General features: G+C 40.0%; 2 protein-coding genes across 2 annotated transcripts; both read left to right on the top strand.

Annotated features, from left to right (window-relative positions):
• Positions 1 to 14383: 14383 nt before the first annotated feature.
• tfpia (tissue factor pathway inhibitor a) lies at positions 14384 to 29990 on the top strand (the record flags this gene model as incomplete). The annotated part of the gene is made up of 6 exons (XM_061054666.1): positions 14384 to 14639; positions 24518 to 24694; positions 25558 to 25629; positions 26458 to 26517; positions 28681 to 28869; positions 29083 to 29990. Coding segments are annotated over 6 exons (819 nt in total), but the record flags the coding sequence as incomplete, so codon positions are not given.
• Positions 29991 to 31015: 1025 nt separating this feature from the next.
• calcrla (calcitonin receptor-like a) lies at positions 31016 to 65644 on the top strand. The gene is made up of 13 exons (XM_061053852.1): positions 31016 to 31232; positions 51903 to 52011; positions 52478 to 52631; positions 52754 to 52864; positions 53707 to 53819; positions 54603 to 54694; positions 54783 to 54909; positions 55187 to 55340; positions 55864 to 55924; positions 57111 to 57177; positions 57756 to 57974; positions 58639 to 58680; positions 60186 to 65644. The coding sequence occupies exons 2-13, from the start codon at positions 51937 to 51939 to the stop codon at positions 60405 to 60407; spliced, it is 1437 nt and encodes a 478-aa protein (XP_060909835.1). The 5' UTR covers positions 31016 to 31232; positions 51903 to 51936; the 3' UTR covers positions 60408 to 65644.
• The last annotated feature ends 6445 nt before the right edge of the window (positions 65645 to 72089 follow it).

Raw genomic sequence — 72089 nt, 5'->3', positions numbered from 1 at the left:
ATGTTGCTTCATTATTCCAGCAGCACAAACAGACCAAAGTGTTGAGCACAGATGTCCCTGCATGCACAGTGTGTTGTATCTTAATGGACAGTGTTTGGACATGGGAGTCTGCAGCTAAGGAAACATTGTTCGTGTGTTTACAGGAAACTGTAATCTCTCTGTGACGCCACATAATTGGATAAATATTTCACATTTTGTACAGAGTTGAATGACACGGCAAGGACACTAATTAGGGATACGGTCTTGTGTTATACTTTCCTTAGTAACTGAGAAAAGATACTGATGTCTTTTCTGAGCCTGGGAAATTCAACCGTCCGCCTGCAGATGGATAAGGCTATGTTAGTTTTTCCTGTTTGAGTCGCACTTGTGATAATTGTAAGGTTTATTTAAGGAGGAGAATTCAGGAAGTGATGTTTCGTACAGGATACTGAACTTGTTGAAGATAACTGTGAGTCACTTGGAAATGAGTGATGTTTATATGCTTAAAATAAAAGTAGAAATAAAGGTTTCTTTGCTCATTGTTATCATTTTATATGTATATTTAAGCTTAGGAAAAAAAAACAAAATGAAGGATTGCTGATGAAATTGAGCGGAATAATTCTTGATTTCATCCAGCAGAAATCACCTACCTCCCGTCAGAAGAGGGTGTGCAGACTAATTGTAAGCTTTGCACTCAACCGTGGCAGCTACTGTCAGCGTAGTGAACAAAAGGTTTAGGGAAGAAAAGAAAGAGGTGAACTAAGTCTGAACTTGTTGAAGGCGCGCTCAAAGAAAGTGTGATGAAAGAGTGATCATTTTGTCTTAAGCTGCGTGCCAGTTCAGAAGAGGTGGGAGTGGATGGCTTCTTGTTTTTAACAGCTTGCTGTTGATTGACCTTGACGTTGGGATTCCTGCAATTCTGTGCTCCAGAATGAGTTGATTTGCTTAAAGTGACGCATAAAGGCCTCGGGCTGGCGTATGAAACCCAACACGTTGAGGTTGATTTAACATAATGTGTAACTGAATGAGACAACTTCTATACGGGATGCAGATGCTTTGATAATTGATTTTTATCATTTTTTGTTTACTTTCAGCCCTATGATTTATGAGTTGTTTCAGGTTCAATGCAAGTCACAAAAAAGACAAATTGCACCACTCATTTCCTGTGCACAATCTTTAAATACACAAAATACACTTTACCATGTTTTTCTAACGCTAGTATGTGTCCCTAATCTGTCTACAAACCACCCAACTATGAGAAAAGTCCACCCTCTCCATCTTTTGACTGCTCCACTTTTCAGAAAATGTGCTCAAGATGCTAGACATGAATAAAGCACAGGCCTACCTGCCTACCTAATCTGAGCACCTAGCTGAAAGCTATGTAAGTACAGTTTACAAAGTTGCCACTACATGTGGTCAACGTGTGTTGCGGCAGACAGCATATGAAATACCAGCCATGTCTTGTTAACAACCAGTACAACCAGCTGTAAGCTAGCTTGAAACGGACATCAACGACCATTTTTGTGAGAATGCATCTTGGTGTTTTTTTACTCTCCATTAGTCTGACCCAACTTTGAACTTATATGAACTTTACTGTTTTCCTTTCGCCTTCATCTCAGTTTCGAAGCAGATTGATACGTTTCTCGCGGCTCTGCAAACTTTATACTTTTGTTGAAACATTTTTCATCTCGCACTCACGCATCTCCCCGTCAATTTGCGGCACCTCTGGCAAATTGTCATCCTCCCACTGAAGTTTCTTGTACATCTTGTACTGTCAGAACACATGGTAAGTACTTTTTTTTTTTTAATCTGTAATCATAATTTTCCCCTCAGGTGTGATCCAAGCAGCAGCAGACGCAGGGTTAATCCCTCTCATGAAAGCCCACTTTCAAGCTCAACATTCACTCTTAAGAAAGCTCACCGATTGCCAGTGAAAGAAAGACACACTTTTTTTTCATTTATATTGTTTGAAAGATAGCCTGCATTGCAGAAAAGGACCGCTGTATTGATCTGCTCATCTAATCAAGAGTGCATCTGTAGTACAATCGGCAGAGGATGACATTTGCACAGCCGGGAAATGAGCCACTTGCTCTTGCATTCTCTCTGTATCTCATTGATTCAGCAGTGTAATCACATCCACAGCACGGGGGAGGAGGATAAGACACTAACATCCATGTCTGCAGCCTGTAGAGTCCTTGAGGGTCCATTCAATGCTTGACAATTGATGGCTTTATTGTATGCAAGGTATTGATGATGTCTTTCGAAGAATAGCTTGGCCTCTCAGGCTGCACAGAATAGCAAATTGCCACCCTGCACTGTGCAATACAACATGTAACTTTGTCCACATGGTAAAAGCATCTTAGAGGTATTTCAAAAGCCAGTGGCATGGTCTCATCTTGTGGGAATTATTGACTTGCAAAAGTGTAGTCTTTGGCGTATTTTCTGAAAGCAAATAATGACTACTCGGGGCAAACAGAGTTCTCTGGAAACACTGCTCACACTCATCACAGTGGTGTGATAGTGTAGATAGTGAGAGCGCCTTCATCAAATTCAAGATGTTGCAATATGTGATAACCCAATATCCAAGCATTGCAGTCCATATTGCAAAGGCTGCAAAATATATGCTTTGAAATTCCTGTTTCAATGAATCTTGATGAAAAACTTAAACCTCGGGGTAGAAAAGATCTGCGGATGTGTCTCACTGGGAGCATAATAGCCTTTATGTCACACCTCTCTTTGTGTTGCTGTCCCACAATCTTATTAAGTCAACAATCACTGTATGTATTTTGTGTTGTTTGCCTGCATTTCAAGTACTGCTTATAAGTTTGTTTTGGCTCCAGGGAAAATGAGACGGCAAGCATTTGTTTTGGGATTATATCTTCAGTTTTTCTTTTTTTTTTACCCTGAACAGCCCTTTGAAACTGACTTCTTTCCAGTGTTTGTGCAGTATTAATAATGTATGCAAAAGTTAGTTCAAACCAAGCCATCTGATTGGACAAAAGGCAATCCCTCCTCCTTATCCAGGAGTTCTGACTACTGTTAATTGACATTTACTGTTGAAAGAGTTTTTTTTATTTATTAATTGATTTCATACCTCAGAATCACATAAGACAATTCTTTTCTTTTAACATACAAGTAAAGGTTCATACTACACTCATACTGCTCTGTGGTCTTGCTTTAATATCACACAAGAGGGAGGGATGTTGTACTGAATATCAGCACTTCTGGGACTCGGCATGCAGCTTCAATAAGACAGAATCACAGCAGGGCTGATATTCAGAACAACATCACTCCCTCTCGTGTGATATTTTTTCTGATTAACATCTAAAGGCTAGAGGATAAGTTGGGGCTGCTTGATTTAGCATTTATTTTCAAATCATGATATTTTGATTGATATTGGGATCATGATCAATAAACACAAATACTCAATGGTTTCACAACACCTGGAAAAGGTGTTGTGAAACCATCAAAATAGAGAAGTGAAAATTTAAATATATACCAATTTTAATATATAATACTACAGAACTGAATACACACATATTTACTGTGTTTGTGAGGTAGTGGTGATGTTCTCTTGTGGTCAAAATGTAACAACAAACTTGTGTTTTGAATGAGTGGACTTAATTGAGATTGTTCAGTGTGTGGATATTTGTGTCTTTAAGGCTCGTATACTAATTTATAGTGTTGGATTTTTTTTTTACAATATATATTTAACTTTTGGAGTAACATGAGGTCAATAGTCCAATTATTGTCATAATTAGAATGATAGAGAATACTTTTACATTTCAGAGTACAAAGGTAGCAACTTCCTTTAAATAAATTTGTGACAGGTTTTTGTAACAACTGAAAGTGATTTAGTTGCCACATAGAAAACTAATTTGCTTAGTTTGCATACACGTCTTGACAAATGTGCTTTCACCTCTGCATCTGATCCCTGATCTCTTAGGGAGATACAGAGGGCATGGTCGTTCTGGTATCGCTCCTGATGACACAGTGGTACATGGAGGTGAGCCGCCTGCAATGCTTTAAGGTTAACTGGAGATCAGAAAGGGGCATTTCCTTGACATCCCTTCATTGAAAGATTTAAATTCCGCAATTAAAATTTACAAGGAGTTTTATGTGACTCAAGTCTTACAGTTTGAAGGATTTGGGACATTTGCTAGGTGAGCAGGGCTAAGAAACCTGAACAGAAGCCAGTAGCCTAACCCCCCTGTATATGGAGAAATATCCCAAATGATCAAGAAGCAGATATTACTGAAAGGCTTCACAGACCCTGTAAGAAAACCAGAGTACAATATTTTAGAAACTGTCAAAGATTTTACTGCCTGAAGTGTTGAAAGTATAGTTCTTAAAAAGTCAGTCAGCTTGGCTGGCCAGGGACTGAATCCCATTGAGGCTTTTCTTTCGACTGTTTCATCTATTCCTCATCACTCTCGTTTGTGCAGTTTAAAATAGTTCTTTGTTTTGTGGGACCAGGATTTGGTTAAGATATTCTGCTGGCCTACATTTCTAAATGTGACACTAATTATATTAATGACTGAATTGTAAAGCTGCTTTAAAAAGACACTACTGTGCTGACAGAACACATTTCTTGATTTGAATCTTGAGGTTTTAAAAGACGTTCCTGCTTCATTGCTTCAACTTACAAACAAGCAGCTGCTCACAAATTGTTACTTTCCTGTAGTGTGCAGGAATTGAAATAATGTAGTTAGATTGTATGCAACATTGGAATTTCTTAATTAAAATCACAGTTGTTCAGAGCCCTTGTTGCACTTCAGGCAGCTGCTGAAATATTAATTTAATCACATTGCAATATACTTGCACTCTTTGTATTCAAAGCCTTTTTTTCCACCCTTGAACATTTTCTATTAGTGGTTTGAACACCTCTGCTCTTGTGAATCATTGCACTGTTATTGCATGTGACGTGATGAATAATTCACTGAGTGTTTTGTAATTGGGATCTTCCCAAATTGGCAGATGGTGCCTTGGTACTTTCTCCCCCTTCAGGCTTGTGCAACTTATGGCAAACTTATGCCCACATCATTGCTTGCCATATGCTCCTTCTGGGCTGACAAATCGCCATCTTTCGGCCAATCATAGGGCTTAAACATTTCGCTACTACAGATGCATGCTTGATTTCTTGTGAAGGCATGGCTGGTTTTTAGGATACGTGTCGCCAACCTGCAGCTTAGCCAGTCTGATACACTGCCATTAACGTGCGGCCTGGAAACGAGTTTCGTCTAATCGATTGTCTGAGAAGCAGTCGAGACAAACTTTAATTGGCACTGAGTAGGATTGTTCGGTTCACCAGCTCCCGGACTTTGCAAATGTCAGAGCCGGATTTGGCAGAATCGCTGAAGCGAGAGGGATTGCAGGTTCCCACTGTTGTTTTGTTATCCAGACCGGATGGGAAACAGGTAGGGGCTCAACTTAGATATTGCCAGGAAAAGATAATGCCATCATAAGGGGAGAGTGTGGAGATTTCCTTCACTGAGCAGAAATAAAGTCAGTTGATGAAAGCAGCTACTCAAGTTTGCAGCCGCTGGGAAGGCGAGTCGAAGCCATGAAAAGGCAGACTGAAAGTTAGATTTATTTTTGTTCAAACATCCAGAGCCGCCTGTTTGAAGGACCAAAATGAGAAGAGCTTCAGCGGTATGTGTTGGAAAGAGAAAGTTGAGACAAATGTTTAATCAATTTTAGCAAGGACAAATAGGTCTACAAAAGCTATCGAGTTGTGGAGCCACAATTAACTCGCTCATTGCATCGCTCCACCTCACCACCTGCCATACCAACATGCAGGATCTGATTAAAAATGCATTGGTCTCACAAGCCTTTTATATAATTAAGAAGGTTTCTCTGCAGTGCTACAAAACAACAACAGAAACACAGTCAGTAATGGCTTGAGTTAAGACCTGAAAGCTAATTTTATGGAACAAGCTGGTTATCATTCATGGAACTGTATAAGTGCTAAGTTTTTCCCATTTTGCTGGCTCCAGCAGCAATCAAACCATTGGTCATGGCATAGTTTGTTTCAGGATTTATGTACTGAGCTATACAGCACCAGGCTTAGATTTTTCCCAAACTCAAATACATCCACTAACCACCCCAGTCTTCAGGGTAACCCCCAGTCTGTTTCCGGACACTATGAGCTCCCATTGCTCTTATTGTGAAGTGGCAACAGATTTCTCCCGCCGGCACAGTTGCTCAGTGTTTCAGGGGGATTTCTTTGATCTGTTGGAGAAAGTGCTTTGGCAAGTGCTTGAAGCCCACTTTGATCTGCCATCTTCCAGCGCTATAGGAAGTGCTGTCCTTGTTTGCAATAATTCTACAGGAATGAGGTCTATCCCTTTAACTCGCCTTAATGAGCTGCATTTAAGGGTGTACTGGACAACTGCTGTTATTGAGTCTTTGTAGTCTCGGTATGACACCCTGTATTCAGGGTCATCCTTGTTAAACTGATCCTCATGTTTGTCTCTCTCGCATAAAGAGACCAAACGTCCCAAGTCTAAAAAATGTGTGTGAATGTAGAGGGACTCAGGTTTCTTTTCAAAAGGCTCTGAGAGGGTTCTTACTCACTTACTCCCTAATGCTGCTTCGTTAAGTACCCTGCAATGAGAATGCTGCATTTATTGTATCCATGGTGTGGGAAAAGGTGCTCTGAGGGAGGTTAAGCACTCACTTAAATGTCCTGCACTGAGTCCATGAGCACATAGATGGGCACATTTCCAACAGATGCAGTTTTCATGTTTATGCCCACAGTAGGTTATTAATAAAAGTACTTGCTGCCAACTTTGCCCTAATGGATCTGATGGTCTTGTATAAATGGTGGGCTCAGATGAATGGGTGGTGAGTCCCTATGTTGAGGTATCAGAATAAGATGATGTCATTGTCCAACAAAAACCTTGGCTAAACCCAATGATGCAGTATTCTCCTGCCATTAAAATGGCACAGTATTGGGCTAGTCCTCAAAGCAGTTCAATTCTGCTTGTTTAGCATGTTGCTCATTTTCCTTTGATAAATATTAAGGATGCAGGATTAGTCGACTAAACGATAAAAACATGTCACCCTTCCTAGTCACCTGCAGAATTATTAGCAGGTTAAGCAGATTGTGAATAATTGTGTAGGCCTGAAATGCCAGTAAATCTTGTGTGTAAACTGTAACAGCCTCCTGCAACTAACCGGGGCCGTAGACTTGATTGATGGTCCCAGATGTAAACCAGCACAGTGGCTGGATGGTATCTGAAGGGTGCAGATGGGTCAGGTTAAACTGGCATATAAACACTCACATGCTCACGCTCTGAACCCGCTCGGTTTAAAGAGATAACACAGCTTATCATGACAATGACTACCCGTGATATATGTTGTTTTCTCACTATAGTGAACTAGTCTGAATTTAAATTGCTGTTTAATCGACCGTGACATTAGTGGTGTGGCACATCCCTAATGAATATTAGTGTATCTTCTGATGTTTAGTTAAGTAGACAGAAGGCTTTTGTTTCACCCATCTCCTGAGATCATTTTACTTATGTTCTTTTGATGCCAAAGTATGACATGCTCCCCGCCTCCTCTTTCCTCACCTGGTTCACCACAGGAAGATCCTACTCTCTACTCCAGCCCTGCATGGCTAAAAACATCTGAGACCGAGACCAAGCTCTCCCTCATGAGAACTCTCTCTGATGCTTAGTCTCTGCTACGCACACAAAAGAAAACACATTTTTTAACACATTGTTGTTGTTGGGTTTTTTTAAGATAGTTTTTTGTCTCTCCGTCAGATAGAGAGGATGGGGGATAGAGTCGGAAATTGGTAAGACAGAGAGTGGGGAATGACACAGGGAAAATAAGCAACAATTCAGATTCAAACCCAGGCAGCCTTCAGACTTCAGCCTCTGTACATGGGGTGTGCAGTAAAGTGAATGTGAGAAATCAAGTGGTGGTCATTCTTGCCGTGGTTCATTTTTTCCAGTCACATACTGTACTTGCTCTCCTGACCACTCTCAATCATTTCTGGAGCAGAGGAAAGATTTGACAGACTTCCCGAGTGGGCCTGCCAACCTCTAACATGACATACAGTGACACAGTATTGGGACTCTTGACAGGTGACTGTGTCCACTAAATATCTGAAGTAATAAGGTTGGGACACTATCCAGTTTTACAGATACTTTAGTTTTTCCTTCACTGGACCTTCACTTTTTGTAAAGACTTGTAGAAACAGTCACACATTACTGCACAAACAGATGGAAACTAGTGAGCATGGCAACATTAAGGCTATAAATAACTTTTATTCCAGCTCTATTTTAAAGGAAGGTCACTCAATAACACAGGATTTTTTTGTACTTTCTTAATTAAACATTTTGTACAGAGAAATATCTAGTCCTTGAATTCAATAAAAGCCTTGTCTTTTCAACTCGACCATGAATAAAGAAAGAGAAAAGAGAAATGGTGTGTTTCATTTAGGGCTCTTTCTGTGTTCTACAGAACAGACCGTAACCCTTTTGAGTCCTTCATACAAATACATTTAATAAAGCAGCAGATTCAAAGAGAGAAATAAAAAAACCCACACTCAAACACTCAAATTCATATAATAAGGGTGGCCTCGTGTTCAGCTGTTAAACTTGGGACAGGCTGTGACTCACCCTCAGCCCTTGGTCCGCTCAGGGCTCGTCTCTGATAAACACGCACAGCGTTTCTTACATTTCAGGACTATCTACTCTGACATGGACGATGCACTCTCGGGCACACGCGAACTGTCCTTAACAAGTTTTGCAACCCAGCTTACTTTTATTTGGTGTAGTTTGTACTCATTGTTTCATAAACCATTTAGTGAAGTGATTGAAGAAATTCCAGTAGCGGTGACTAACCTAACTATTAATATATAACTAAGGGATACTCCTTTATCTAGGAGTTGTTCAATTTCAGTGTATTGGCAAATTGGAACACCACTTCTGGATTAATCAAGCAAAAACAACTTCCATGTTTTTATTGTCACACTTCTTGACATGTCAATGATGTCATTGATTTGGGATTTTTGAATAATGATGTTTAAAATGTTGGTGATGTTAAAATTAAATGAAATTGAAATTTAAGAGCTTAACTTGTCCTCCTGCGTGATAATTCCCATCGCTTTTGGGAAAGTTAACAATGTGCAGTTTCTGTGCGCCTGTGTAGCTCTTTCTAGTACCATCTGTGGAGTTTGCAGTCCTGCTAGCTACTCGAAAGAGTACCACCGTTTTCTTCAAACACATGTTTATGACCTAATGAGGTAGAAAATATTTTCCAAAGTGGCACCCCCACATAGTCTGTGTCGCTATGTATCCAAGCAAGTTTTCTGCAGCCATGATGGCACTTGCAATACACAATGAATGTTGGAAAAGTTTCTATCTTGGCAGCACATCTCAGCTTTTTATACTTGTATATATGTCACACCAGTATTTAAGACGCAGCCAACTTAAAAATTAAAAGTGCATCTTACACCAGAGTTTACTTTTCATTTACTTTTTTTATACTTCTTCAACATCGTCAGCATTTTATTTTTGCTAACACGTGCACTTTTTTTCCATAGTGTTTTGTGCTCAGTTTTTCCCTTTCACTTACACTGCATGGGAGATGGTGAGAAGGACACCCTTAAAAAGCAAAAAAAGAATGTTCTCTTACGGAGTGTGAAGTCATAAAGTTCAGACTGCAGATGACAAGAGCACTTTGAGCTGTCAGACTCTATTCTTTTCCTCTGGTTCTGTCTGAATGTGTCTCACTTTCTCTGGCCGTTGTATCATGCTTATCTGTCAATCTGATAACAGTGTGCGCTCTTTGGTGTTTTGTTTTTCCCTGAGTCCTACATAATAGGTTTGTTTTTTTGTTCTCTGCTGATCCCTGGCTGCTGTACATTTATCTTTTTAATTCCCTTTCACTAAAATACCTAGAAATGGAGCTACAGGATTATCCTCTGGTGCAACAAACGTGCCAGGACTGGGCCTTGGTCTGACTCAACCTGCCCATCTCGGGAATTACAGAGAGGCTTGGCACGGTTCACATGTTGAGCAACTCAGATCTTTATCCAAATGTGTGAGTTTGTGTGCAAAACTTGGCACAGCCGAGCCCGTCAGCAATACTCTGATTTTAGGTGCGTCACATTTCCATTGGCAGGTAGCCTCCTGTTTCCCCATTCAGCAGAGCTCGTATTTTAAGGGAGCTGGCTGATTTGTTGGTCTGCTTCCAGGGCTTTTACTGATGCATTGTCTGAGTAGGAATATATTTATTTACCCTGCATTCACCAACATACAGGGGTACTGTTGTCGGGTCTGAAGATTTGGCTTGCTTTGACTCAGCATGGTGGTTTGGGTTCAGAGATATTGCAGAGGTCATGCATACCTCTATTTTATTTTTAACTTCAAAGAGTAATTTCTGGTTTGCAAACCTCATTATGCTCGACTCCCTCATGCCCTTTTCCTATTTGAACAAGCTGTGGTTCATGCAGAAGAACTTCACTGGGAATAAAGTGTTTTAGCTTAAACGTCTGTCCTTTCCTGGAGAAGAGAATGCATTATTAAAAGTGTACTTTAGCATTAAAAATGTGTGGGTGCAAGATTTCTTTGAGGGTGTACATGTTGGCATTGATTATTTCTACAAGGTCCATTTCTATGCTTTAATTTGGCTCCTTTATTGTCTGATTTTGTGTGTCTTTCAGACTGCCTCACAGTACAATGCCTTTGTGGGGATATTGGACACACAAGAGGTCGGTCTTAATAAAGACAAGCAGAAATCAATAGAGAGAACATTTTTTTCTTCTCTTTCCTAGGTTGGCCCAGCTATGGCTTATTAAACTGTATTATTGAGAAGATCCACATAAAAGAACTGAACAACATGTCTGTATGTTTTGTCCACAAGGATGATGGCTCTGTTTGTTGCCATGGTAGCTCCAGGCATCCATTAACAAAGAAAAGAGAGATCTCAACTTGTCAATATTACTCGCTGAACTTTGTTCAGTAAGCTTCACAAAAGGAGCTTGTGTGTTTGGAGGGTCGGGTACTAGTTGCAGACCCAGATTGACTGTGTCGCTGTGTAATATCTCCCCTGCTAGACAACCCAATCTCCTTCTGCTTATCAGACACGGCAGGAAGAACATAAATAAAAATACCGCAAGTCTCTGCAGGGACGACCTGCGGCCCTCACCTTAACTCCCACATGCAATAGCAAAAGCACAGATTGGCTGGAAGGAAGCAGATTGGGAGTATTTGATTGGTGTCCCCAATCCCTGAGTGTGGAGGAGGTTGAGGTAATGGAGAGCTGCTGCCCTTATTACCTCGCCTGGCACTGGGACTGTTAACTGACTGCTGTGCTGATAGAACAGTTCAGGGTGGTTCCCATCAGAACATGTGCTTTACTGAACTTTGAACCTTACTGGAAAGGGACAAGTCATTATTTGTTTTACATGATTTCCAATCACACCAGAAAAAAACAAATAGCATTAGATAATGATTAAACTGCCTCCAAGCAAATGATAAAAAACAACAAGCTATCAAAATAGTGTTTCCTAGTGCACAAAAGCTCATTAGGTATAATGAAAATTGGTAATTCAGAAGGTAATTCACACCGGTATATAAGAAGCTATCTGTTTTTGAAGGGCTAATAGAGGGTGGAAAAAGGTTTAAACTGTCCACAAAGTCCACAACGTACAGTTTCTGTGCATGTGTAGCTAGTTCAATTTGTTATCACCATGTGGAGTTTGTAATCGTGCTAACTACCCGTAAGAGAGTTAAGCGCTCAGTCTATAACGTTGCGGTACGGACCTACAACAAGACGCTAATTTGCTTAGAGTCGCGCTGCCCACCTCTGCTGGTCTTTAACTGAGATCTCTCTCTCCACCAGCTTTATTTGCAAAACACAATGAATGGGAGTCCGTTTTGTGTTGTGTCAGCTCAAGTAAAGGGAGTGATGGTGGCGGCTGAATTTGCAACTATGATGGCGCAGTCTCAGCGTTTTATACTGGTATAATGGTCACACCGGTATATATTGTAAGACGCAGCGCACATTTTGAAAAATGAATGAAAAATTGGGTTTTAAAAGTGCATCTTATACGCCGTATTTTATGGTAAGTCAGCACAAATGGAAGAGATTTTTCCATATATCATGTACCCATTAAAACTCATGTGGTTGACGGATTGATTGATGGACAACCGCTGCTTTTCATAGATTCATTAACATTGCTAAAAAAAAAAAAAAAAGACCAAAGTAACAGTCATCTCATCACATTGATAAGCCATCCCTTCTACACTCCTTTTATGTGCTTTTTCCCTACGTGCTGTGAAGTCAAAATCTTGAAACATTTGATGGCTGGAATGGAATTAAAACCGAGGGTATTAAATATTTACTAGTGCCATGCAGGAAGACATGTTTAAACACTGTCGCTCAGGTTCTGGCCATACGCAAATCCCGGTAGAGAGAGAGCCCCTCTCTTCTCAGTGGATTTTGAAGTAACTGCACTGCCACAGGCGGACACAACAGAGACCTGACCCTGACAGCAGGGATGGGGGCAGAGAAAGCCATTTCCCAGCAGCACACTGAGACAGTAATGTAACTGGCAACAGTAGCAAGAAGAACTCAAAGATTTTTTTTGTCACCTCTTTCCTGGATTTCACCAAGGCAGCTTTTGTGAATGATAATGACAGTGAAGAGTCTTTATGTGAAGCTGATGCTTTGTCCACGGTGGTATCTGTTCCTGACAATGGAAAAATGGTGGGACTACTGTCTTTGTCCTGCAGAAAAATAACTATACAACCGTGCATCAAACATAACTCCACTACAGGGCAAACTATTCAAAAAACTCTCTGATTGTCGAGACACAGTGTGCAGTATGAGCCGGCTCTCCCAGGATGTCAAATACAGATTGGTCAGTGGCCCAGCATGTCAAAATATGACTCTTGGTACCCCTCCAGGGTTAATTCTGAATCGTATATTAGCTTCTAGTTTTGATGTGTCATAAAAATATGGTGATGTAAGAGCACAGAAGTTCATATGAAGTTGAGGTCTTGGGTGGTGTGAGAGTCAAACACAGATTTTTATTCAGGATACTGGCATTTGATTTGATGTGAAACAATAGTTATCATTGACTTTTTAGAGAAGATGATGAAATTAAAGTTACAGGTGCTTAGTTATACCTGTAACCTTGTTAATTGCCTCATTTGTACCAGGCTGTAAACATGTTCATTTATGCAGTTTTAAGGGCTTTTTTTGAATAGGGTGTCTACTGTCTATGTCTCTAGTGGGGTGTGAATGTGACCCCAAGAGGACACTCGACGAACTGCAGGATTTTGACATTCTGCATTGGCTTCATTTTTCAACACCGGAGGTTCCCGCTTGTTTCTGGCCTATGTATGTGAAGTGTGCCTCACAAAGTATATAGAATAAAATAAATAAATCCAAGTGACTGCATAGTTTAATCAATAAATCAATCAATTTTTTCAACTCATAACAAGTGTTATCTCGAGACACTTTACGAAAAGCAGGTAAAATACCTTACTCTTTGTCTGTTAACATTACAAAAGAGCAGGTAAAAAGACCTTACTTATTGCTATATTACAAAGATCCGGCCTATCCATCATGAGCACTTTAGCAAAGCAGCAAAAGTTACAGTGGTAAGAAAAAACTGCCTTATTAAAAGGCAGAAATCTTCGGCCGGATCCCCGGCTCATGACGACACAGCCTAGTTTAAGTGGATGTATAAATATTTTTAAAAGCTAAACTTGACTACTGAGCCCTGCATGTGCCTTACTGATATTAGAGTTGTACTGAGACCGTGATATTTTGAAGCTTTGGGCCACAGACAGAGCTGCTCTATTTGAAGAGCTGGGAGTGAAAATGTGTTGACTTTATATTTCCTTATCTTGCTGAGGTTCAAACTATTGCTGTGTGCTGTGTGCTGCATCCTGCGAGTTTTCCCCTGCTTTCATTCGCTCTTCTCCTGCCAGCTGCCACCTACCTGCATCTGCTTTTGTGTACCGAGGGGATTTAGGAGCTCCCTGAAGGTTCCTTATGCTCGGTGCAAGAACAAAAACACACCTGTAGGCCTAAAACAGAATCGAGCTATTTTAGTTAAAAGTTATTTTATAAAAATGGGTAAAAAAAAAAGTTGAAAATCTTGACTTTCAAAATGTCATATTTGTAACTTAACATGTAAAGGTTCAGGCAGGTCACAGAGTTCCTCATACTTTGCAGCTAACAAATCCATCACAGTCTTCCTCTGCAGCGGAGTCACTCAAAACAGTGGGTTGTCAAACTTTTCACTAAAGTCTTATGGAAATGATACAGCCATGCAACTTTACCTTATCGCAAAGCCCTGGGTTAGAGTTTGATGCTGTGACCTAATTTCTCCCAATCACACACACACAAGCCAAAAAAATCCCTTTGAACAAATGCCAGAAAAAGCACGGCACTAAGACTTGTCTCTTTCTCTTCGACCTCCACAGATGGAGCACAATCCGCGCTCTTAATCTTCAACGAGCTGTGCGCCCAGAAGGACGAGCCGGGGCCCTGCAAGGCCATTAAGGAGCGATTCTTCTTCAATGTTGACGCAGGACTCTGTGAGCTGTTTGAATATGGAGGATGTGGGGGAAACGCCAACAATTTCGAGACCCTCGAGGCTTGTGAGGAGACGTGCGTCGTCTCAGGTGGGTGTCAATCTTTGGCCGACGCACACAAAGCGCACACGCTTGGAGAAGTTCCCCTTGACATCCCCACTTGAAGTTAACAGCAAAAGTGCACAAAGTCGTGACTTTTTCATGAAAAAAGCTCAAGACATAGATGTATTTTTTATCGCTTTACATTGTTATGTTGTTAGCAAATGATAAGTTTGGTTTTCAAGGACAGCTATTCCTCATTAGACTTTATTGCCACCTTGGGCATAAAATCCTATTACAAAGTCATTCTGTTGTTGTGCAGCTAAAATGGAACAATGCCAACACATTAATTCTCAACAGTTTTCCTGGAGGCATCTACTTAATGGAAAAATATGGCTCTTTTAAGGAGGGAGGCCACTATTGTATTATTTATCAGCTACATTTACTAAACTGATGATAAACTGAAGTTATGAAATTAGCTGATAATGATGAATAACAGAGTCTTCAAACAATTTGATTTCCCATTTCTCATGTCCCAGCCTAAGAATGGAATTTTAAATCATAAAACAAAGCTAACAAGATATTGTATAATGGGAAACTCAAAGTGAATCAAAACAACTCATAATAGATTTGGATTTGTGGAGCCCTGTGGACACCATCAGTGTTGTTGAAGCTCATTTGAATGATCTCTTTTGTCTTAGCTAAACGTCCCTCTGTGAGAAGTAGAATCAATGATGCCACCACTGGGGAAAGACGGTAGTTTGGCAAAATTAAGCTATTTTGTAAAAGTACTTCAATTATTGTCCTTCATTACCAAAAAAATGATCTACCCCACTGTTCATAGGAGAATGCAGGAAATGTAGGCTTGATTTTGTGCACTTTGTTCATTATTTAGGCTGGCTACACACTACACAATTTTCAAACCTCAACCAATTTTAAAAACATGGGAGACCCAACGACACAAGGACAATTTAAACCAATTTTTAACATAGCTGGAATAGTAAGTAACATCTAGATGGTGATTCTTCACAATCCGCTCGCTCTCATTGGCTATGGCAGGTATTCCGAGGCTACTTGATGAGGAGCAACGATCATAACTTGCTTCATAGGTTTATCTTTCTCCTTCCATGCAGATCAAAGCTGAATACCTCAGTTAAGTTCAAGCATGTCATGTGACAGCTGTAAACGTTTCTTTGCTGTTTTGTTGAGACTGATGTATAAAGTTTCAGCCAAAGAAAGCTAAATCCTAGACTACACCCCTCGTTAAAATGTGATGTTTTTAACAACACAAAAGCCCCCTGAACGTAACTGACAAGACAGAGCCCTGTTTGTCAGTATGATGTAAAGACAGACTTTAAAAGAAGACTTTGCAACATCTTCTGGGTATGTGACTCACTATGCAGCACTTCACTTTTGTTTTGCAGGATTTCAGTAACATATAATAGAAATGCTACTCCTTGAAAAACAATCAAAAAAGCAACAATTTGACCTTTTAGCGCCGGTACCATATCAGTATATCCTAAGTCAGAGGACTGACTCGACTGTCAGTTCAAAAGCACTTCAGGTGAGCCGAGAGGAGCAACAAGATGAATAAGGAAGAGAAAAAATAGACAACATGTCTACAGCAGGAAACCAAAGAATTGTAGGAAAAAAAACACCTTTCATATTGCGTAACAGCTGCACAGATGCTGTAATGGGATCTGTCACCCGGAGCAGGAAAACAATACATCTTTAATTCTCTGTGCAACATGAAATATGCCCTCACATATAGAACCATAACACATCGATCAATGTATCTAACATGGCGTGGTATTCTGTGCTGTGACTAAGTGCTTTCTCCCACTGGCAAAGAATAACCTTCACCTCTTCATTGCATGCCATGGGATACATTACGCAGTCAGACAAGAAGATCATAAATAAATTTGCATCCTGAAGGCACTGTCATATACAGTGGATGCATCCATTTTTTTAAGTCACTATTCTGTTTGCACACAAACAAATCTGCACTTCAAAGAGAAGAGGTGTTTCCAGCTCTCACCCATCCAAAGAGGACTTAAAGTGAATTTTAACAGTGTCACGTTTTAAAGATGCTCTGTTTGAAGTTTTTCTGTGTGGAAAATCGTACTCATATGTAAACTTGCTGCTTTTTAATTGCTTGTATCCATATGAATCACACTTCCATCCGTATATCTTTTTTTTTTGCAGCATGATGTGGTGACTGGCTTAATGGCTATGATAAGGAAAAACAAAAAAATCCCAACTCCATAGTTACCCCAAAACACAGCTGAGTGTGTTCAAATTGAAGGTAACTAAATTGAACATGCCATGTGGAGCTCTGGCCACTTTGAGAGCTATTGAACATTTTTTTAATGAGCCAGTGCCTTTTTGTTTTATGCTCACACTGTATGTGAACGTGCAGCTGCGTGCACATGGGCATGTGAGGAACACAATAAATCCTCCTTCCAGCTGCTGCTGATTTGATTCAACATAACAGTCTGTGGTAGTGTGTCTTGCAGGGAGGTGTTGAAATAAGCCGGCAAAGGGACGATATGAAAAAAATGTTGTTAAAAAATGATGTTTGCAATTTTTTAAGGGTACACACAGTGTCTTTTCCAGGAATCACTGAATATAACCTCATTGGACAATATTGTTCACAAAGCACAAAGAATTAAGGGCTTCGCACAGTTATAAAAAATCATACAGAATGTAGAAGGTAGGGACATCTGCCTCAAAGGAAAAAAACTTGGTTGTGTATAATGACCTTCTGGCTTGAAGTATGATTGATTTATTATATTTACTTCTTGCAAGACAAAGTGCCCAACCCTCATTGGGTTACAGGACACCAGAAATATAGTTTCAGTGGTCCAACTATTCAATTCAGAAATGTTTCCTCTTTGAAAGCACAACTCTTTTTTTTCATAATCATCCAACCTGAAGAAATCAACATTAACGTAAGACATCTTTCTAAAGAGTACATCCCTTATGTCATCATAGGTAGGACAGTTGAACAAGAAAATCAATCTTATTCTCAAATTCCCCTCACTCCCACATGAAACACACTCTGCCCTCCTCTGGAGCAGCATTAAACCTGCTGACCGCTAAACTAAAAGAAGTAATGGAACTTCTGGATTAATCACATTATGCACACTGGCACAACTTGTGACAGTGCCAATCATTTAAAAAAGGAATCAGCTATAAAATGGTATAAAATGGTATAAAATGGTTTTCTGATCATCCCATACACCTTAAAGTAACCCCTTTCATCAGAATGTAATGCATTTGCTCCAAAACATTTAGAAAGTCTAGAGGAGTTGTATAATTTAGTTATTTTATTCCATTCCTGCGTACAGGGAGCCCACAGAAAGTCAGCCAGTTCTGCCAGTGGAGTCTTGGGTGTGCATGCTCTAAATTGGGTCTGCAGGAAAGGGAGCTACATAATACACCCATGGGTGATAGAGAGTGAAACAAAGATATTTGGAGAAATATAATGTATAGATATTATAGATAAGCACAACACATGTTAACTTCTCTCTATCTTGCTATCTTAATATGTGCCTTAAATGGTGAACTGTATGAGTCAGTGTACTCACACTGAATAGAAAGTGAACCCGACTTTTTGAAGAAGGGTTTTTATTTAGCAGGTACAGACATTTCAAAATGTCACCACATTTCTAACTGACAGAGAGAACAGATCTTTTGCAGCAGGGCTGATTAAATCAGTGACATTTTAATTTTTAAAAACAGACAAAGAAAAATATCTGCTTGTTATTACACACCCTTATTTGATATATGCCACCAATCTTTAGTTGTATCCGTCCATTTTTTGTACACATGATGTCACGACCTCTGAAAACGTAACACCAATGTTCTTGTAAAGGTCACCAACCAATGTGAGAAAAAGGGATGTGTCAGGGATGCTTTCAATCTCTGAGACTGTAGACTGTAGACCAGTGAGTCATAACTTCTGTATCCCAAACTCCTTCTCTGATGTCCACTCTTACAGCTCGACCTGCAGAGCTCTGAGACAAACACGGTGCTCTGAAAAAGAAAGTTGGGGCAGAAGTGCAAACTTTTTGCTTCAACCAGCTCAGTTGGGAAATTTGCCGTTTTCCCTTCCAAAAAAAAGTTAATGTTTACTGAATTACTTTAAGGTTGTGTTGGAACAGAAAAAAATGTCTATTCCTGGCCATAATTATCAGCATTGCAGTGATTAACCCCATTAAGTGTATAATATGCAGCTTTCAGAGTAGATGCCAGCGTCCCACTTCAGCATCAGTCTCTCCGACCAAAACAAAACTTCTCTTTGGCTGTACCTCCAACAGTTGACTTTGTCAATAAAAAACCTCTCCTCTGAATCAGTAGTTAAGTAGTTTGGACATTCTGTAACAGATACTGTACACATTGGCTACCGACTTTGCTTCATGCAGTTACTTGCCAGCTGGCCAATTATTGTCAACAGGGCCAGAATCTGCCCATCTGGATGTTTAATCAATGCATCGGTGAATCCCTGCTTACAATATGGAATACAGCAGTGCTGCATTTTATGACAGTTTGAGCGTGAAGTCAGTGAAACATGGACACAGTGTGATTCAATCAGTGACCTTTCTAAAGACAAATGGAACATAATTCTATGATATTTCACAGTTGTGGTTTAGTCACATCCATGATAACGTATAAGAATGCATTCAATAAATATGCCCTCAACTTATCCTTTTGGAATAATGGAGAACATGCCAAAAAGAAAAATACAATCATAATTCTCAACCTTTAAATTGCTGTTTAGCGCCCACCAGAGGGAAGAGGGTACAATCTGGAAAAGGTAGCACAGTAATCTGAAATAAAATGGTCCTTTTTTTTATACCTGCTTGGGCTGAGATTACTTCTTGGGTCAGTTTCTTTCTAAGTTATGGATACCATCTGTCTCCATCCAGTGGCAACATCTATTTTTACGCCTGAGTTCTCTTATGTTGTTGAAATTTATATTCCATCTGGAGTAGGTTGTCTTTTTCTTCCACTGGAGGCCTGACCAAGTTGGTGTCAGTGCATTTGGAAAAAGAACAACCAAACTGAAAAACATGTTGACATATATTAAAGACAACTAGCCAGAAAAGAGTAGGACAAGATGGGGAATGGCTGATACAGAGTGTAGTCTAAACATTGGCTGTTTTCAAACGGTGCATCATCTTAAAAGCTCATCTCTCCCATCTGTTGCGGTATGACACTCACAAGGGCCAAACAACATAAAATAAGGGTTTTATCACACCCACAAAGAAGTTATCTGAGGACATCTTAAATGTTCACTTCTGTTTTGCTGAAATATTGACTTTCTCTCTGGAAAGCAGCCAAAGCTTTCTGGAACGATGCACTCTATGATTCTGGGGCTTGAAAAACAATTGACCGATATCTCTCCTTAAAGCACAGATCAGCTCTTCCACCTTCACAGCTTTGACGGAGAACTGTGTTCCTGAATTATTCATCATTGTATTGGTCTAGAGAGAGTGCTATGGACTAGCCTTTGACATGTGTTTGCCCAAACTTTTGAGTCAAAGTCACCCCTTTAAAGTGTATTCAGATGGTACCATGATAACGTTAAATTGTGGTCACCCTTCTGTGGATTGTGGTTACTCAAAGACTTAACAGATAAACCAAACAGAGCGTGTGAAGCAGGTGTGAAACCTCCTCATGCAACCCCATTAAGTCCCCAGATGTGTGCATTTAGACAGGTAGCAGCACTTCTGTAAACACAAGTCAGAGGTCCCATCACAATTCTTATTTAGCTTCTTACACTTTGGATTGATTTTGTCTTTTGTCATCTTGTAAGCCAGTAAATCAAGCTCTCTGGTCACATGTTTTAAAGAAGCCAGTGGATGAAAGTGACAGTTGAAAGCAATGATTGATCATTCAGGAGAACATGCTATTCACTGACTTGTCAAGAGTTAGTTGAGAAGATTTATACCACTCTGACATGGGTCCATTATACATACAACTAAAGCTAGCAGGTTAGCTTAGCTTAGTTCAAGGACTGGAAACTGTTTATCTCATTAATCTCAAGTATTTCCCAAAGGAGGAACTATTAATTTGGCATTGTTAATTTGTTGTTTAATTATGCTAGGGGGCCAGTTATGTAGAGGCTCTATATGTATAATTAATCATCAATATAGCAACAAAGACCTTTTTTCTTACATTTGGTTTTGAGCTATGGAAACTTGAGCATAGCTTCCAGTTTTTCCCAGTATATAAAGTATTGCAGTAAACAAAACCAATCCAAAAAAAAAAGCCTTTCTCCCAAAGACAACCGCAATAAGAGAGCCACCTGTAAAGAGTGTTGACAAGATGACTCTATTTTGGAATTTGTGTTGCATGCACCTCTTGCATGTCTGAGAAAAGATGGATGCCTTGGCGTTGTGCCTTGGCATCAGGTGCAGGTGCAGTAGAGAGGAAATGATGTGGGGTCGAGAGGGCATCATCAAAGTGTAAGTGATTTCTCCTGAGGCAATCTGAAAAACACTTTAGACAGCACCCAAAACAATCTTGTCAAATCTTTGACTGCATACTGCATAACCTTTAAATCCCGGAAACATGGTGGTGGTTTTTGATTGTTGTCAATCGTCGAGGCCCTAGTCAGAAAAGTCACAATTATTTAAGAACTCACAACTTCAACTGTGCCCAATCTAGAAAGTGGTAATGCAGCCAGATAAAGTTTTGTGTGTTAATATCAATTTCTGCTGCATTTAACAGCCTTAAAACATTGGGCAGAGAAAAGGTTTGCAGTGCTTTCCACTCGGTGAACACACATTTAAAAACCTCAGTCTCTGACAGCCAAAGACGGTCTGTTTAAACAAGCTAGCAGAGCTAAGCCCTCCCTTACACAATAAAGATGAGAAAATCAAGCATCTCTTAACTTAAAAATGACTGTGATTGCAAGGCATATTCTGTTTTCCCCTTCATGGCAACTCTCATTATGTGTTAGCATCAAGCTAACAAACTAAGATGTATGTCCTGGTCCATCTGGACTCCAATCTAGATCTGGAATAATGCACCAGCAGCCACTGAGTGAAAGCCATCTTGTAAGAAATGGCTTTAGTTCTGGGTATGACATGATTACGCTCACGTACTTCAAGGAGATGTGTGACACAATTTATGACTTTTTTTTTTCTTCAAAATATTCATTATTGTCTCCAGCTTAATGCCCCATTGGCAAGAAAGCTGTTAGCACACCTCACTATCAGACAGGTGTTTAAACTGAGGAACACAGCGCTGAATATCCCCTGGCAAGTGGTTTCTAAGACGATTGGGAACAGAACTGCTTGTCCCTGTTATGTTTTAAAGTGGCACACCTGCATTGGGTAATGACTGCATCATTTCTTTCTGAAGCTGTTGTTGTCATTTTGTTCTGAAAGTTCTGCAAGAGTTTCCAAAAATGCCTGCTTGAGGCCTTAACGGAGAAATGAACAACAATGTAAGTGCTTAAATTTCCAAAAGGTGGCTGACATTGTTTAGAAGTCTGATTTTTGTTGTGTTCCTTTTCAAGATTTCTTTGAGACTCAGACTCATAGCTGGTAATGCTTGGCCTTTGTGTGACCATGACAGATGTTCTGAGCTGTTTTCAGAATCCTTGAAGATTTCCTTTTTTCAATCATTCTCTGTCTGCAATGTGCTGTTGACCTTTGGGTAAGGGCCAGTGATTTCTTTTTCTTCCGGTGTTTTATGACTCAATCTGAATTTTGGATGTGGCAACAACAACAAAAATGTCTCTACTTTACCAGAAAAAAACTGAGATATTATGATAGACCGCCAGATTTGGGCACTTGCGACCCTTATACAGCACCTTACACTATTTCAATCACACAAAATAGCAAAGTCACTACCAGAACTAAATCTAGTGGGTAATGTAGTAATAACAATGTGAGGTTCAAAATGTTGTATTTTTAATCAAACTACATATTAGCAGAAAGAAAGCCTTACTGTTGTGTTTTTAAAATGTGAAAATGTCTGCGTTAACATGAAGAGAATGTGCAAACTTCAACTGTTACATATCACACTGTCCACATTGTAGGCATCGAAAGAATTTCATAACTGCTATCCTTTTTGATGAATAAATCATTTTCCATCTGTGTGGGGGACCATAGAAGCCATTACACTCTCTGTGGTTGGACGCACTCTGATGTTGTTGATCATGCAGTCACGGCCTGTCAGGTTGCACCTGTCTACTGAAAATGAAGTCTGTTCGAAACAGGGCCAGTCCACTGGAAGTGATGCATTTCACGCCGATGCTGTGATTGTGACAAGAGTCAAATCAAGCGGGAGCCTGTCACTAGCTTTATTTATTTGTCATTAGTTTTCATAATGGCTCATTCAAATAAACAGCAGGGTTCCTGACAACCCTCGACAACAACTCTGCTGTCTCTGCTGTCAAGTGTTTCAAAATAAAAAGGAAAACCCCTAAAACAATCTTTCCCCTTCCATTTTCATGCCAAAAATTTTGTATATATTTGAAGCTGCTGCTTACACAATGAGGTACACCTGGCCTCAGTGCTGAGATCAGGAGGAGAGAGGATTTTGGAGTTGGGACTTAGGCAGGGATTGTGTGTTGTGGTGTTTTGTTAAATTAGTTTGAGTTATATGGTTTAGTTGTTTGTCTGTAGGTGGATGTAGCCCCATAGGTCCGCCTTAGTGTAAATGGTAAATGGACTTGAGCTTGTACAGCACTTTCCTAGTCTTCTGACTACTCAAAGCAATTTTACACCGCAGGTCACATCTACACATTCACACACTGATGGCACAGGCTGCAGTGTAAAGTGACTCTAAGGACACATCCCTGACATACGACTGAACCGACTCTACCACTGAGCCACAGTTTTGATTGTGTTAAGGTGTTTGATGTGACGTATTGGTTCTTGTTAGCCCATTAGTGTCACCTTAGTGTAGAGCGTAACACATGTGAATACATAACACCTCTTTCTTATCAAACTATTTCCTCACACTTACCATCCCATTACCGTGCTTTACTGTAAAGTGCTGAAAATGTAAAATGTACTTTTACATTTTCCTTTCAAATGCATAGAGACTGGATTGCCTGATAATAACATTTACCTTCAAGGAAAGGCAGATAAGCTGCAGGAAAAGTGGCGCTATTACACAATGTTACAGTAATCATACATAATGTAAGATGCAGAATGTAGATGAGGACCAAACTCAGAGCCCTGATCCCAATACTGCAAGACCCGAGGGTTATAATGAATGCAACGACTGGAAAGAAGTGAAACAGGGGGGCTGAGGTAAGAGAAAGCAGAGAAAAGAAAGTAGAGAAGAAGAACATTTCAGAGGAGGGGATGTGTTTAACTGGGGACAAGTTAAGAGAATAAAGATGTTCTAGCTGGAAGTGTTGACTTTTTGCTCTGTCGAGGATCTAAAACCTGTCAGAAGCTGAAATGTCACAGTACTGCTGTGGACATGAGTGGGCTGGCTGTGACCAAGTGGCCAGACATTGTAATGTCATGGTCTGACCTGATACTGTTCAATGGAGAGTCGCTCCATATATTTTATTGATCGGAATAAAGAGTCAATCATGGCCAAACTGAAAACTTAGTCAGGGTGGTGAAAGTATATCATCCGTTTTTTTTCTTCTATTCGTTTTAATTTCACTTCCTACAGGAACGTCGATGTTAAGGTCACTGGTGCTTAAATTTAGAAAAGACAAAGACAAAAACTGAAAAGAATCATTAATCCAATACAAAGGGAACAAGAAAAGTGTATTATGTGGAATTTAGACCCCAGCTTCACTAGTCTGACTCTCATTCAGATTTTAAAAGAAGTAGATCTTTTTTTAGTAGCAGAAGTATTGAAGTCAAATTTAAGAAAAACATCTATTTTTAATTCAAGGCAGCTTATAGTCTTTCATACCATTGCTCTCCTTCTACCTTTCTTAGATTCCAAGAACCCGTGCCATCTGGCTGAAGCTCCTGGACCCTGCCGAGGCCTGGCCACACGTTACTTCTTCGACACAGCGAGTCAGCAGTGCAGGCAATTCTTTTACGGCGGCTGCTTCGGCAACGCAAACAACTTCAGGAGCATGGCGGATTGCCAGGCAAAGTGTCAGAACCCAGGTAAGCCAAGTACAGCTTTAGTTCTTTCACAGTGAAGACAGACACCTGGGCGGATCAGACTGCAGCTCTGTTAGTTAGTAAGGAAGCTGTGAATGTTGAAAAGGTGTCTTCATTTGGTGGACATTTTAATGCACATTTTTCAAAGAGCCAACTCACATTTGCACTTTAACACTAAAATCAGCAACACATGCCTGAACAAAGAACTTTGCCAGTTTTACCCAGTAATGTAGGTTTTTTAATTAGCCCAAACATAAGTAATTACTTTTCCTGCCTTTAACTCAAAGCAATATCCAAAGACTAATTTATATACCTCTGGGTTCGTGGACAGCCAATGTAAAGGTGATTACAGTTGCTGCACAACAAATGAAAACTCATTTCAGAGCGGGGACATGATCAAAATAGTTCCACCTCTAGAAAATTAACTTTCTGATGAATTTTTAGCTGACCATGAAATCACATCCCAGCATGCTTTAGCATTTAAATCGCTTTAAAGTGACCAAAGCATACCCAATTATGCCTGACTTAGGCACGACTTAGAAGCCATTCAGATATTGAAATTGTCAAAGAAAATAAGGCGGAGTCGCTCAGCTGTGAACAAGTCTGCCTGCGGTGCATTTTGAAGTGAAAATCAATTGGGAAAGCTTTGTGTGATTTCTCTTTTATGGATAACAACTTCAGATGGATGACTGTGTCTGCTTTCATTAGTGGGTAATAATTGTTTGCAGACCAACACCCTCTCTGGTCCGATACTAATGATATTAAAGCTAGTTTAATTATGATAGATCACTGGGATTTTAATGAGATCTGTTTCTAAATGTAGGTCGATCAATCTGTGAGTCCCTTTTTCTTCCTTTTCTTCATAGTTAATCCCACTAAGGCACCAGAAGTCCACACTGCTAGAAGAGCCTCGATGGTGCAGCCAACCATCGTAGCTGGTAAGACTGAATGCACACTACACTTTACCTTAATTATAATATATATCTATATACTGTAGAATCATGTGAATTATCACACATTACATCAACTACTTTCAAAAGTGTACATTTGTTTACTTGCTAAATAAGCAAACAACTACATAGTCATTTTTGCATTACTATGGGTCATTCTGGTTTGAATTTTGTCCTTTCAAACAGAATGTGAAACCTTTGTTTGAGGTTTTTCTGAATGGAGGATGACATGTTTATCCTCACTCTCATGTTTAAGTATGGCATCAATCTTCCTATCACCCTCATGGACTGGAATTTAAAAAGTGGATAGCCACTAGGCTTCAGTATTGGAGGTCAAAGCACAGGAGCCTTAGACCTGCATTGTTCCTTTTCAACCAGCAGGGGGAAACCATAATGGTTACGAACAGAAACTTTCCTGCTATACTTGCTTGGTGTATTGACTCTGTGAAAATGCTCCCAATGATTTTTTTTGTCTCAGTTGCGTGTTTTCAAGTCTTCAACACAGCACAATGATCAATATCAGATTTTGAGTCAAATATACAAAAATCAAGGTATGACTTTTTTGCATGTCTGTCCAGTATTTTCCCTCTCATCCAAATATGGTCATTCCAGCCCCAAAAAATAAAATAAATATTAAAATAAATATGGTGACAGCAAAGATGCCAAACTCAAGACCTCAAGCTGTTGTCACACTTGTGTTTATACAGTCTTTAATTTACTTTAATGTGGGAATCAGAGTAATTAAGCACATTTTTTTGTCAATTTTAACTGATTCTGAAAACTGCTGATCCCTTGCAATGTATTTTTTTTCCTCAGAGAAAATGACTGCAGGTGAACCTGAGATACAAAGGAATGAAACCAATCAAGAGCTAAAAGGTAAGGATACATGACTTTGTTTAGATGCAATCTCTGAACCCACTGGCTAAGCTCTGAAATAACAAATATCTCAGGGTTCAAGTGTGGCAACGGGATACTCAGGTAGTGGATTTAAGATGTTCAGAAAGAGCCCTCCACTTCTGTCTGTTACTCATTAACCTCAGACTGAATAACTTTTTAAGACCAGAGAATGGAGTTTTGGTTGAGAAAGGACATTAATAACCAGATTTTTTTTCTGCACCCATAAGCAGATGCCCGTTTATGAAAAGCTAATAAAACAACATGTTTATTGTCAGATGACAGCAGATGGGTTCCAGGATTGTATCATGGCAAGTGCATTCTGTCTCTTTTTTCATATTGACTGCTTTCCTGCATACAACCAAAGCCAGTTCAAAACTGAGGGGTCAATCCTACACTGATTTCAATCACAAGGCCTATTTTAGAGGTAGTGTGATTGCATACTCAGCCAGTGGAGACATGCAGTATGTGGGCAAGAGGAACCTAAAATGTACTGGTCAGTAATTCACTGGTGTTTTTTCTAACTGAATGACACAGAGGTATAGCCATCTTTGATCCTGTTGTCCTGATTCAATGATTTTGTAGTTCAGTAACCTTGTTCAGTGAAGAAAATTAATGTGTTTCTCTCAAGATGAAACAGAACATCCCTTTTTTTTTTGCCCCTATTAATAAATTGCAAACAAATAGGCAGAAAGCCAGAAGAAAAGCATGCAGTGTTTGTTCAGTGAAGAAAGAACAGAGCACCAGGCATGATTAAATCAATCATCCTGTCCTCAGAGGAACAACCAGACCAAGCTGGAGGCTGAATTATGCCTAAACTCTGAAGTAAGCAAATTGAGTTCAGTTACTGAAACAGTGTGAGTTGCCAATAACTTGAGCGTGATAAAACAAAAATAAAATGTCAAATGCAGTGATGCATTGAACAGTTCGGGAAATTGCTTCTGTTTTGTGAGACAAAGAGCAGGAACAGAGTGCCACAGTGTCGCCCTCCCACAGCCCATTCGTCACAAAGCCCCACTTAGTAGTTTTGGGTGTATTGGGAGCGATGGATCATATATCACATTAGTTCTGTTCCAAGGTTCCTTTGTGCAGCGGCAGGAGAGCAGAGGGAGAGCCTCAACTGCTTTCCTCAACTCATTCAAGAAGTTATCATTTTGAGAATTCAATTTCACTCTTGTCAAAAAATACAGAGAAGGAACGATTGCACTCGAGTTAGCATCAACAGTGCTGCCTCCGTATCGATCATTTTTTAAATTTCCCTGATAAGATCTTGAGAATGTGACAAAACAACCCACGGGAACAATGCTGGCACAGAAGTAATCCGCCTCAGTGTAAGAATAAATAATCCAGATCTAACATTAAACAGTTACCGAGGATGATATCTGGAAATGATTCACTGATAATAAATATCAGGTTGGATCTGTTTTTCCCTACTGACAATAAAAGGTGCAGTTTCAAAGTCACAGAATCGTGAAAAATTACCACAATAAAAATGTCATGGACATATACGTATGATGTCATTCTACTAAGTTTGTGTTGACATTTTAAAATCAAAGAGTGACATCTTGTGGCCAAAAATGGATAAACACCTATAATGTCACTGGGTGAAGTTTGTATTGACAACCCATTTGCTTTGTAGGCAGTAGGTAATACATACTTTGCATAATCGTGGTGGTGCAGAGAATGTGAGGAGGGCATGGGCCAAAATAGACAGAAGTAACCAATGGGTGACGTGAATGAGACTATGTTCATGTTTTAGACAGCTGACGATTTTTTTCACTGAATTTATAGAGATACACAAAATGCTTAAATTCTAATAAAAGCTTTTTGTTAGTTAATAAGTTAGGACCAGTAAGTTTGTAAATAAGTTAGTGGTTGAGTTAATTAGTAAGTTGGTTAATTAGTAAGTTGGTTGGTTGGTTGGCATAGTACAAGACCTTTTAAAGTCATAGTTTGTAATGATGGAAATCAAAGTCCTACAGTCTTCAGTACACTCATGATAGTTACAGTAACAAGCTTTCTTACACCACCACAGCTGAGTATCCAAACAATGGGACTTTATAATTGAAAGGGGGAATAATTAAAGACACACCGATGATAACAATGCAGTCAAACTTTGACCTCTAATCTCCCTGTGTTTTACAGACATGAGACCCACAGATCCATGCTCCCGGCCCGTAGAGAGCGGAAACTGTGAGGATGCGCAGAAGAGGTTTGCATACAGCCCACAGAGCAGGAGGTGCCACGTGTTTCGCTACAGCGGCTGCGGCGGAAACGAGAACAACTTCACAAGTCGGAAGGAATGCAGTATCAAGTGTGCTCGACGCAGAAAGGGTAAGAGTATCTCACAATGTCATATTTGAAATACACACTGTCAACAAATGTGCAATTCATTGCTTAGCTTCGCTAAACTGTACAGATAAAATGTTTGAAGATTTTGTCCACAGAAAAAGGCTAGGCATCATTTTCATTGTAGGTTTCTTTTGTAACTTTTGCTTTAACAGAAAGTCTTTGAAATCAACTTGTACCTTTTGATTTCTGTTGCAGCTCATGGGAAGAAGATGATCAGGATAAGGAAGAAAAACCTGGACATCATTCAACGCTCAGTCTGAACACGCTGCATTAGATCCTGCTCTGCTGTGGAGCCACCTTGTATTTATGTCCATACTTTATTTGTAGCTTCCCTAAAATCTGACGTTTGTCATGCTATTGTGGAAAAAAAAAGATGATTTGCTGTAAGGGTGAATTAGCGTTTCAGTGGCTGAATGAATATATCATTATCGGCAATGTGCCATGTATTAATTTCTCATTGACAACAAACAAAATTGTTAGGCTGATGTCTATAACCTCCATAATGATGCTTTTGTATAAACAATGTCTTTGTATGCTAACGTTTCAAGGCTATGATGTCATAATCAAACTTTTGTTGTTAAGTGAAAAACACCAAAATTGCAGCACCTTTTTCTCTAAAAATTAAATGAATGCTTCACCTTCATATTTGTTGTGTATATACAGTAACTGATGATTTTCTGGTATAGCTCCAATCTTATTAATCAATGTAAGCTGCAGCATTAGCAGATTGAACAGCTGGACAATCTCTCTCCCAATGAAACAGTATACAGAGTGTTTCACAGTAAACACATTCATCAGGGTGACCCCTGTCCTCACGACTATAAATCAATGTTTACAAGGCACTGACTACTTTATTTCTATCAGATTAAACATGAACACTCACTTCTTACTCTTTTTAATCCATTGTATGCAGCTCTATAAATCACTTTAGCAGTCCTGCTGGTGTTGTCGGTGTGGAGGAGGAACACAAGGGGGCAGTGTTGTGCCATGGAAAAGGTTGTGTGCTCTGCAAAGGATTTTGCTTTGAAGTATTTTCTGTTTTATAACCACGGCTGTGATGTATTAAACTGTAAGAGTTATATAATAAAGCTCAACAATCATAATCTCTAACTCCCATCGGTCTGATTTAACAGTTTTGCAAAGTAAGTAAAAAAAAAAGAAGTGAGAAAGTCTGAGCAAAGAAAAGATCTTTGTTCACACACAGAAATGTGATTACAAAGATCACCAAGTCTCCAAATTCAATTTATAGTGTACGTGTAGGGAACATAATGAATGAGAATAACTGTATAAGTCTTCAAACTGTAAACAATGGGGATTACGAGGTAAATAGTGTGAGAGGTAATGAATCTGGGGGATAGAGACTTTACTAGACAGAGGATGAACTCATGAAAAGATATGACAGACAGATAGATAGATAGAAAACTTTATTTTTTCACACACTTTTTCATTAAAACTTTTTTCCCAAGGGTTACTAATCACATGATTTTTAATGTATGGGGAAAATTTGGGGTTAAATGGGTGCCGGACATTATAGGCTCAGAAATTGCTGTGCCAGTGGTATTGTTATTGCTGCTTATGATGTGTTGGTTTAGAACGAGCAGACTCTATGTGCTGACTCTTGTATGTGGACGATGGGAGCCGGCTCCTGTTTGAGAGCCATTTCATTTGATTTCCCTCTTTGTTCAATCCACGGTAGAGTAAAGGGCTGATCTTTTCTCCACATCACTCGGCCCAAGGAACAGCCAGTGCTCGGTGGTAACAATAACAAAAACATTTTTTACCAAACATCATGTAGGCCTAACATTAAATGGTTTTATTCTGGGATATATACTGTGTACAGTAATACAATATAAATGTCAGTAAAATACTATCAGAGGTCAAAACGCCTCTAAAAGTTAGCTAATTTTAAGCCCAAATTATACCAAATAAAGATTCGTTTGGGAGTCGAAAGAGTTGTCTCGTTTTACTGAGCTGAGCCAAATGATCCGGGTCAATAAAAAGAGCCCTAATTCCCATCACTAATCTACACATTTACTGTAGGCTTCTTCCACTAAAGTTTCTGAGGGTGTGGGAGTTCATCGGCCACCTCTCCTGCAGACTGCAGTGTGTGTATGTGACCACAGCGCGTAGGTCCTCAGCTGGAGCTCGCGCTGTGATGTAACAGGAAGTAGTGGGTTGCCTTCCAACGTCAACCTGACAGCCGCTTCAGCTGCGCTCATTCAGCGCCGGAGACCCGCCGTGTTCGCTGCCCTGTGCCGAAGCCGAAGACTCAACACACTTTGGGGATTGCCTTGAGACTTTACTCCCGCTCAAAGCTCCGCGCTGCTGGTGGATTTTATTCTCTGGTAAGACCGAGTGAATGAATGTGTGCCAAAGCGCTGTGTTAGTTCGGTCCACTTTGAGCTCCAGCAGCGTCGACCAGAATTAACGCACTCAGTTGACAATGCATTTTGTCCATGATTGTATGTTTAACGAGGTCAGAGTCGTGGCATGTGCATTAACAGAATAGGCTGTGATGTCCTGAAGCCATTAAAAGGAATAACCGGTGTGAGCATCCATAACTGAGTCCAGATAATCTGCAACGTCCTTCTGCCAAGAGCTGCATGTGAGAAATGTGGATTTTCTATGAAAACACAGGGAAGCAGCAGTGTTTTGTGGGTTTTAGACATCATCATGCCATAAGAGCGTAGGTGCATGATCATAGACTATATCCATATTTGTCAGAGATATCTGGACTCATCTTCATCTGTTTTACGGAGCTTTTATTCAAGATGTGTTTGAATACATCCATGGGTCTACTCAGAGCTTACTCAGCTGCTACCAGTGCACGCATGCCCTATGGAAATGTGTAAACAATCTATTTAATGATTCAAATACACAGCATTTGCCTCTTTAAAACACAGATAAAATAGTATTGTAGATATTTGAACTTCAGCTCCCGTGCATGGCTGACTCAGCCGAATATTGCTCAAAATACAACCTTGCACAGAACTGCAATCCATCCTGTATAGAAAATAATCATGATTAGATTGGAGTGTGGGGCTTTTCAGGCTGACTGAGCAGGACAGCAGCAGTGATTCAGCTCCATTCAGCTCTGAGGCTTTGATGAAGCGGTGCTCACTCTCTGCTAAATCATCTGCAGGGTTACATAAGCGGCATATTTGGACATGCTGGAAGTTTGTGGGCTGGGCGGCAAAAATGATAACGGTGGTGATGATGAGGATGGTGTGTAGGTGGAGGATGTGAAAGCGGCGGTCACTGTTGGCAGAGTGTACAGCATACAGTGCTGCTGAAAGATGCAGTGAGCAGGAGGAGGATTCACAGCCAAGTTTGTGGACTTTTTTTTTTTCTTTCTCTGTCAACACCACAAATAAGGTTGTGCTGCAAGCTGTTGATTTCTTTTTTTGGAGTTTTACAATCATGACATCGTTTCTGGGAAGATTTGATGAACTACATGTTAATTGTTCACCTTTCAGATGAATAAGTTGGGAAACTGTTCAGTCTGAAAGAATCGGATAGATATCATCTAGAAATAAAAATCTAGTTAATGTCTCATGTGTGTTGCAGTGCGTGTTGCAGCTAGACTTTCTTCCAAATAGTTCAAAACCAAAGAAGAAATTATACAGTTTTTTTTGTGGGCTACTGTGCCTCAGTTGGTCCAGTCGTTCGTCTCCTAACGGTTAGCCACATGTCCGGTGTGTCCTTGGGCAAGACACCCAAAGTTGCTCCAGCTGCTGTGTCTGCTGCGTATGACTGTGTATGAATGTGATTGATAATTTCTGATGGTCACTTTACACAGCAGCCCTTCAGGGTGTGAATGTGTAGTTGTGACCTGCGGTGTAAAAGTGCTTTGAGTAGTTAGAAGACTAGAAAAGTGCCAAAAAAACATTTACCATACTTAAATATGTTATTTATATATATATATATATATTTCCTGACTATGATTAATGATGGCACAAAAATAAACCATTAACAAGAGATCGTGTTCATTGTTAAGTATTGAAAAAAGGACTAACTGTATTTGACCCTTACAGCCTACACACTGGGTGTCAAATGTTTCTTCTAGTAAAACATCTTATCGGCTTAATAAACAGCAATCAAGAGTTTTAATAATATAAAACCACACATTGTAACTTATCCGCTGCACTGCTTTATCAGAGTGTGCGTGGGTGTGGTTTGATCAGATTTAATGAACTGTTGCCTGGCAACACTAATGTTCCCAAGACTGTCATCATCGTTAGAATTAAACCATTGGATACCAAAGGACATGACATCACCTCATGATTCAAACTAAGAAATAAACAAGTTTCACAAATGATGACACCTCATGAGTAACCAAAACGGTTTCTACCATTGGCAGTCACTTATTTAAAGAGATTTTTTTCTTTCCAAGCCTTTAACCCTTTGTACCCTGTAATCTGAATGATCTGAAGTATCATCAATTACTGTACGAGCCTGTAATCTTCACAACCTAAAGCTTATCCATCTTTTGTAAGTGATACTAAAGCTATTTATTTATTCTTTGCATAGATCTGAACAGGATTCAGCAAACGTGTCCTGCAGCCAAATTGGAGTCGCCTCCGCTGACTGCACATTTCTTAACATGTTTGCATTGCTTACATTAGCTTTGGCACGTTAGCGTTTTCTGCAGAAGGAATGACGGCGCTAAAGCTTCAACAGTTTTATCATCATTGTGATCAATTAAGAGCCTGTAGCAGAAAAGGAGATTGTGTTAATTGAGTTGGAGTGATGCAGCTTCGCCCTGCAACCTCCATCACTTGCTGCAAATGGAACTGAGAGGTCTGTAGTTACATTGAATTTGTTTTTAGAGGTCTGAAGAGCGGTAATTATCGGGTAATTCACAAAATAAGAAACAACTTTTAGAAGACGGTCCGGAAGAATAAAGCTTCTTTAACTATAATCCGTTGATCATTGCAGGAATCAATGAAACCAATCTGCAGCTTTACCTTTGAAGTGACGTTCAAAGGTCATGCCTCTTCACTGACACACAATGCTGTCAGTGAATAATAATAATTTAATAAATGTTTAACCACGTGCTTGTGATTTGTAAGTTGCAAAGTGACACAATTATTCATCAAAATCAAACAGTCAGCCCAGTTAAACTGTTTTCACTTTACTGTCCATGCATGTCATCCGACAGGACACTTTGGACCGCAAACAAGCTGAAGCTGCCAGTTGGCAGCGCTGTCAGATGAGTCTGTGAGGCTTTTCCCTCTCCCTCTCTCTGACATCTTCCAGTGGCTCAGGACCTTTTCTGAGCACATGAGCCGATTGTGCAGTGAGAAAGTCATGACGCAACCCGTCAGATTCAGCCCCAAAACTATCACGCTGTGTTTACAGCCCGAGTCCTGAAAACAGCTTTTAAATGCGGGATAGACAAAGGTCTTGGCAGCACAGCTCCCAGAGCTCTGCCATCTCCATGGTATGGTGGGTCTGCTCCTATAAAGCGATGGCATTTCGACAGTTGTGCCAGAGGAATCTCATTCACACTGAAGATGATACTGTCACACTGTCTCTCTGAGCTGCATTGGGGCTAAATTCAGGAGCAGTTCTGTGCAGCTAAGGGGGGGGATTGTCTTTTTACTTTCCACTTAGCAGTTTATGTGATATTAAAAAAAGCTGTGGCGACACCGTGGTGGAAATTGAGCAGTGATTGCATTTGTATTTATTGCGACTGTGAGGGATTTGCCTTCCCACAAACACCACTGGCAACAAACTGCCGAGCGCAAAGGGCACCTGATTCAAAGCCACAAGAGTTATGAAGATTCTGATGAAAGTCAACCCCTCATAAATCACAGAGGCATGCTGGGCTTTTGTAGCCTGCGTCTTATTGATTTATCTGCTACACTCCTTGTCCTGTGGTAAAAGCTCTCACCCATGTTTATTAATGGGTGCCATTGCCAATTCCACACTCTCCTATCATCTTTAACCCTTTGAGACTGACCCATGAGGATCCGGTTTAAATCAATCAGCAACAAGCTTGAAGTTTTAGCCTTTAGTCTTTTATGCAGCTGTAACCTGAGACTTCCATCTGTTGCACCATCATATTGGACACATTTTTATTAACAATGCACGGACGGTTGCAAACAGAACGGTAAAGCTTCTCCCTGTGGCCATGTTGTACGTTTCTCGATGACGTCGCTGCATTATGTTACATAATGTGAGATACAAACAGACATGCGGTTGTGAGAATTAGGGCTGATACCGATACCAATCTTTAAAATAATAATATATATTTTTTTAATGGTTTATTATGTGTAAGACTCCCAAACTGCCGAGATATGTCCTCATATTTTTTAAAGATTTATTTGAGGCTTTTTATGCCTTTTTGTAGAAATAGGACAGTGGATAAAGTTGGAATTCAGGGAGAGAGAGAGAGAGAGAGAGAGAGAGAGTGGGGAATGACATGCAGAAAAGGAGCCACAGGCCGGATTCTAACAAAGCTGCCCGCTTGGAGGACTACAGCCTCTGTACATGTTACAGAGTTCAGTCCTATAGGTGACTTCCAATGCCCAATTAAAAAAAGCCCTATTTTCCAAGTCAGCATTTAGGAACAAAAGCTCGCCAGCTTAAAATTGATAGGACACAACAAAGACACACGGCTACTGACAACTGTTCATTCTACTTTTTTTTGCAGACGGGTCGATGTCTGTCAACATGGCTGATATCTGCTAATATGTGAAACCGACGCATCTGTGTATCCACAATAAAAGCCAGGAATGTGAAGCATCTCACAATAAGAAATGACATCACAATGGACAAGAACAATAATGTTGGACCTCTCATTCAATCACAGATAAAAAAATATGAAAACAACTCAAAATTCTGCTCTTAAAATATTTTTGGGATTATTGAGGTTTCTTTAGCAAAAGCTGATTTAAAAAAAAACATATATTTTATGCATGAGAAAATGTCATCATTTTGTCCATAATAAATGGCTGTATGGCTAACATACATTATCTTTTAGCTTACTTGCTCAGATTCTCATGTTATCGACTAAATGCTTCCCCTCTAAGCACATATAAAACATGTATCCCCTGGCAGACTCATTCATACTGCATAGTTTGAAGTTATCTTCTAACTCATTCGAGTTGAACCCTCATTGTGTTTCCGCTCTGATGAAATCATCTACCTAAATATACATTATGTATTTATCTTCCCCATTTGCTTCCCTTAGGCTGAACTTATCATATTACACAAAAGCACAATGATGTACAGACGCACCAGCCTCAGAGGCTCCCCTCGAGGTTCTGGGTTCAGTTTCGGGGTTGTGAAACCCTTTGAGGTGATTTTTTTTCCGCTCATACATTATGGAGGGTCATTTTTCTCCACTTTAATCTCAGCACACAGGGTGGCTGACAAAGCTGTCATGGGTAAGCCTCTTGAGAAGCAGCATCTGAGGAGCGCTGTGTGGTGGGTGTGTGTGTGTGTGTGTGTGTGTGTGTGTGTGTGTGTGTGGCAGTGTGAGCTGCAGTGCTTTCCGGAGGATAGAGGACAGTGGAAAGAGGGCTGTATGGTTTCTAAGGGTGTTCCATGTTTGTGTGAGCTAAACAAACCGTCAGTGACACAGGCTTCCTGATTTACTGTGTGGGAGGGGGCCTCTGGCACACGGAATTAGGAAATGGTCCCTGGGAAGCTCTGGGTGTCTTTGTCTTCCAAAGGTGAACATGCAGTGCTGGATAGCCTTCTCGTTATTTTCACATGTTGTTTGAATCTGAATAAAACAATTATATCCATTCAAATGTAAAACTGCTGTTGAATAGCTCATTTGCAGGCTGCTCTTCCCAGCTGCATTTTCTGCTGCGATGAGCAAATGTCTGCTGCAAACATTTCTGTCGGATCTCCAATTAGCTAAGTTACTCTACTGTGAAAATGGGACTATTATTATTGTCAAACTGGAGCTGCCGTGAGCCGTGCCAAAATCCTCTCCATATGATTGCAGTTAATTGGTTTCCAAGGTTAATTAATGTGCCAAATTACTTTGTACCCTTTAAAAACCACATTGTGTTATTGTCCTCTCCATGCCGGTCATTAACACAAATCATTGCGTGACTTGGATGTATACTCCATTTTTACTGCTATGAGGGTCCCTCTTATTATTGTATTTAAGTCAGAAAACTCTTGCAGGTTTATTTTTTGGCATAATAGCACTTTATATCTTTGTTATAATGCCTTTAAATATGTTGTCATTGCACTCATGCAATGTAAGACGATCTGAGGTAGAAGAATGAAAGATGAAAGTCACATTTGTAAAGAAAAAATGATATTGCATTTTTTTATTTCTACTACAGACAAACTTCTGAAAGTCACCGATCTGCGTGCACTTTATCACATTTTCGCAGTAGCTCACTTATGTTTGCAGCTTAAATGTTTTCGTTAGACAAACCCAACCGAGCAACTCGAGCCTGTTAGTCATGACGTGAATAGCTCCCTTGGAGGTCAAGTCTAGGGCCCTCAGCGAGCACATGGAGGATATTCCCTCGCTTCCTCGGGGGGCCGTCTTAAAGCGGCTGTGAACTTGACCACGTTCCAGGGGTTATTTTAGTCATGGCAATTCCAGTGGGGAACCTCTCATGTCAGTCCCGGAAGACCCTGTGTGTACTCTGTGGTCACACTAAGCATACAACCAAAAAGAAAATCCTTATCCTTTAGAGTATAGTGTTTATATTCATGATTACAGCTCGTTAGAGGACTCTCTAAATGCTCTTAAATTGAAGTTTAAGGTTCAGATTGGTGTCTGTATGGAAGCTGCACTGATCAATTAATTCCAAGACAATTAGTTGGGAACCATGTAGAACATAATAATTTAAATAATTTAGCCATTTTTCAAGCAGATATGTCCAATATTTGCCAACTACAGCTCATTGAATGCGTGGATTTGCCACTTTTGCTCGTCATGTATGACAGCAGATGAAGAGATTTTAGATTGTTGGTTCGGACAAACGAAGTGATTTGAATATGACACACTAAGGTCTTGCAAATTGTGGTGAACATTTTTCACAATTTTTGGGTGTTTTAAAGACCAAAAGAATTATCGATTGCTCGACATGATTAATGGATAATACATTTAGTGAGAGATGCACCAATTGTGAAAATCAGGGACGTAACAATACCGATGTTTGAAATAACAATTTAGCTGATCGCCTATTCTGATACCAATGTTTGTTTCATGACTTCTTTAGGACTACGACTCCAACAATGCCACCATTTTCACTCATGTTTGACAATAAAAACAAGTCAGAGTTCATTCGGCAGGTGAATTCCTCTACCAAATAACTCTTCTCTGAAGCAGGAGTTAGATGTACTGGATGCCAGCAATAAATTGATTTGGCACAACAAATAAACATCGGCTACACTGACATTGGTTCCTGCCACTTTATTTGCGGATGTGCGGATGTCTGTCAAAAGGCCGATTTCGGCAGATACCGATATTGAACCGACGGATCAATGCATCCCTAAAAGGAATCGTTATAGTTACAGTGAAAGAAAGTATTCCCACATACCTTGGGGGTTTCAAAATGTATTTTGCAAATGTAGCCGGTGAGTGCAGTGTGGGACATCGGACATTTTTGGATGGATAAGGAGCTGTTTTCTGACATGCTGGCTGAGAGATCCATGAGGATAATTTAGCTTATAAATGTTTCCAAAGCCAAGGGGAGATAGCTGATATAATATAAGAATAGCACCTGTTTTTAACTCTCAGGGCAAGTTTCACCTTAAACAGACCACTAATCTGTGAAACAAATAGAGCCATGAGACTATAACAGACTGGAACAGATACCCTGCTGAGGGAGCTTGTGTGAGGCCGGCAGCCTGTCAGTGCCCCTCATGCCCTTAACAAAGAAAGTTGAGTGACCTGTGAAAATGTGGATCCTTGTAATGGAAAGAATTGGTGGAATTAGCCACACTTTCCCACCAAACTGTACAGTACGCCCAAAGTGAAGCAGCAAGCACATACTCAGAAGGTTACACTATTTTAATCACTGCCCAGAAAAGGTCTATAGCTCCATCAAAACATTTACAAGGAGAATCACTCACAGCTATGCAGGTGCAACGCAGGAAGGAGCCCGCTTTATTTTTAACCTGTGTATATTTATCAAAGTATTTGTGCTATTTTTTCCTTTGCGTAGACTAGAGGCCTCTGGAATAGGATCCTTGTCCTACCGTAAGACCTTTAGCACTCTTAACCTGCTTATAGCGTAACCAGAGAGGGCCATGCTGTTCGCGATGTTTGTGTCCTGCTAAAATAATGATGATGCATGCTATTGAATCTAATGCAATCTAAGATTAACAGGGAACACTTTCTGCACCTTTGCCCTTTGTCATAGAGCAGCACACTCAACAGAAACAGTTAAAGATGAAGGATAATGCATCTTTACATTACATTTGAACATGCAGTGTGGAGACAGTTATCTTAAGCATTAAGACTGGAAACATGGGGAAACATTCAAACTCAAAACGATCAAAAAGTAGAGCAGCCGTATCTGCCAACCCGAGCTTCTAAAGCTGATAAGCAGGTAAAAGTGTATAAACATTCACCTTTGGCTTCATGGAGGGTTGTGTGCTGGACTATAATTGTTGTTTTTGTTCTTTTCATTTGATTGGATTTAACAGTTAGAAACAACATGCTGATAAGTCTGCAATAGAGAAGCTGACAGGGAACATTTGGAGCCTCATGGACACAACAGAAAGAGAAGTACGCATATTCTTTACTCAAGTACAAATACAAGATATAAATGCACATATAGTATATATAACAGAGAATTACATTTAAAACCTTAATAAAGTGAAAGAACAAAAGTATTGTCAGCAAATTGTACTTCTGTATCAAAAGTTAAACTGTAGCAGAAACTCTGTGAATGATTAATGAAACTGCTGTTTTACTGTAGCCAGTCCTAGTGGAACTAATTTTTCAGTACTTTATGTCAGGCCCCCTCCAAAGGATCATAAAATAAACCTCTGGATCTTTAGTTGCTAAATGGGTGTTAGAGAAAAGAAAAAGAAAAAAACACCAAGTTCAGAATTTCCTCCACTCTGCTTTTTCTGTAATTGAATTGAAAGATATTTTTTTTACTCTTTGGCCTGAAACCAGTCATTTAAAAAAAAAAAAAAACTATCCGAGAATTAGGGAGGCTGCAACAAACATGAGACCTGTGACGAGTTCCAAGAGGACACAGTTTGTTTACTTTTATTAAAGCTATAACATTTCTGAATTTCAATAGTTGATCACCAATAATCACATTTTTTTATCTCATGTTTGAAATTCCATTATTTTGCACTTTAAAACTGTTTTTGATAGGCTTTTATTTTGATGTTTTGTACTGTTCTAAGAAAATGGTACATTACTTCCTGTTTTGATACAAACCTGCTTTTACTTTGAAATAAAATAAGGAACTTATCTGGTCAACCCATTAATGATGACAACCCTATTTATTTCTCCAATGATTAAATATGAAGCTTGTCAATAAGGGGTCTTTGGTTAATTTTGACAAATAGACACGCTTACAGCCTGGCTACAAAAAACTACGGTGTCAATAGCTTGTTTCTTTAAATTTAAAAAAGTCTAAATTATTTTTTATTCAGCCAAGTGTGTTTATAAATTTGCATAATTTGGGGGAGTGGCTGAGTTGACTGGCAGGTGGATGTGTTGTAGCTGTTTTCCAGGAGGCTTAAGGCACCGCCATAGCTCCACCTCTTTGCCTGTGTCTAGATCGATCAAAAGTTAAGCTGAGATAGCTTTTCAATTTGCCATTGTTGGGCTTCAAAACGTCTCTTGAGAAACCAGAAAAAGGTGACGTTCTTACAGATGCCACGTACAGGTAGAAGAGTATCATTTCTCCCAAATGTACGATGTAGTGAAACAATTCAAACTTTGAATAATGTGCTATACTTCAGAAGGTGTACTTGTTTTCATACAGTGCAAGGCTAGCTCTTTTGCCTTGTTTTCGGTCCTTATGCTAAGCTAAGATGACAAGCCGTTGGCTCCAGCAGCATTTTAACTGCAGGAGTAATAACAATCCTCTCGTGTAAATATCTGCAAGAATGTGGATAAGTGTCAAACTGTTTCCTCAGGACATGTTTGTAGTTGGAGGTAAGTTGAAAGCTGGAAGAAGATGAAAGCGTTTGGATGGTGTAGGGATAAAAGTGAGGAAATGAGCCCATACTCGGGCTTTACAGGGGGCTACTTTTTCTTTTAGCATTTTGGATTCCATATCAGTGAGCTGTGACTGCTGTCCACTGTTCCTCCTTGATGCTTTGTTTGGCAGCTTTCCACACTCTCTCCCCTTAGAGCATGACAAAGATTCAGGTTTTTTTATGACTCACCTACTATTGAGATCAGGCACTGAATACCTGGCATTATTGGGACATTGTTAGCTGATCCATGATGTTTTCAGATCTCTCATTGAACAGGGGGGCCAAGTGTAAAGCTGAAGGATGCCTGACATTCAGCAAAGGATGACTCACCTGTGTTTGGGCCTTTTTTAAGGATACTTGAGAGGGTCGTTTATTTTTCCTCATCCTATTTAGTATTTTGGACAACTTCATTTCTAATATTCTTGCTTCTGTAGTTGGTGTAACAGGGTTAAACATTGTTTAAAGCATACATGTGCATCACTTACGTCCACCTTTATTTTGCTTGTTGTGTTATCTCGGGATGCTTTACAAAAGAGCATAATGGGATAATATGCAGGAAGGATTTCTCCTTTGTATTCCTCGCGTTCCTGTTGTCCACACTTCCTTGTTGCCGAGGTGGAGGTCGGAGCATGAATGAGGACGGTGGTGGTTGTGGGGACGACACAGTCCGATGTTGGTGGCTGAGCGTCAGGTACGTCGGGTGGCAGTAGTGCCAGAACACCCCATGAAGTATAAACTTCACATACTTCCACATTGTTCAAAAACTAAACCGGGAGGTGCAAGCAGTTATGGGCAGGCATGCATTCCTGTCTGCATATTACTGTCATACTGAAAACATATTTCTCGATTGGCTGAACAGGACAGTGAAACATGCAAAAGAAGGTCATGCTCTGTTGAAGTAAGTGCACGTAAAAGTATTTTGTGCATTTATTTTGGAGGGGCGGGAAGTCAGGTGACGTGTGGTAGCAGAAAAACCGCATGTGCATGCAGACTTTGAGTGTCATCGCCAAAGTTGTCACATGTCCAGGGAAATATAAGAATCCAACGCTGCAGATTTATTAACTGATGGGAACGTTTCCTCCCTGTAGCATCATCTCTAACGTCAGGCGTAAAGAGCACACAGTTCCCCTGTAACAGCTCTCCAGCTGGTTTGAAGCTTTCCAAAAACACCTTTTTTCCTCATAAAACTTTATTACTAACAAATTAAGCTCAAGTTTTTAAATGTCACAGCTTTTACAGAATGAGACAACATCAACTGAAGGGGTTAGATTTTTGCTATGAATCAGGGAAATACAAGAGATGTCTTTAAGATTAACCATATATAAGGTTACATAAACAGAAAGACGTATATGATACCGTATCAGTTTTGTGTTTTGGGCTTGTTCCACTCTGTGCACAAAGCAGCCTCACCAATGTAAGGGCAGGTATTCTGAGTCACTGTCACAGCATTATGAAGGTTCAAGCCACAAAGGAAGAATGTGCTGACCACAGTCCAACCTTTCTTCAGACGGTGCATCGATATTTGATGATTCAGTGAAACCAAGATGTCATTCCATTCCTGCATTCAATGTGAATAAAATCTCTACGAATCATGAGATGGTTAATGTTACAAAATCTTTAAAAAAAATAAAGTTGTCATTATTAATTAGGGTATAAATGGACAAGAACTTCATTGACGCATGTTATCGTCCATCCACCAACCCCACCCTCCACACATTTACCATGTACTTTATTACTGAAAAGGGCACACTATGTTCTGCTCTGGAATGGGAAGAAAACCGAGTGTGACAGAATCTTTCAATATTCATAAGTCCTGCAGACATCAGGCTGCATCATCCGTCCTTTAAGCGTACGGCCTCAAGGCCTTGACTGACCACCGCGAAAAGGCTGTGTCTAATATCTCACATCTTCCATGTTTACCACCAGAATGAGCTCTCTTCTTTCTCCTTTCATTTACAATCCTGCAGCCTTTGACTCATCCGAGCACCATTGTTGTAAGCAGATCCATGTGCTTGCCCTTAGAACGTTGGCATGACGGCAGTGAGGGGCGTGAATGCAGCGACATGAATTGTCAGGCATCTGGGTTGATTTCCGCACCGAAGCACAGCCGCGTTAATGCACAGAATATTGCGTGCGTGGGTCAGAGTGGTGGTAGGGGAGAGGGGAGACGAGGGGAGGGATTCAGAGTTGAGGAGGTCTTTTTCATGCAACAAAGAGGACTCCTCCCTCACATCTGTGTGGGATTGTTATTGTTTTCCCTGACATCTGGATGTGCCCTTGGCAACTTGGAGGCCAGCATGAGGTCTGCTCTCATGTCCTGGGCCTTTTGGTAACATCTGGGCCTGACATGTACGACACTAATTCAGCTGATTTTTCAGTCACATGGGAAAAGATTTGTATTTTAAATGTACAGCTGACCCCACGGCGAATATGCACATGCTATATTTGGTCTTGTTGGTCTTGTTGATTGAGGAAGGAAGCTTCAGAGGGGCCATGTTTCCACGCTATTCTTAAAGAAAATGTTCTCCTTGTGTTGCTTAGGGTTCACATGGCCAACATCTCTCTTTGCAGACAGCGATGGGTTTGTTTCTAAGAATTTCCTGTTCCATAGATTCTCTTCTATCTTATTAGTTCAATCTTGGGCTCTCTTGTTCTCACAGAATGACAGAAAACAGTGGGAGACCAAGCAGGCGGGAAACAGAACTCGTTCTTTCCTCCCTCCTCCCTCTCATGTGCAGACTTCCTCACTTATAAATCTCCCAGAATTTATATTTTTGTCAAAAAAAACCCATCATAACTGGAGAGAACTTTTGTATCTTTTATATGACGTCTTCTATCTTTAACACTTGTCTATGTGCAGACAGTTGTGTCAGGTGCAGGATGTTGTTTCCTCATTAGTTTGAGGTGATGCTGCACTAACACCTGCTCTCGTCATTGCTGTTTCCCAGTAAACCGTGTGGATAAGGTCCCGTTACCTTCCCTGATAAGAGAAGGACTCAGAACATGTGCTGCATGTCAAGCGAAACGAGGCCTGTTGGCGTCAGAGCAAACCTTATGATACAGACTTTGATAGCCTGTGGCTTTAGAAGTGAAAGGACAGTCTGACTATTTGTATAGGTTGTCGATTATTATTTTGACACATAGAAATCAACATAATTAGACGCAGCATACACATACAGAGTGTTGAAACCCCCTCAGTTGGAGTAGATTATAATACTGCCAAAAGGGTGGTGTACATTCTTACATCAGCACATTTTGTCCAGTTCAGATATTTTCTTCTATAGATTGTTTTTTTTTTTTTTCTCAAACTTGTTTTGTCACATGTTTCTGTATCTTACATCACCAAGCCAGGTCAAAGCCCTGCTCTCTGAAGCTTTTATTCCCCTTCATTCATTCACCTGTTGGAGGCCTGATCCTGGACACTTTCCCTGCTACTGAACCGCTCACTGTGACCTCGTACTATTTATAAAGGCACAATCAAAGCTGGAGTTTGACTGATCTAGACTCATAGAAGTCTTTGAATGTGAACACATAAGCAGCACAAACAAGAGTCTTGGGAAGAAATATCAGCTTGTGAGTCTCTGGTTGACAAACTTTGTAAAAGTGACATTGTTGTAAGATTACCTCAGACTTTTATTGGCAGGTCTGTCCTGCATCTCAGGCTCCGTGTCCACCTAGCGTTTTTTTTTTTTTTCTGAGCGCCAGCGTCTTTTTCAATGAAAAGAGAACGTTCTCAGCAGAAAGCTGGCTGCCTGGAGAAGAAGGATTCTTTTCTGACCACTCTCGTCTCTTTTGTGCGACCGATCCGAGTGCTCAAGTTGAAAATCGTTCAACCTTTAAGAAAGGCACTGTTGACATCACTTGCGCTCTTTTCCAAATGCATGATGTTCCTCGTAGGGGGTAGCAGAGAGAATCACTCCCATGATTCCCCGCCAGCATTGATGTCACCTTTTGTTATTGTTTAGATTGAGAGCCGGAAATTTACTGTACATGCCGTGTGTTTTAGAATGTATCAGGATATTTTTCCTTGAGGTTCTGCCTGCCCTGGAAAATGTGAGGTGCTATTTTCATCTGCTTATATGAATCAAACTGTACATGAGACCTGACCCTGAACCAACGGTTTCCTGACTCCCACTCTTTATCTGAATGATATAAGACTGCAGGTCATCTGCACCACAAAGCACAACTGCACTACTTATTCTCAGAACCAAGTTTTTTTTATTCTCTTGTTCATACAACGAGCTCAAGATACTCCAGTGACCAGTAGTTGATGGTCTGGCTTTCAAAGACTTATAAGAGAATCAAGTAAACACTGCGGCGCAAAAGTGTAGTGTTTATGTTTTGCCTCCTCGCCAAGAGCTGCTTGATGGATCAGAGGAATTTAAGATCAGCTGAGAATATCTTAGCTTTTAAGGGAAGAGGAATATTTCGCAAAAGTATTTTCACAATGAAAAATAAGATTTTAAAATTCAACTGTTAGAATGCATGGCCAGAATTACGAGATCATGAATATGAGAAATCAAGGTTGTCAAAAATGTTGATACTGTTCGATACTTTTGATACAGCATGTTTTAAAGATACAATAAGATACAAGAAATGTTGAATTCTATCTTAACAGAAAAGTGTTCGAATATAGAAGGAAATAATGCAATCGTGTTTGAGAACTAAAATCATTTTACTGGCTAGATGAAATATGTAAGTCTGTATCTCGATGGGGGCCTTATCGCTTCCCCTGGCTCCTCCCCTCTTTAGTTAGGCTCCCGTCCTGTTATAGAATGTGGGCAGTAATGTTACGTTATGTTGTTTAGGCCTTCACCAGCCTAATGGACATCCGAATGCCACTGAGCAGAACTTGGAGAATGGGGCGCCAAACATCCTGTGAGGGCTGAAGGATGTTTACAGCTCAGACGCAGCACAACATCTCTCTGGGGCAGCGATTAGTACAGGCTGAGCTCTGGCTCTGCAGGGCGAGAACACAGCAGCTGTTACAGACAGGCTGTTGTGGGTTTTTTTTCCCAGGTATCTTTTCTTGCACGCTGACCGACGTAATCGATGATGTCAGCTCTTGAGCAAAGTCGACATGACTAACCACTTATGTGAAACACTCTGAGGCACTACACATAATAGTGGACCACCCACAGTTCACGCTGTATTGTGGTTGGGTGAAGTTGACCCAAACAGACCAATCATCAAGTGTTACGCCTTTGTTGAGGTTGCTGGATTAGCTCTGAGTTGAAAGTAGCAAAGGATTTTTTTTTTTTTTTTTTTTTTTTTTTACCATCATGGGCTTTTGTTTCCAGAGTCTTTGGTTTGTGGACCATCGTCTTTTAATCTGCTCTTTTTTTTTTTTTTTTTAACATATGGACTCCAGCTGATGAAGAAAAAGGTTACATTTGTTTAACTTGTGTTTGTATTTATTATGGCTGCTTAAAGCTTAAACTAAGTTAGGTTTGATGAGATATTAAAATGTATTTCTTCCAATAATTGAAAGTCATAGAAATGTTTTATTTATTTAATTGTATTTGTAAAGAGACCATGTACTGTATTAAACATAAATGTTGCCGTATGATGCATTCTACCAGAGTTACCTTACATCTGCAGCTCCATGGCATGTCAAAATGAAAACATCATATAGTAAATATTATGTCCTCTTCCAAAAGACTTTTACAGTCATCTGCAGCAGGTCAGAAGAAGCAGTAAAGCTTAGGATATGTAGCTGTGTACAATACATGCAACAAATAGTGTTCTGTTTTTGCAAGATTTTTTAACAGCAACATTTCTACTTTTTAAACTTCAAAACAGGAACGTATCACAGATAAGAGAAGTCATGTATGTGCATTTAAAGGTGGCAGTAAATGCAGCATGACTGCATATTCTATAAAGGAAAAACCATCAATCTATACAATGTCTCCAAAGTCACTGAAAATAGCTTTAAATGTACTCCATTTCCTGCAACTTTTATCTTAAAGACAAGAACCTTTCAATAAGCTAATTCATAAAGTAATAATGTTTTTTTGAGTCGTTCTGAATATCTATGAAAAATATCTCCTGTTAACCTTTTTTTAAACCCATTGCATGTAAACACTGAACATGCAAAATGTCAACATGACAGAAATGTGTCTTCAAAGTTCATAAAGACCAAATCAGAGCTGAGGTTCAGCGACAGAATCAAGAACCTCATGGTATCCAGGAGCAGAGCTCCAACAGGACAACAGTGCTGCTGAAGTCTGCTGTTAGCAAAACTGGTAAAAAAAAAATGACATTTCATTTGTAGCGCATGTTTCTTTAAAACACATCTCAAAGTGCTAAAGAATTAAGAAGACACAAGTAATACAAAAGTAAGGGGGGCTAGAAGGGAGTAACAAACAGGTGGCAGAGAAACATGCGTATCAAAATGAGGAGTGAAGCAAACATACAGTAAGTTACTACATTTTATAGCAACATGATACATCCTGTCTGTATGTCGGTCAGCTAGTTTTGGAGTTTTTCCACCTCTGAGTAGCCAAAAAGTATTTTAATGCAGCTCTGAGGTAAAATAAATATTATTCCGTTGTTTTAAAACTTTACAAAAATATGTTAAAGGTTGGACTAGGACATCCAACGGCTTGCTTTTCTGGGACTTAATGTTGCCAGCACTTATTGTGAATGTGTAGCATAGACACAACACTGAGAACAGGTTGCTTTAGGACACAGATAATTGAAACCACTTCTCTAATGTAAGGCAGAGAGTCAACTAATACAACTATTCCAAACATGATTTCAAGAGAAAAGAAGACTATGAGAGTATCTCTGACTAACTTTCTCCCATTCTTTATCGCTCTTTAGTAGTTTTAGTAGTTTTTATAATTCAAAGACACTGTTCTGCTCTTGTTTGATACCAACAACAATTATGTCCAAGCTGTGTATCCGCATGTGTATTTGTGCTTTACACTGACAGTAAGAGTGACAGTTCCATCATAAACAAAGGTATTTATAGAGGATGTGATCACAAGGTCATGCTGGAAATCCCCACCATAACAGATGGGTCAGGGTGTTTTCTTCACCACTCGGTTTAAGATGAGTTAAATGTAACTCCAATGTTCCTCATGTAAAGGCAAGAAACAAAGTGAGACGACACGACTCAATTTGAGCAGGATTCAAGCAGCTATCGGGACGGAAATCTGTAACTAGGTCCTTCTTCTAGAAGACAAGATATACTCTGTGTATAGCGGACTGCTGATGTATGACAAACAGCCTTTGCCAAGAAACAGCTGGGGGACTTGGCAACAGAGCACTGTGTGTGTGTGTGTGTGTGTGTGTGTGTGTGTGTGTGTGTGTGTGTGTGTGTGTGTGTGTGTGTGTGTGTGTGTGTGTGTGTGTGTGTGTGTGTGTGTGTGTGTGTGTGTGTGTGTGTGTGTGTGTGTGTGTGTGTGTGTGTGTGTGTGTGTGTGTGTGTGTGTGCGCGCGCATTTTGGTGTGTTTTGCATGCAGCATATGTGACAGAGCAGCTGATCTTTCTCCAGCTGTTTCTAATTTGTACATCACCATAATGTTTTACAACCCCACTTTCAGCATGCCCCCACCGCCTCCCCCTCCTCCCCCCTCCCCAGTGTGTTGCAGTTTTAACTGTGAGCACACTGGATGACACATGTTAGGAATCTGCCGGGTCAAATCTCTCAGCGATGAACAGACTGATGCCCACCCCCCCGCGTCCACTGTGTCAGTGTTTTGACTGAACTACAGTTTTGTAAGTGATTTGTTTTGGCACCTAAACAATGGGTATTCAGGGCTTCGGCAAAGCTTATGAAGCTGCAGCTTGGCACAATTAGTAGCTTTGGAAGTAGGCCTCCACAAAACAATTAATATCAAGTTGATGGGCAATTACAAAAAATGTCTTCTGTTCTGCACGTTTTACCCGTGTTGGACATTCATTCCAGGGAAACAACATGTGTCGAAGAGAGCAAGGGCTGTGTATTATCACAACAAAGTCTTTAACAACTTCATATTTTTTTTTATCTGACCTGCAATTTTCATAATATAGTCCCTGAATGTTGCATTCCATCAGCAAATTGCTCCCTATCTAGCACGCGCAGCGGTCGGTCCCTGAAGCGTGCCAGCAGCGCCACTCCGCTCCGCTCTGTTTCAAATAAGAGCCGATTCTAGTTTCTAAGTAGCCCATTGCAGGCATGTGTCAAGCTGAACAGAGTAGATCGACTGAAACAAGAAGTCAGACAAGGGAGCGCATCCAGTCAATTTCAAAATAAAACACAATAGAGAATTCTGATCGTATAACCCATCCCTGACGGTAGCCCACATTATTGGCCTTTTAAAAAAAAAAAAATGCAGGTCCCATGTATTCAGGGCACCATCTTATAGGTCAAATCTTATCCATTCTGATCCAGTCAGTCTTTTGCAGTGTGTGCCTCTAGGAGTATATTAACCATATTTACATAATCTACTTTAAAAAAAAGGCAGATTTTTTTTCTTGGGATATTCAAAATCCCCCCCCCCGATCTTCATACTTTAGATTCAAAAGCACATAGACCTCCCTGACAGAACTAATAAAAAACAATTTCATGATGTCATTTTTGATTGCATCCCGTTCACTCTGCAACACCAACAACAACTTGCATAGATACACCCCTCGGTTTCTCTTTTTTTCCTCAGTTCTTCATTTAGAGGATGATTGAAAACATTTGACAGACAAATAGCTGTGCAGCTAAAGTGAGCACACAGTGCATGATGTCTACAGCAAATGAAGCCATTTTTGTGACTTTTTTCTCACAATATCCCCGTTTTCTTCCCCGTTTGTTGAATAACTAGATTCTAAAAACAGAAATAAATACATAAAGGGTGCAAAAAGCACGAAGGATGTGCATAAATGCTTACACCAGTGCTTCTATACTTGCACATACATTGGGGGCTACACTCCTCACAACATAACAGAGTTTCCATTCGTCTTTTACAAGCAGATAATCTATTAAGTGCTTAAGAACTGTTTGAAAATTGCAATCCACAGTGGCCACCAATTGCAGGGTCGAAGATGACCTTTCCATTTTGTCAGAAAGCTGAGTCTAACTGGGTACGAATTATTAGATAACATTTAATGCTGCACCTAAAATCACATCTACTTCCATATACTTCTACGTGTACAAGCTTCAAATATTATATGCTTTAGTCCCCGCTCCTTTTGAATGCTTGCCTCGTAAGTGCCTTTTAACATTTTCCCTTTGCAGTGGACGTTAAGCCGTTCCATTCCACTAAATTTAATTAGACTTTGGATGATGCAAATACACGGATGACCCGGTTCCTTTGAGATATGAGACACCTTATAAACAGTCACTTCTGAATGAGGTGTAATCCTCTCCTGAACACTGTGTCCCTACATTTATGTCATCCTTGGGTCCTTCTTTTTTCTTATCGTTTTCGGTTACTTTATGTTCCTCTGCTGCTAAGAAAGAGAAAGAATGCTCGCTATACAGGTTCACAGTTAAAGCAACGCTGCCTAAAGAGCCTTTCTTTTATTAGCCTGCTATAGGGTATCTTGTTATCTTGACCGTATGGAACTCTCAGCTCAAGCTGTGATACATTTATGGCAAAAACAACAATAAGAAAGCAGGCTACAGATTGCTTGAGGCAAGTAGAAAGGCACTTCTATTGTCTACAAACAACAGCCAAGAAGAAAACAGGCTTACTTAGCTGGCAGAAAAAACAGAGGCTCCATAATCCGGGCAAAAAGAACCAGAACAGTTTCAGACCTTAAACTCTTTAAAAAGTTGATCGCTAGCTGTAGCAGGCAGGCCTAAGCTAACCACACATTAGCTCACCCACAATTTTGCAGAGCAGATCGGTACAACCTGGAGGATGTGTTTCCATTTCCATTTCGACTCATTGACTATGCAGCAGCAGCAGCAGCAGCAGCAGCAGTGACATGAAATCCCAGCGGCCTGAAGCCTTGCCGCGAAAAACTCTCTGGAATTCTGCTCTGATGAGACACCAGCTTCACCTTTTTAAATGACAAATGTGCAATGGATCCACTGAGCGATTCAAAATGCGGTCACATGATAGAGAGCTAAGTAGATTTGACTGAATCAACAGACGGTGGTGCTGAGAGATTATACGTCTCAGGTGTTTGATCCAGGAAACAGAAGTTTACTTAGATATGTGGGGGTTTTTGTTAGGATGCTAGGGAAGGAGGGGAAACGGTGCAGTTTGTTATAGACTGAGAGAATGGAGCTTAAGTGTGACATCTTTGAAGGATTCCTTCAGTTGTATATTTTGTGCTGGCCTAACATTTCCATGCGGAGAGACAGCTCAAATGAATGTCACAGTTTACTCCCTCAACCACAGCTAAAAAAGGAATTTGTTTTCACATTTTCTTGACACTAAAGCCTGTACTAATCAGTCACACGGCATTTCAGTTGTTGCCATAGTGACCAGACTCCGCGGTAGTCCACCTGCCATTCATTGTGCTGTCCACTGCAGGAAATCACACGTGGCCTTCTTTCTAAATGTCAAGGCTGAGATGGAACCAGAAAATCCTGCAGACTAAAGGTCACCTTAGTTTACTTTAGCGCTGTGACAAGATTTAGAGTTTTTGATCTCCCCCCCCCCCCCCCCTTAGAATGATCTAATAATCAGTATAAGATGCTGCGAATAAATGACGTGCACTGATGGCCCCAGGTTTCGGATTCATACCGCCTGCTTACGGCTTCATTCACTGTCATGGCAAATGTTACAGCAGCAACATTTCAGAAGATTAAAGAGACAAGGGAAACATTTATCAGCAGAGGGGAGATATGGAGGGCTGTGAAGTGGCCTTTATGAGGGGATTTTATTGCAGTTTAATGGCGGGGCTAATTGTTAATCATCTCTTCCAGATCTGCTGTTGGTGGATGATCAAGCTGCTTGGATATGGCCAAAAGGAAGATGGAGAGCATCGGACGGAGCTGGATGGTGGTGCTTGTACTGCTGTGTAATCTGACAAAGGTTGGTTTGTCTGTATTTGGCAGAAGAAACCTTCTTCTTTCGAATCCTAATTTTGGAGAATAGTTTTCCATAAGTTTTTGAGTTTGTTGTTCAGCATTGACTTAATTTGACTCATTAATCATGAAGTGCATTACAGTTTATGTTGGAGATTCTTTGGAGCTTCAAGAAGCTGCTTCAGGGTGCCGTGTGCAGTGTAGTAAATTGGACATATCTGTTTGGCAGCACTTCTGCATAGATGTCATACTTTCCATGAAGATTAATTGCAATAATGTTTTAATCCAGTTCCAGGCTTTCTAAGAATCCTTTAATGACCGTCTTACTGATTGAGTATAAACTCACTCAAAAAATGGTCTCTGTTTTTCAACTTGTAATCGGAAATAGCTGCATCTCTGCTACATTTGGTGAATTCAAAAAGTTAACTCAAAAGATTTCTTCACCTGTTTTTTTTCCTCCTTCTTCTTTGCAGATCTTTGTGAAGGCAAGCATGGACGCAAATGAAACCCAACAGCAGCATCCCACCAACGTGTATCATGACATGGGACTCACCAGGAACAGGATAGTGACAGCTCAGTTTGAGTGCTATCAGAAGATTATGAAAGACAATACCAACAGCAGAGAAGGTGACTTGTTAACTGCCATGCTGGGCTTGGTTTTTTGTATTCAGGGGTCATCTAAGCTTGTCCATACAAGATAACCACATTCAATTCATCTGAGCACGTCTCCACCTTTTCTGTGCTTTCAGAGGCTATGTGTAATCGCACTTGGGATGGCTGGCTGTGTTGGGATGACACCAGGTCGGGTTTTACGTCAGAGCAGCACTGCCCGGACTACTTTCAGGATTTTGATCCTTCAGGTAAGACCTGTGACTTACAGAAGCTCTAAAGAGTCACTTGCACCAAGCTTGGTTTGGTTGGATCTGAAGTTAGTCCCCAAACATCTACCTAAGTATTATCCAGCATTGTTAAACTTGAAGCAGGTAAGGGAGGGTTATTCTGACATCTTCTTTGGGCAAAGCTACAGAAACTGTGAGTCCTGCAATTCCCATAATCCAAATTAAAAGCTTACAGTTGTACGACCAATTGGAGGAGTAGTAGTAGTAGTAGAAGTAGATATTCACAGGAAAAGTTAACTAATCCTCATGCACAACCATCATCATCAACAGACAGCTGCTAAGCTCCTGTTAATTTTAAATACATGTATTTGTTGTCTCGTAGTAGTGATGTTTATGTACTGTATGGATGTCTTTAAAAAAAACATTCATTCAAACAAAAAACGTTCATTATTTCTGGAGGACTCTGAGTGAAAACCGTAGAACAGCACATCCATTAACATGATGAGCAGATACAGAAGTAGTTTCAGTCCCTCTTATGACTGCTTGCCGAGGTTCCATGTTTATTAATGTGTTTGTTTCTTTCATGGAGTTTCAGAACAGGATTAGGACTTTATTGGGCTTTGGGGGGGAACTACAAATTAATCTCTACTTTCACTTTCAGGTTGTGTGTGTGTGTCATACAGCATCTTCATTTTCACTTTTAAATGTTTGTGTCACATACGTACCCCCTAGTGTTTCCACCTGATTTTCTGGAAATAATACATCCTAAAAATGTTTCTGTGAAATCACTGACGTACTTTAAAGCTGACGGTTTAATTGGAACCTGCTAAATCCTAACCTCTGTGTATTGTTTCGCTGTGCAGAGATGGTGACAAAGATTTGCTCTGACAACGGTCACTGGTTTCTGCATCCAGAGAGCAACCGGACTTGGACCAACTACACTCGCTGCAATGAACACACTAATGAAGGCAGAGTGGTAGGTGACTTGGTAACTTTGCATCCAATGCATGCAGAATATAAATGAAGGCTATTTTTAGCACTAACCTTTCACGGATGTTTAGAAAATGTAAGTGTATTCACAATGCTAAGGGCTCTCCAGTGCTGGGAGAATAGAGGCTATAGAGGTTTCGATGGCTCAAGTAGGCGCTTGAAGCCGTCTCGTATAACTCTTATATAACTCTTACTCTCGTGTGAAAGTTTAGAGTCAAAAACAACTGAATGCAGATGTGCAGTCATTAATACCAGCATGTTCACCTTCAATTCTTCAGGGAAACAATTCTAAACTGTGAGCTATCACAGTGAAGTTGGCTTGCATGCTGATGGCTGCCATTACTATGAATGTAGTGTGAACTCCAACCAAATCTTTCAGCAGGAGAAAAGCAATCACTTGCAATATGCAATAAACCTACATCCCAATACATATTTTAAATCTAAGTATTTATTCGTTTAGCAACAAGCTTGTCAGTTTTGTGTTGGGGTCTTGCAGCACCCTGTTGAGATTTATCTATTCTGTAATCCGACCCTCTCACTTCAAATCAATCCAAATATAACAAACCCAGCCGTTTGTCTTGTGTCACACATTTTCTGTAAAGAATTACACAAACTTAAAATACACATCTTAAATTATTGAATTGTTATCCTTAGAAACTGTTTGAGTATTATAAGAGTTCTGTTTCACTCCATTGGTATATTAGTCTTATAACATGAGTAGTCAACAGGATGTCCTGATGACCTAATATGTCTTCTTATTTTCTTCCAGACTGCGATGAATCTTTTCTACTTGGCTCTCATAGGACATGGACTGTCTCTAACATCTCTCTTAGTCTCACTGGGAATATTCTTCCATTTCAAGTGAGTCGCCAAACGTCATCTTAACCTTCCTTGTAGACAGTTCTTATCCTCTGGAGAGGTTAATGATGTCCTTCTCCTCTTCTTGCAGGAGTTTAAGTTGCCAAAGGATCACGCTTCACAAAAACCTCTTCTTTTCTTTCGTTCTGAACTCTGTGATCACCATTATTTGGTTGACAGCCGTGGCAAACAACACGGAGCTGGTGCAGAGGAACCCAGTGAGTTGAATGGATTTATTCATATTTTTTTTTTTTTAATCATAAAATGAATGTTTATGCATTTGTTGTAGATTTCTTTTTGTTCCTTTTGTCATCCTAGTTTTAGTGTTTAAAGATAATCAGGCAAGAGCTGCTTAGCTGTACTTTGGGCATCAGGATTTAATGTAATTTAGTTAAATTAATGTATTCATTTCACAATAGCTAACAAAGACGTGCACCTCCCAGGGAAGTAACAGAAGTTAAAAAGAATGAAACATTCTGTGTTTTTCTTTCTCAGACCAGCTGTAAAGTGTCCCAGTTCATCCATCTGTACCTGTTTGGTTGTAATTACTTCTGGATGCTGTGTGAGGGAATATACCTGCACACCCTCATCGTGGTGGCTGTGTTTGCAGAGAAGCAGCACCTGATGTGGTACTATCTCTTAGGCTGGGGTAAGTCACTATGAAGTGATGCATCTCTGGCAGTCACTCTCTCTTCTGTGATTTCTTTTTTTTTCATGTTAAGTTGCGGTCAGTTATTGCTCAAAAATCCATTTAATTCAAACTAAGAGAAAAAAGTGGACTTAGAATGTAGAAGTTTGGAGGGCTCGAAGTGATTGAGACTATTTTTGAGAAGCTGGAAACTGAGACTGCAGAAACATCACTAAAAAGGTTGTTGATCAAGGCTCATGTTGAACACGTTGGTTAAATAATGACCCCAAAAACACTCTTTAAAATCCTGAGCATGGTTTAGTGAACGGTTTAAGTCCAACCCTGTTCTTTGACTAACTCTGCACGTTTTCCCTGTGCATCGTTGATCATTATTAAAGACATTTTCAATGCATCCATTTCAAGTTGATCCTCTGTTTAGGATATCTGGGTAAATCATCAGCTTATTTACAACGTCATTACTTGCAGTAATGTTGCTCTGTTGCCTTCCTGCAGCAATTGTAAATTGTATTTTTTGTTTCTGCAGGCTTTCCTCTAATTCCGGCTTCCATTCATGCCATCGCGAGGAGCTACTACTACAACGACAAGTAAGCATGAAACTGCATGAGAAATTTGTGGTACGGCTTGTAATAATATATGTTAAAAGCCACACAAGAATAATATGAATAAGGATTAACCGTATATAATTGATGCTTACAATGAAATACTGGTGTCAAACCTTAATACTTTTTTGATACTATGTGTTTTAAAACGGTACAATCTCCATTATTTTAATAATCAAAAGTACGGAAACTGAAACGACATATCTTCAGTCATATTCTTAAGCAAACGCTACCCAAAGAGAAATAAGAGAGAGAGAGAGCATCGTCTTAACTGCACAAAAACATGTCAATGTTTCGGTAATGTTCAGGACTTGACTCTGGGTAATTAAAAACAAGAAAGGGCATAATATCTGGTGCCTATAACTTCTGTTTTTGTTGCCATGGTATAAAAACAGGTATCAATTTGATTTTGGTATTGAAGTTCAAAATTATGCTTAAAATGAACTTTAATGTGAGATGGAGGTGATTTGGCCAAAGGTGAGGTCAGTTATTTATTCTGTAAATTTGGTAATGATTGCATGAAACATTGTGCCTGAACAAAGAAATGGCTGGGCCCCTGAAAGGCTCAGTGAATAGGTCCACCCCAGTTATAATTTAATAACATCAACACCTGCACACTGGATAAGCAGCAAAAGTGCCAGCCTCCTGGCTACTATTCCTGGCTTCCTCAGATTGGCTCAGATCAGCTTTTGGAGCTAAAGAGTTGCTCAACAAGTTATTCTTGGGGTAAAATTCTCTCCTTTTCTTCCCCTTTCTTTTCTGAGAATCCCAACTGTTGTGCAGCTACCCCCATGGCTATACACAGTCTGACATTGTCAAATGGTTTATTTCACTGGGACATTACAAAGAAAGGCTCATACCGTTTCAAGCAGAGAATGTTTATATTTTCAAACAGGCTACATTTGACTGAAGCAACAATAAATACAATGTTGCTTTAATAAGAATAATGAGTTTTTAGGTTTAAGGTGGTCATTATTCCTTAAATTCAGGACGGTCTAGGATGTTTTTTTTGCCTACCTCCATGGGTCCCCCATTCGGCTGGGCCCCAGAAAGCTTTCCTCTTTTTCCCCCCTTATTTGGCAGCCTTGTCAGCACTAGTCCGTCATCCTGTAAAGAATCCATGCTGCTGATTTGATTTCATATTCAAACTGTCCTCTCCTCTTTGCTGTAGCTGTTGGATAAGCGCCAAAACATCTCTACTCTACATCATCCATGGTCCCATCTGTGCTGCACTTCTGGTAAGACGTTTCCATCAGTTCTCTGACGCCAATCAACAATGCCAAAGTAAATCACTTCAACGTTTATCCACTGAATAAACTAAGTGATTTGACTGGTTTTATCTGGCAATGAAGAAAAAATAAGAACAGGGGGGGGGGGTCTGCTTTTGTGTTCTTGTGAGAGGAGGCTGTGTGGGGGGGCGGAGCTGGAAGCAGTTTCATAGCAGGCATAATCATGTTTATCTTGTGGATTCAATGCATCTGCCCCTGTGAGGGTCAGCCCACTGGTCCCCTGGCCAATGTTGTTCTAGGAATTCACCTAATCAGCACAGGCACACATGCTTCAGAGAAAACTGGTCCCTTAAGTCTCCCACAGTACATGCAAAGCACTCAAACAACTTTTTCTGTTTTATTCCAGGTTTAGAAGTATTTTTAACCTTTATACTAGATACTTATGAAATGGACCTTCTTACAGTTATATTCCCCACATATCTGGAAGGATCTAAGATGTTTTATTTGAAACCAGCTGATAGAAGCTAACACCCAGACTAACGTGCAGATGTATTGATTTATGTTGATTTTGCTGCTGTCCCCCTTAGGTCAATTTGTTTTTCCTGCTAAACATTGTGCGAGTGCTCATCACCAAGCTGAAGGTGACCCACCAAGCAGAGTCCAGTCTCTACATGAAGGCTGTGAGAGCCACCCTCATCCTGGTGCCCCTGCTGGGAATCCAGTATGTCCTGCTCCCCTACAAGCCGGAGGGACGGGTCTCCTCGGAAATCTATGACTACATCATGCACATACTGATGCATTACCAGGTGAGGTTGTCACTGTTGCTTGCGACTCTTTGATTTAAGTCGTTGCTGGGTCATTTTTTACCAGCTTCTTAGAATGTTTCCATTTGCTAAATACACAAACAGCTGTACATTGTGTCACACTTTTGAATGCATGCTTAGAGTATATTCTTAGAATGGTATTCAAAGTTAACGGTGTGTGTGACATGCACCACAGTGCTTCTGTGCTATATGTGTATAGTCCTTTTGTCCTTGTCACGTGTATTTCTTTTGTAGTGAAACCTCATTCCATGTTTGTGTCCCTCTGCTGCGATGACAAACATATTTATGATTCTGGAAGGAACTGTTGCATAAGCGGTGCTATTTTCTCAGCTTTCAGAAGAAGCTGAGAATTAGCCAGAGATGTTTTGTTTGGAAGGAACAGCAGGAAGGAAGGCATGAATTATCTGAGCTGAATGGGGGCTGAAATCAGTTGGATGTTGGCGAACGTGTTATCTGATCGTCCTGTGCTGTCCCAGCATGGGCAGCGCAGGGCGAACTTCTTGAGCAACAGGCCCAATGGGTTGCTTAAATTAATTTAGTTAAACCTTTTAGTTTTGTGCCTCATAGTCCCACAAAAAAAACATAAAGTTAATGCTTAAGACAAGATATTTAGGCGTAAATCATCTTTCTTTCTTTTTTATTTCAGGGTCTGCTGGTGGCCACCATCTTCTGCTTTTTCAATGGAGAGGTAAGATTGAACCCTAATACTCTTTTCTCCTATGAGATCTGTATGCACATATACTGCACACATTCTCATCCACACTTCCCTTTGTGACCAGAGATTAACCATTCCTCTGTTTTCTGCATGAGCCTCTGAGCAGAGGGTTTAATAGGTGGGATGTCATTACAGACTCATCCCTCCAGGGCTTTGCTCAGGACTAAAGGTTATTTACAGCCATCGACTGTGCACTGATTGCTATAAAATATGGAAGACATTGATCTGCATACATAATGGGTTGTTTGTCCCTGATGTGAATGAGAAAAGACCTGTTCAACTATCTATTTTCACCTTGAAAACACTTAACACAAAGTGGAGCTTCTATCAATAGTATTTTTTTAAATCTATGATTATAATCCCCAGCTCATTAAACATTATAGAAACAATTACATTAAGCCCATAAATAGGACGGGGCAACATTAATGGTATGTATACATTGTAGTTCTTTGATTAAAATATGGTCAAACAAGAGGCAAAAAGCTTTAGCTGTAAATTATGGTATATGATACTGTAAAAAAGAAATATCCTTATTCTAAAATAACTTACATTAACATTAAAGGTCACATATTATCCTGCTTTTTAACAAGTTTAAATAAGTCTCAGAGCTCCCCAAAACATGTTTGTGAATTTGCTTGTTCTAAATTCACTCTGATCCTGTATTTGATCATGCCTATAAACCCCTCTATTTCAGCCCTGCTCAGAACAGGCTGTTTCTGTGTCTGTAGCTGTAAATGGAAATGAGCTGTGTCTAACCACGCCCCTCTCTGGAAGGGCTTGTGCTTTCTCGCTTCATGCCCTATTGTTTACGGTCACAAGGCAGACTCAGAGGGCAGAACAAACAACTAACTGTGGGAGTGTCACCCACCTGGGGGGAGGAGTTACTGCCCTTTGTGATGTCATGAAGGGAAAATGTCCAAACGGCCTGTTTGAGCATTCACATTTTCTGAAAAGTGGAGCAGGCAAAAGACGATAGGATGGACTTTTCTCATAACTGGGGGATTTGTAGACAGACTAGAGACACATGTTAGTGTTAGGAAAATATGGTGAAGTGGATTTTACATAATTTGTGACCTTCAAATTGAAAAAAAGATCCAATGTAGACAGACTTATTTGTGATAAATGACCAATGTAGCTTGAAATGGTTGTTTTTCTTTAAGCACAGAAACAGAGGATGTGTTGTTCTGTGGCACCTGAGGATCATTTCAACACAGTCCTGTTAACTATCACATATGTGGGGTCAGTTAATTTAAGTAAAGGTTTAACACTTTGGCAAATACACTTATTGCTTTTACTCTGAGACTGAGAAGATAATCACACACTTTAGATGAGTATTAATGCTGCACTTAAACACTGGACTGATGGATTCATTGTTTTATGCCAATAATTAGATTGAAAGACACATGCAGGTGATATACTCATATATAATGATTCATTAGCAGTCCCATCAATATGTGACATGTGGTTTCTCTGGTTAGGTGCAAGCAGTGCTGAGGAGACACTGGAACCAGTATAACATCCAGTTTGGCAGCAGCATAGGAAACCACTCAGACGCCATGCGTTCAGCCTCCTACACAGCGTCCTCCATCACAGAGGTGCAGGGCTGCTACAGCATCGACGGCCACTCAGAACACATGAACGGAAAGGGCTGCTTCGACACAGACACCCCCATGTTAAAGTCAGACAGTCCCTTCGCCTGACGACCACACCCCAACCAAGAACTTTCCAAACCATCGTCCCTTAAAGACTGCAGCATGTTCGGACCTATAGATGAATTGCCAGTGGCAGCCATGCAGGAAAAGGATTTTGTACCTATGCTCTCAACCACCTGAAGGACATTCTCACCTCTCTGTCACATTTGGAACATAACTGTACGGTGAGCTTGATACAACTATTCTTGCGCTGTGTTCGTCTACAATTTGCAACTGAGCTGCTTGACTTGGACTGAGATGCATTTGGAAAACCACAATATATTTCTGCCTGACGAAATTGTTTTTTATATGGACGAATATTTACTGCTTGACTGTCTTTTTGGCGTCATGCTGTGCACAAAAAGCCTTTGGTTACACTGTAAATTGTTTTTACATATTTAGTGCCAAACTTAGACATCCCTACCTGTCGCATTTTTTTTTCTCATGATGAATCAGAACAGAGATTGGTCATCTATCTGGTGCATTATATTATATCAGAGTTATTTTGTATCTTTTACATGTAAACTTAATTTATCTGAACATATTGTTTATCAAATAAATAAGTAAATAAATACCACACAGTATTTATTAAAGTTGACATGCTACATTTTCCAAAAGTAGTTAATTAATACTGATAGGACTTAAGCTTCATTTTTACTTCTGTGTGGAATCTACACCGCAGCCTGACGTGCACCTCCTGAAAAATTTAACTACGAGCCCTGTGATTGGCTACAGGCATATTGTGTGTTCTCGTGTAAATGGCTGCAGACGACGAACCAATTTGTCAAATCTACTTGTTGTCGTCAGTGGCTTAACAAGGTTTCAGTAGCCATGGTTTCATGTTCACAAACAAGCAGAGAACATGGCCTAACTGGAAACTGGTGATAAAAACCACCATAGAAATCGCACTGAACACCAACGTTTTTAGGCTGAGTGACACAGACACACCAAGGTATGGCCGGCTTCTACGGCAACGTGGCGTTCAATTTACATTGGAACTCACATCTCACAGCTGAAAATGACGTCACACCCGAGTTAACCTCAATCTTGCATTATTCCAGTTGCAAGTCGGACAAGCAACATGGACGCCTCCAGCAGTACCTTTGTTGTGTTAGCCAATACATGGCTATAACAACACACTACGTTCATAGTTTGCACGGGAAAATAACTTGACAACATGTCCACAGATAGAACTTGAACGGTACTATCGGTGTGATTGATTTAATTACACAAGAACAAGACGTTGCTAATAAACACAATAGTTACAGCTTAAACGTGACTTATTGATGCATGTTGCAGCCATGTTGGATTGGGGGAGGTCCTGATGACTTATCAGACCGGCAACTTGGAATTTCCAACTTCTGAGATCAAATGGAACGCACCAATAGCTACGGCGTCGACTGGAAGCCATGTTGGATTGGGGGCGGTCCTGATGACTTATCAGACCGGCAACTTGGAATTTCCAACTTTTGAGATCAAATGGAACGCACCAATAGCTACGGCGTCGGCTGGACTCAGAAGAATAAATCAGGCTTCAATGCCAGCGTCATGTTAACTTTCTATGTACTCTGTTTGTTTCAGTGTTTGTGTTGCAATAACAGAGATGGTTGACAGAATCAAAGCTTTCAGCCTTCTTTTTTATATGATGTTATTTGGATATATCATCAAGGTAATGTTTGACTGTTTTAAAGTGATCCTTATCCTTACTGACATGGGCATCCTTTGTATTATCACACAGAAGCCATTGTGAAGTGAAATACTCCAATAGATCTACTCATTACACTTGAATGTAACAGTTAAAGACTTGGATCAGTTCATATATGCATCACATTCCCATTCACTCCTGTATTTAGCCTTACTCCTCTCCTGTACTCTCATAAAACCACTTTACAAGAACTAGCAGGCGTTCAGACAGACAACAGCGCTGTTTTACATATAAAGGGGTGTGTGCTGGTGTACCACTTGAAAAACCTAGAAAGCCATATTGGTTACTTTGAAAATGGCTTGCGTTTGCACCTGCTGTGAATGAATTGCTTTGTGCTGCAATGACATTTCTGACAAAAAGTAAAACACAATGATGTCATTTAATTATAAAAAAGGGTGATTTGCAACAAACCTGCCCTATTTGGTTTGTGTCAGTATAGTTGTGCAACAAAACGATTGCTGCAAAGCTAGTATGTAGGTGGAAACTACTTAAGCAACAATAAGCCCCCGACTGTCCATAAGACGTGGACGTAGCCTCTTGGATTCACAAGTGAAGCCAATGCAGAAGAACCTTAATCCTGCATTATTTCTAATAGCCAGCATGGGGCTTGTTTTCAGAAGGAGTTTATGCTCTCAATCGCCAGCCCAACATGAAATGGTTACAATTTAAAAGTTTCTGTCCCATTAAGGTTAAAATAGAAGATAAAGCCAAATATGCTACAGTACAACAGTGATTGAAAAGTCACCACTTAGACAACAAATGTTTTATTACTGTTACAAAGTCTATCTACCCCCAGATATCCAAACAAAGTCACTTCTGCCTCCACAAACCAAGATGAACAGAGCCAAAGTGAAAGACTGGAGGCTCCAAAACTGCCGTCCAAAAACCATTGAGGGACATCACGGCTATGTGGCTACATCCACTTTTTATTATAGTGTAAGGCTGTGAGAAAACAAAGCCAGTGCAGCAGTTTTACATGAAGTCTGAACACGTGGACATGTGATGATTTCGTCATGCAAAAACAGTATTTGTGAAGCATATAGCTAAAGCAGGCTGATATCTACTCTTGGTCAGAAATCGTTGCACTTATAGTCAGCTTTCATTTCATCCACCTAAACACAAAACCTCTCTCCACTTCTTCTTCGTAGCTTAGAACATTTTTAACACACAGTCCACAATGCTGGGAACATAAGTCACTATCAGCTGATGTAAATATATTTTTTTATAAATCTAGAGTTTTTGAAAAGTGGACAAGTTGAACTTGTGAGTGTGTGTGCATGATTTATATTTACAGTATTTATGAGTATGTTCTACTCTGACTTTTAAATCGTATGTGACACTGTGTGTGGCTGATACAGACATGTATTCTACTGATGTGTTGGAAAAAGGCAGGGGTGGGTAATGTGTTGGGGTTGCCAATGAAGGCCTGTAACAAGCTTCTGTGTTTGTCTGCCCATGTTATTTGTCACTCTGGCAACCTTTCTAGTTTGCCTGTGTTTGAAAATCTCTTTAAGTTGTCTGTACTGCGTCACCAATGAAGAGTATTGTCCTTTTCCCCCCATAATCTATCTGTCTTTATTTAAAAGCAAAGCAGAGATCCGATAGAGGAAGTTCATATTTCTTCTTGTTCCTCAAGAGATAACAACAACAAGGTTGATGTCTCTTCCACATGTATTTATTTTATATATAAGATATGATTAAGACAATGAAATATAAGCATTTAAATGTCCTACCTTTCAGAGTGAATCACAGAAGGTTTATTTCTCCCCTGCCCAACCAGCACTAGCTGCAAACTTTCAGGGATTATTGAGAGGTTTGGAGTTCCAGTATTTCAGTATAAAAAAAACAGTTTTGAACCTGTTGATGCAAATTCTTAGATACAGTCTAAAATTGGTATTTTTCAACCAAATTTCAACAACTTTTTATCTTTGCATGATGATTCAAACCTGACCAACAATAAGTGGCTTTTCCGGTTTTAGATTATTTATAAATCTCTCAATTTCATCTTCAGTCTGTTAAACATTTAAGAATGCTTTAAGGCGTTAAGGCTCGTCATTCTTCACAGAGCAGGTACATTGATCTGTTTTCAAGAAACCCATATTCTATTTTAACCCTTGAAAAGGATTCTTGGCTGGCAGTGTTGGAGTGAGAGACACAGGGATGTTTCACATTAAACAAGAGGTCGAATGAACTGAGGCTGCAGATGCATGCATACAGTGTTTGTTTGTTTTTTGCATCACATCTGCAGGACAGTGTCTCCATTCATTCTTCTCATATATGATTGTCACACCTGTGTATTGCATCAAGTGATAGACGTCAAATGCAGCATTATGACGTCTCCGTAAGCCACACCACTCACCGCGCAGTGATGCATCATGAACAGTAATGACGCTACAGTCCAGTCAGCACAAGCCAGAGACGATGACCCCGTGTATTAACTCCATTTAAGTTGTGTATTTAGGTGTGAAATATTTTTATGTGACTCTCCAAAGGGTTTGTGAAGTGTCAGTAACACTTTGGTGATGTGTATGAAACGTATGACAAAAAGCATTATGGATGATTTCTGTAATTTTTTTTTGTTCATGTAGTTCTGTAATTGACTTTTGTAGTCTTGACACATTGACTGCACACTGCTGTCTGAATGTAACTGGTTGTGTTTTATTCTCTGGATGTGTAAAAACAAACATATATATATATATATGTAGATATATTTACATATAATGTCTCTTTTTTATTTTTTGACTGAATTAGACAATGTTGCTATCTTGTGTGTATCTGAATACTAATACAGTTTAGCACAGCACCAGCTCGTCACCTCTAGTATTTTTATTTTTGGCTCGATTCTGAGAGTACTGCACATTAATGCACAACCCCATGCCTTGGGGCTTTTTTCTTCTTCTTTGGACTTCATGTAAGGTTGGATCGGTCTAGATCTGGGCGATATAGACCAAAAATCTTTTTTTTTTTTTTTTTTTTAAGCAGAATGGCGTTACACGATATATATCTTGATTTCTTTTTTTTGTGTAACGAAATAAAATCAAAGTCGGTTCTGAGTCAAATCCACATAGGCCAAATGCCACACAAGCACTTTTATTAACAGCCAGCTGCACAACGTCAACATTTACATGAAAATAACTCTCTCGCTCTCTCTCTCTCTTTCTCTCTCTCTCTCCCTCTCTCTCTCTCTCCCTCCCTCCCTCCCCCTGGTTTCTTCTCAATCCACCATCCTCTCTCTAAAAAATAAAGCCAATAAAAGCCCTAATTTAAATCTTTAAAACAAACTACCTCAGGACACCGATTGCCTAGCGGTTATGTCATGCGCCCCATGTATGAAGGCTAAACTCCTTATCGCAGCGGCCGCGGGTTCGAATCCAACCTCGGCCCTTTTGCTGCAGCTCATCCCCCCCTCCAAACATTTCCTGTCTCTCTTCAGCTAGCCTACCAATAAAGGCACTAAGAAAATGGCCCCCAAACTTGCAAAAATATATAAACTACCTGTTTGTGAAATACAAAATAATATTAAATAATAATGCTCCTCGAAGTATGTTCCTTTCCTGCATAACAAAAGAAATACAGCTGTGTATTTTGCAGGCGGTTATCAGTGGACTTTCAGTAGAGAGGGAAAGAGGCGGCGCAGGGTGAAGGGGGACAGTCAGTGAGAAGAGAAAAGGGTATACTAGCAGCTATACAGAAGAAACGCATACAAGTATTTTAATGTAACATAAACTTTATGGATATAAAAGATTTAGTCTTACTCTAGATCATGTTTTAAAATATATCGATAAATCATTCAAACTCGACATATTGTAGGTACTACACCATAGGAAATCTGGAAGTAGAAAAAAAAGTCTCTCAAGGTCAATCTGCCAAAGAGTCGGGAACACAGTGTAACTGTTTCTTGTAGCTGAATTGACACCGTGGTAGCTGTGACGGGGCGTTGTAATGAAAAACATCTGTTATATTGGCAAAGAGGCCCCACAGTATGTGTCAAGTGGAACAAACAAGATTTCATAGGATGTTTTTCAGGTCCCCAGATCCTCTTTGTAGTAAGCAGGTTGCAGAAAGTACTCAGAAAAATGTCACTACTGAGTCATTTATTAATAGGAGGGTTAAAATGATCACTACGACTGCTCAGTGTTTTATAAGTACTTCTTTAAACTTCATCTGAGTTCTATATGTCAATGGTAAATATTAGTAGCTCGTACTTTCATCATTCTCCAACAGGTATTTTAACAGACAAGATCAGGGTTAAGTTCATCTTTGTATCCATTACAATGTGAACTACAAGAAGGACTTTCAGGGCACACACACACTATGCAATCTGTACCGTGTTCCAAGCACGCTTCAGCCCTGAATTCCAGTTTGTTTGATTAGTGTGAGTGCTCCTAGGTACACTTCTTTGGCCCTGGCAGGCTTGGAAGATGTGTGCTACGGCACAGTACAGTTCATGCAAGAGCACAAGCACGCGGGTACACAACACTGACAGCCTTCATTATGGAGAAATCCTGGAGTGTTAAGGCTGTATCTGACTAAAATGACTCAAAATAAGCCACGAATTCAGTGAAGTAGCTGTCATGTTCTCGGTGTTGTTCTCCGATTTGCGGACGCGGACTCAGCTGCGCATTTTGATTAGATTTTTTGATTTTCAAGTCGGCCTGTCTTGTAAACTAAGCACACTTCATAATTACGTCGAGCCATGTGTTGTATTAAGACGTTATGTATCTCAGGTTTGCATACAGTTAAATAAATGAATCCATCTTATGCCAAAATCTTACAAACCTATCTCCACTAGCATGTAATTAATTACCCTCTCCACTGTAGCCATTTAGCCACAGCCCATAGATACCATGGCAACAGTTGAATACAAATACTCCACATGCAAACAGTTTGCAAACGACAGACTTTCAGTCACATTTGTAAAAAGAAAAAAAAAAAGTTAATATGACTGTACCTTGTCAGTAGACATGATTGTTTTCCGGCTTTGGACCTGCATCTGTTTAAGACAATGAAAAATAGATGTTGTCTAAGAGGGTGTGGAGTTACAGTACGTTATGTATGTTACGACAGTGCCGTTGCACACAGAGACCTTCGGTGGGCGCACACCAGACCAAATGTATCGTTACTTTAAGACTATGTAAACAAAGATACGGTAAAATACACATAACACAAAATAACAATACAAAAACCAATATGAATCAGAAATCTAAAACACAACCGTATACAAATGAGAAGGTATGTGTATGTGGTAGTTTGGATGTGTCTTTAATGTTTATATGAAGTTAAACAGGTTTGAACACATGCAACACACATGTTTTGTCAAACCATGGATGGATACTAATGTTCAGTATTACCATAACAGGGTTTTATTATTTTAGCATCATGACATCATGAGCGTACCCCCTGTAGAGAGGCTATAGTCCTCCTAGCAGACGGCCCAGGTCCAAGTCCGACCTGCGGCCCCTTTCCTGCATCTCATTCCCCTCTCTCTCTCCCAGTGTTCTTCTCTATCAGATGTTTCTATCAAAATAAAGGTAAAATGCTAAAGATTAATAAAAAAATATATTTTGAATTACATATGACAAATATTCAGTCAGAAGATAAATTAATAAAACAGGTTCTTGTTCCCTTGGAAGCAGAAATAGCTTGACCTCTGGGATGAACATACACTCAAAGATTCTCCACTACAACAAATTCATGGAAATATTGTATACTACTAAAAAGACCTGACCCACCATGTATAAGAGCCACATTATAACATTCTCACTCTTTGAGTAAAACACCTCATTGAGTTTCCCCTTGTTGTACACAAGTTAGAATTTTGGAAAATATAATCCATTTAAGTGTTTCACAGTTACTGCCCGAGTGTAAGGCTTCACATCAATAGTACTGTGCCTGTGATGAATCTAACTCCACACTGAAATATACATAATTGATGAAGATTTAGAATGAGTGTGGTCCTTATAGAATATTTAGTATTGTGATATTATTTATAGGATCGTAATAAACATAAAAACAAGACAGCTAGATGATGCACTGGTAGCAGTTTTATCATAACAGATACTAACCACATGCTCCTTCCCCAAGCTTCACAGACTTCATTCACAAAGGGGTCCTAATGGTTTGTTGTTAATTTTTCTTTCCACTTTCTGCTTTAAAACAAAGACATCCACACGCACAGGGACAGCACAGCTCCTATCTAATATTCTTAACAACAATTTGTTCATCCTCTCATTACGCCAGCTGCTCTCCGATGAGTTCAAAAGTTCATTCACAACTCTATCAGTACTTTGCAAAACAACACATGGCTAAAGACACGTTACTACCAGCAGCCCCCGCTGTATCCCATTCAGTCCAATTATAACTCCCTGTACCACTCGCTTACTGCCGCTCCACTGCCTCCAACCAGCCTGAGCTGACATGTGGAATTTCTTATGACCCATATCTTGCCTTCAAGAACAGGCAGCTTATCTAAGACACGCCGTGTCTCCTCGGTAAAAGTTGTAAATTGTAAGAAATTTCACTCACTGAGGAAAATGTTGTAAGGAAACAGACAAACCACCGGCTGCTGGTGGCTTGTCTCCCTCTTACGTGACCTGAAAAAGTAAGTCTGAACTCCACTGGCTGGTTAAAAACAAAACAAAAAAAGAAGCAAGGAGAGGCTGCTTAAGGGTGCTGTCGCCTGCACTTAGCCTCAAAAGCAGTGATACATTTGTACAGTGCACAAAGTGCAACACGGGGCTATTACATTGTTCTCTCATTTATACTTTCTGACTGGAGAGGAATATTTTTTTTGTGACTCAGAGTAAGAAATACATTTCTCACAAGGATTATAGCACCAGAAATTGTCGTAAAATATCCCTTGATGTACTATTTCAGATTCAGTGTCATAACATTTCTTCTGCAGTTTTGTTGAGTGGGACACAATAAAAAAATGTACAAATCTCAGAACCGATCAGCAATCGTTATCTATCATTGTCTGATAGATAATATACTGTATGCCTCTGGGAACAGATTCTAACTACTCCATAATTCCAGTGATGCCAGCGGTTAGCGTTAAATGACCTCCAGCCAAGACTTCCTTGTCCTTGTCCAACAAGCTACTGACCTTAATTTCATCATTAGAAGTGATCAAACCTTTCATGTTTGTTTTCATAGTTACTGATTACCCGTTGTTCAGCACAAACTTTAACATTCTGATTGGAGATCCAAATATATTATTATTGTGCTCTTTGGTTGATTTGAAATAGCTACCAATTAAAAAAAGATGCATCAGTCTTGGGGTGTTATTGGCTCAGTGGTAGAGTCGGTTGTTTCAGTCGTTCCATACCCAACTCCTGCAGTCACATGTTGAAGTGTCATTGGGCAAGACACTGTACCCCAAAATGCATGTAACGCGTAGTGTAAAAGTGCTTTGAGTAGTCAGAAGACTAGGAACGCACTGTACCAGTCCATGTCCATTTATCTGTGCCAAGTGACACTCATATTCGTTTCAACAAAATGATTGCAGATTATTTTATCTGATCCTCCATCATTGAATCAGAGGTAGGAAAACTACTCCCAGGCTCAAACCATGTTCTTTGCTATGTTCCAGTCTGATTCCCAAAAGTAGGCCTAGCAGTAGTAGACATTTCCTCTTTGTCAACGTGTTTGGCCTAAAATGAACTCTCTTAGCCGAAATCATCAATGAAACAAGCAGTTGGGATGGAGAAATTATTTCTGGGACCTGCTCTGGGAAATCGTTATTTCATTCCAGACAAGGGAAAAGAGAGCTATTTTGCAACTGTTATTACCCCATCAGACAAAGACACTCTGCAGCAACAAGACATTACTGAGAGAGCTTGTAACAAAGTTTGTGCATGAGCTGTCCAATAAGGGGAAAAAGGTGCCCACTTGATCAGTGGTCCAGTGGTAAAAATGTCTTGTTTCATGCCAACACAACAATGCAGGCTCAGCCTTTCACTGTACCACACTGCAGGCTGCTCCACAGGATGAGAAGGCGCCAATGTGTGTGCTTGTCGCTATCTAATCACCCCATCCGGCACCCCTCCATGACAGCAGAGGAAACAGGACGAAGGGAGGCCTTTGGCTTAATGAAAACATTTACCCTGTCTTGTATAGATAGCTGTTGTTGTGTATAAGTAGGAGAAGAGCCAACTTCAGTGGAAATACGCTGAGCAAGACTGTTTACATCTGGGGAATCTCGGTGTCAACAGGTCAGACAATCTGACTTTTAAAGAGTGCAGGCAGAGTTTAGGGAAGATGTGAGTCAGGGAACCATGACTAGCTGTTACTCTGATTGTTTTTGTCTTCTAATCGAGATGATCTTTTTCTCGAAGATGCTCCCTTAGGCCAGGTTGTTTAATCCATCAGGATTAAAGCTATCAGACAGGAAATCTTGAAATCTAAAAGTCAGGTTGTTCAAAAGAAAAAAAATAAAGAAAAGCATTACGAAATCGGATAAGATTGGGTAATCCAAGATATGTTTTGTACTTGGATAAAATCTCCAATTTGTTTTGTTCAAAACTCATGAGTAGGATTAGGGTTACCCACAGGATCCCACAGGATCCTGTTTGTGCATGTGTGTGTATTTCAGTTCATGTTTGTGTAGCATGTTTACTAGACAGAGTGTAAAAACGAATTTCCCCTCGCGGGATCAATAAAGTATAAATTCTTCTTCTTCTTCTTCTTCTTCTAGGGTTACTTGATCCAAGCAGAGGGTTGGATTCAGACTGGTTTACAAAATCCAGGTTTTTTTATCTAGATAAAACAATATGAACAAAACTGGCCCTATAGTCAGTTGGACATACAGAGGGGATTCACTGGGGTATTAGTTTCATTTTGAAACAACATGGGACTAGTTTAAGAAATGATTCAACACTTAGACATGATGTAAGCTTAAGTGTATAGAGGGTGTTCTAATTCAGAAATATTTTATTTTGTATAACAATCATGTGGCTTTGAACCCTTTCTCATGTGTTTATACATACAGGTATCTCCAAGGTCAGTCTGGTTTATTCCAGTTCAGTAAAGGAAGTTCCCGCAAAGCCACTCCCTGAATTTGAAATTCCAGTCCCATCTCCATTCGATCTGCAGAGTCCCTTTGCACCTTTAAGAAAAAGCTAAAGACCCAGCTCTTTCATGAACACCAACGCACTTAATGATATTAGTGATGATGATGATGATGATGATGATGATGATGATGATGATGATGATGATGATGATGATGATGATGATGATGACGAGGACACACACCAAAACGGAGCGTTCTGAGAGAGCTGGTTGATACAGGGTCACAAACCTCCTCTGGTGCTTGATTCATGTTATATTCTGACCAAAGCACAGCCAGGATGTTTCACTTAGACGTTCTTACCGACGTTGTTTCCTCCTTTCTATAGATCCTCGCTTGTGTTGCACTTCCTCTCTGATGTATGTCGCTCTGGATAAAAGTGTCTGCTAAATGAATTGTAGAATTGAAATAAACATAAATCATAATCTCCTTCTGAATTCTATAGACCCTGATCTTTACAGGTGACTTGGCTCCTACAACAGGATCCAAAGATTCTGTGTAATCTTAAGGTGGATTCAAGCTGCTAAAGGCAGAAGCTAATCTTTGTTCATTTCAAAATGTGCTTTGATTTTATGTTTCTGTAATTCTGATAATGTAATGTCAATATCCTGTCATGAAATACACAACGTTCATATCACTGCACGTTATAAAAAGGGTTTCATCTAGAGTGGCTTGACTGTTTTTAAAGAAGAAGCAAAACTGGAAAGTGATTACTTGTGCAACAACACACACCAGGAAATTGAGTCTGACTTTGACTGACCTTTTCCCAGAACTCTTCCTTTGCTCTTGGTCAAAGTATTCCTCTCTTAATACTCCCTAACTTAAGAATCTATCCTGAAACTTCTCAGCAGGGGGCCTCCTCGGGATCCCAGCATGGACAGGTGCAGATGTGTGTAAGTCTTTATGTGGCTTCTCTCAC

Source organism: Labrus mixtus, chromosome 13, assembly GCF_963584025.1.
Source record: "Labrus mixtus chromosome 13, fLabMix1.1, whole genome shotgun sequence".
NCBI classification, from domain to species: domain Eukaryota; kingdom Metazoa; phylum Chordata; class Actinopteri; order Labriformes; family Labridae; genus Labrus; species Labrus mixtus.
Note: the sequence above shows the minus strand (reverse complement) of the source record. Positions and strands in the feature narration are given on the sequence as shown.

Bases quoted from the DNA above. Each gene is read 5' to 3' on its own strand.
- calcrla (XM_061053852.1), top strand. From the start codon at position 51,937: ATGGCCAAAAGGAAGATGGAGAGCATCGGACGGAGCTGGATGGTGGTG. The intron at 52,012-52,477 runs GTTGGTTTGTCT...TCTTCTTTGCAG, and splicing joins TGCTGTGTAATCTGACAAAG to ATCTTTGTGAAGGCAAGCAT. The intron at 54,695-54,782 runs GTGAGTCGCCAA...CTCTTCTTGCAG, and splicing joins GGAATATTCTTCCATTTCAA to GAGTTTAAGTTGCCAAAGGA.